A 72,089-nucleotide genomic window follows, 5' to 3' on the forward strand; every position below is an offset into this window, starting at 1 on the left:
TGTTCTATAGAGATGTAACTTTAATGCTTTAAGGAGATGTAGATTAAAGAAAAAACACTTCAGGGGAAACAAGATTAACATTCATTAAGGAAGAGAGCCAAAAAGTGTTAACAAGCCTCTTGGCCAGAAGATAATGTAAATCACCTGAGACCTTTTGTATACAAAATGATGTATAGAAAGAGTCTGAGCTGCGAACGCTACATAATCTTGTGTTACCCATTGATCTCTGTGTTTTATCAAAAGTATAAAAGGCCTTCTGAACAATAAAGGAGGGGGCCAGGGGCCAGGGGCCAGCTTCTTGGACCAGCTTCTCTAACTAGTCTCCCGGCCTGGTTTCTTGGGGCTCTGGCTCCCCCCGTGTCTCTCTCTCTCTCTCTTCCTCTCTCTCTTTCCCTCTCTCTGCTCTTTACTTTAACTTCAGGCTGAATCTCCACCTGGAGCGCAGAGGCTCGCCAGGTCTACTTACTTGCCCCGGCTGTTAAGACCCGCGAGAAAGGGAGCTTAAGGCGAGGCACCCTTAGATATTCAAGCGGGCGCCGGTGGCCCAACGTAGATGGTGCAAATTCCTTGTCTGGAATTTTATTGGTCTTCCGCGTAAACCAAGCTATTCAGCCCTCTTCCTCCACTTAATCTTCCTACTACGCTACAGTTTTTAATCTAATCTTGTACTAATAAATAAACAAGTCTTTCCACGCCGACGCCGTCCACCCTTCGAATTCCCTGGATCCACCGGGGCTGGACCCCGGCAGCTCAATATTATATGAATCTATGTAATTGACAGGAGAAGGCAATGGCACCCCACTCCAGTACTCTTGCCTGGAAAATCCCTTGGACGGAGGAGCCTAGTGGGCTGCAGTCCATGGGGTCACAGTTGGACACGACTGAGCGACTTCACTTTCACTTTCCACTTTGATGCACTGGAGAAGGAAATGGCAACCCACTCCAGTGTTCTTGCCTGGAGAATCCCAGGGACGGGGGAGCCTGGTGGGCTGCTGTCTCTAGGGTCGCACAGAGTCGGACACGACTGAAGCGACTTAGCAGCAGCAGCAGCATGTAATCAACAACACTTTCTGAATGCTTCTTTACCAGGTTCTGGACATCGTATTGAAGCCTTCAAAGGCTATAGACTCTTACATTCTCACACCATCTTATGAGAGACTGCCAGTCCCATGTTACAGATGAGGAGACCGAGGCTCAAAGAAATGCAACAGCAAGTCCAGGTTTAAGCGGGTCAGGATGTACATGCCCAAAGTCTGACTCGAGAACCACATCCCAAAGGACTGTAGTGACACTGCTCTACTGCGAAGCCACCTGGCTTCACACCTGCGATTTCTTTGTCTACAAGATCCATGCCCTTCCTTTTCATCTTGGTTTGCTGACCTCATTCATACAAGCTCAACCCAAGCATTATTTCTCAAGAACCATGCCCAGGCTAAGTTAGGCATTCCAACCTGGGCCTCGGTAATCTCATCTTCATCAAAAACATTTATCACCTTGTACTATAACTGTACTATTATGTGTTTGCTTCACTCGTCAAGTGTGTCGTCTTCTTAATAAGACAAGGCTTAAACAGAGTACATGCCCCCTGCCCATGTCTACAAAATAAAGTGATTTTTGCTTCCAAAATTATTTTGGCATGGTCCTCCACCATTCACACCCTACTTTGGATTCCTGAAGCCTGTTACTCTATATCACTGAACCTTTATGGTTCATTCCGGCTGTTTTAGAAACTGGCGGCTTCTCTTGGTCACTGTCATTCCTAAGTGGAGAACCATGAACCTGAAGATATCAGTCACTCTAGGCCTCACTCTGCAGTCAGGCAACATCTCACTCCCCACTACCAGAATTATCCAGGCCTTTTCGTGACTGAGAATCCTAACCCAACTTTTCCTGGACCCAGAGAGAGACAGAGAAAAGTGTGACCACCCCCAACCCAAAGTGCCAACTCATTTCCTGCCCAGAATTAACCACTTCCCAAAAATGAATGACTCTCTGGACATCCATTCCCTTCAGGGGAAAACCCCACCCCCACCTACTAGGCTGTCATCTTACCCTGTGACCCCGACCTGACAATCATCTAACAGCTCAATATCAGTGACCCCCGCAAAGTTTATGTGACTCACCCTTATCTACTAGCACCTTGTTGTTCTAGGATTTTTTTTTTTTTCATTTTGGGGGTAGTTTTTATTAGACACGGGAGTCAATCGGAAAGAACCGAAGCTAGAACAACTTGAGCATCCAAAAGGCTATCAAACCTTTGGAGAGAAGACACTAGTGAAGGTAATATTTCTGTATATATTAGGCATGTATTTCAACCTGGAGGGGATGCATACATGGGTGTATTCATTTTAAAATTTTGCTGAGCTGTACATTGATGATTTATGCACATTACTAAAGTCAAGGAGAGTTCTTGACACACAGTGGGCATATGATAGATATTTGTTGAATAAATGAAAGGTTTGGTGAATACCATCTTAGATGTCTGCACAGTGCTTTCGAGTTTACAAAACCACTCTTTCAAATCACAGTTGAGGGAACTAACTTATGCACTCAGCTGGTAAGAGGCAGAGTAGGGGGCCCCTGGTATTCTGATTTCTTACCCAGACTATACTATATTGGGGTCAGCAAACAATAGCTTTGGGGCAGTTGCATGTTTTGTAGATAAAGTTTCATTGGAAAACAGCTGTGTCCACTTATTTACATACAGTCTATTACTGTTACTGCTTTTGTACTACAATGATTACAAAATGAGTAGTTATGACAGGAACAGAGTAAATGGACAAAGTAGGTGATTAAACAGTTAATCTCACTAGGGGATTTTAAAACTATGGGAGACCTCTTTAAATTAATGATTACTCAAGGAAGCAGGTTTGTTTAATCACAAAACCAAAGAGGCTTGCTTAGCAACAAAACTGCAACAGAAGCCAAGACTCATGCCCCCAAGACAATAAAACAATGGTGGCGTAAGACCTACATCCTGCCCAGTGAGCTCACTAAGTTCATGATCTCTAGGATGTGCTCTCTGCACACATTAAAAAAAAAAAGAAGAAGAAGAAGAAAAAACAATAATTTGTGAACCATAATTCTTGTCCCTACATGAGGGACAAGAAAACTCCCCTGCTCAACTTGGAGGAGGAGCTGATGATGCAAGCATGAAGTCTGCTCGAGAAAGACAAAGAACTTCTTCTCCCCCTGTCCACTTTTCTTTTGATTATAAGTGTATGGCAGTGAGTGGCATTTCTCACCTGCCCTGTAAACCTATTCTAATAAGTCACTCTTATCTATCACTTTGCCTCTTGCTGAATTCTTTTCTACACTGAGACATAAAGGACTATGGTACCAGAGGTCTGCAGAGCCCCTGAAATGACACCAGTTGGTTTCAGTTAAGCTAGGATGTAAGAGAGGTTCTATGGCCTGAAAACCTGAAATATTCACTATTTGGCCCTTTGTAGGGCCAAATGTTTGCCAACTCTTCTATGTACTACTGGTGAGTCCGTATCTATTCAGATGTACATATTCACATACCACACACACACTTTCTAAATTCACTCACAAAGAGAACCATTTGGCCACTGCCTCCATCTGAACTTCTCAATATTGTTAGCTGTGGGAAGGGAGTATCAGGCCTGCTGGAATCCTGTATAGAATACTTCTGGGCCAGTTCATGAGCTCTGACCATGGCAGTATCCTAACTTTATGAGCAACAAACTGTAAGAAGAAAAGGTTTGAGGCAAGTCTATCAAAAACAATGAGAAGGAATAACTTCCAGTAAGAGGAGACAAAATCATAAAAAAAGAGAAGAATTTTAAAATCACAACTTGGACCTCTTTAGCTCACAGTTTTGTGAAAACCCTACACATTCTTATAAGTGACCCAGTTCAGTCTTGTAGTAATATGACGGCTGATGCTGAAAAATATTTCTTATATTATTCTTATTTATTATTAAACCTTGATGACTTCAGTTAGAAAAAAAAGCCTGCCAGGAGGTTTCTAAGTCAAGAACCTGAATTAACCTTTGAGGACAATGAGTTTTTTGTTTTGGGAAAAACACATTTGACGGTAACTTTTAGTTATGCCAACTGTTGTTTGTTGTTCAATTGCTTAGGCTCCTGTCCATGGGATTTTCCAGGCAAGAATACTGGAGCAGGTTGCCATTTCCTTCTCCAGTGGATCTTCCTGACCCAGGGATCAAACCTGTGTCTTCTGCAAGTCTCCTGCGTTGTAGGTGGATTCTCTACTGTTGAGCCACCAGGGAAGCCCATGAGATGATTAGATAGCATTACCAACTGAATGGACATGAATGTGAGCAAACTCTAGAAGACAGAGGGGACAGAGCACCCTGGCGTGCTGCAATCCATGGGGTAGCAAAGAGCCAGACACAACTGAGCAACTGAACAACAACAGCAATTTTTTCTAAGATCTTTTTCTAAGTAAAAGGTCTTTTTCTAAGTAAAAGAAGATTGAGATGCGAAGATTTTAAGTTCTTTATAGTAATGAAAAGATTTTTTTTTAATAGAAAAGAGTTGTATTTGAGCCAAACTGAGGACTTGTCTAGACGCCTACTTCCCAGATTAGTCTGAGAAACTGCTCCAGAAAATCATGGTTCTCAACACAGTTTTATACCTTGTCAGAATAAAGAACATTAAACAAGCCAGGGATACATTTCTTAAAAAGACTTTTTAATGTCTCTTTCTAAAATAGAGATTCCGAATGCACCTTTCTAGGAAAATTATTGTTTGCTCTTAGATGTGCATGTTTTTCTTCAATCAGCTACCAAGGGGGAGTTTGGATACAGATGAAGGAGGAAACAGACAGAACAGGCTCCATCTTGAAAACAGGACTCCATCTCGGGCTGGACTGAGGACTTTGAAATATATGCCCAGTATCTATGGAAATGACATACCAACTGGAAAACCAGACCCCCCAGATGGAAGAACCCCAGGGCGCATACCTAGACTCTCCATTGCCTAAAATACCCTAATTATCTGTGTAACCAAATAGAATCATACATTCTATTATGCTTATTGGGGCATGACCACAGGCCTATTGATAATTGTCCACTGTTAACTACCTAGGCTTAAGGCATATGAATCGTGGGTTAACTTTGATTGTATCTTTCTCTTCCTTTGCTCAGACTAGTTTCAGGGAATTTGGGGAGGTGGGTTTGGGCACATACACTTAGGGTATATAAGGTTTTCACAAAAACTGGTTGGGGTCCTTGGCTAAGAGGAGACTCTGCCTTGAGCCCGCCGGTGTAATAAACTGCTCTCCACTATCTGCATTGTCCTGAGTGAGTTAGTTTCCCGGAATGCATGGCTACAACACAGAGACTAGATGTAACTAGTAACTGGTAACTGGAGGGACAGAAGAACATACCTTCAATTTACACTAGTAAAGTGGACTTAACTGGGTTCTATGTGAATTATGGAAACTCATATATAGCTATTTTTTGACTGAACTATCCAGATTCCCAGAAATAAAGTGTCAGACATAAGGTTCTACTCAAACATGGGGCCAAACCCAACACTGTGGGTAGTGGAATATTACTGGTGCCAATATGAGAGTCCCTTGGACTTCAGGGAGATCAAACCAGTCAATCCTAAAGGAAATCAACTCTGAATATTCATTAAAAGAATTGCTGCTGAAGCTGAACCTGCAATACTTTGGCCATCTGATACAAAGAGTCAACTCATTGGAAAAGACCCTGGTGCTGGGAAAGCTTGAAGGCAAAAGGAGTAGGGGGCAGCAGAGGATGAGATGGTCGGATGGCATCACTGACTCACTGGACATGAGTTTGAGCAAACTCCCAGAGATGGTGAAGGACAGGGAAGCCTGGCATACTGAAGTGCAAGGGGTCACAAAGAGTTGGACATGATTTAGCAACTGAACAACAGCAACAAGAAGACACAAGGTATCATTATTACTCCTCTTTGAATCACATGGTAGGTACTTATGAAGCATTTATTGACTTGAACAGAAGATGAAATCACCTTAAAAAAACTTCCTATATTGAATTTCTTCAAATTTTTTTCTGTTCAATCTCTTTTAAACTGAAAACATTCTATCCAAAAACTCATTAAGTAAGCTCTATATTCATATATTTTTAAAAAATAATTAACTCAAGGCTCCTTTTAAATAAAGGATTGACAAGTATAGCCTTCTACTTCAGAAAACACGAGGTATAGGAAAATATTATGAAATATTTAAATTTAGTGAAATTAAAACTAGCTTCTAAATTTGAATTATTTCAAGCTTTTGTTGTCTGATATTTTTACAACCCCTAAAGCTGCAGAAAAATGACAGTAATGCAAATAATTCTTTTCCATAAAAATGCAAATTATGCTCCATGCAATGCAACTGATTATCATTCTGTGGATATGTATGTATGTATATGAAACCCTTTTGGGTGTCATTTGGGCAGGGGGCGCTGAAGAGCCCCAGTACTATAGTCCTTTATATCTCAGCATAGAAAAGAATTCAGTGAGAGCCAAAGTGATGGACAAGAAGTGATTTATTAGAATAGAATGCATGTGAGGTTTACAAGTGGGCAGGTGGGAAATGCCATCCCCTGAACACTCACTGGGCTACAGTTTCATAATCAAATGAAAAGTGGAGAGGGGGAGAAGAAGGTCTTCATCTTTCTTGAGCAGACTTCATGCTTCCATCATCAGCTCCTCCTCCGGGCTGAGCAGGGGAGTTTTCGTGTCCCTACATGGTCAAGCTAGGTCCACTATAAGAAAAACATTATGTTTTTACGTTTACAGAGAGTGTGTCCTAACTTACTGAGCTCACTGGGCAATATGTGAGTCTCATGCCAATATATTTTTATTCTTTTGGGGCATGTCACCTTCCTTTGTCACATGGTTTTGCTGCTAAGCAAGCCTGCTTGGGTCTGTGTTTAAAAAACCTGCTGTCTTGGGTAATCGTTAATTTACAAGAGTCTCCCATATTTTTCTATTTACAATCTTCTAGTGGGATTAATTATTTAATCACCTGCTTTGTCCCTTTATTCTGTCCCTATCATATATATGTATATGCATATATTCATGAATATACATATATATGAACATATACATTCATTTTATATATATTCATATAATATATAAATGAATATACCTATATCCTAGAATGTGAAGTCAAGTGGGCTTTAGGAAGCATCACTAAGAACAAAGCTAGTGGGGGTTCTGGAATTCCAGTTGAGCTATTTCAAATCCTAAAGGGTGATGCTGTGAAAGTGCTGCACTCAATATGCCCGCAAATTTGGAAAACTCAGCAGTGGCCACAGGACTGGAAAAGGCCATTTTGCATGCCAATCCCAAAGAAAGGCAATGCCAAAGAACACTCAAACTACCGCACAATTGCACTCATCTCACACGCTAGTAAAGTAATGCTCAAAATTCTCCAAGCCAGGCTTCAGCAATACGTGAACCGTGAAATTCCAGATGTTCAAGCTGGATTTAGAAAAGGCAGAGGAATGAGAGATCAAATTGCCAACATCCGCTGGATCATCGAAAAAGCAAGAGAGTTCCAGGAAAACATCTATTTCTGCTTTATTGACTATGCCAAAGCTTTTGACAGTGTGGATCACAATAAACTGTGGAAAATTCTGAAAGAGATGGGAATAACATACCACCTGACCTGCCTCTTGAGAAACCTGTATGCAGGTCAGAAACAACACTTAGAACTGGACATGGAAAAACAGACTGGTTCCAAATAGGAAAAGGAGTACATTAAGACTGTATATTGTCACCCTGCTTATTTAACTTCTATGCAGAGTACATCATGAGAAACGCTGGACTGGAAGAAGCACAAGCTGGAATCAAGATTGCCGGGAGAAATATCAATAATCTCAGATATGCAGATGATACCACCCTTATGGCAGAAAGTGAAGAAGAACTAAAGAGCCTCTTGATGAAAGTGAAAGAGGAGAATGAAAAAGTTGGCCTAAAGCTCAACATTCAGAAAACTAAGATCATGGCATCTGGTCCTATCACTTCATGGCAACTAGATGGGGAAAGAGTGAAAACAGTGGCTGACTTTATTTTTTGGAGCTCCAAAATCACTGCAGATGGTGATTGCAGCCATGAAATTAAATGATGCTTACTCCTTGGAAGGAAAGTTATGACCAGCCTAGACAGCATATTAAAAAGCAGAGACATTACTTTGCTGACAAAGTTCCATCTAGTCAAGGCTATGGTTTTTCCAGTGGTCATGTACGGATGTGAGAGTTGGATCATAAAGAAAGCTGAGCACTGAAGAACTGATGCTTTTGAACTGTGGTGTTGGAGAAGACTCTTGAGAGTCCCTTGGACTGCAAGGAGATCCAACCAGTCCATTCTGAAGGAGATCAGTCCTGGGTGTTCATTGGAAGGACTGATGTTGAAGCTGAAACTCCAATACTTTGGCCACCTGATGAGAAGAGCTCACTCATTTGAAAAGACCCTGATGCTGGGAAAGGTTGAGGGCAGGAGGAGAAGGGGACAACAGAGGATGAGATGGTTGGATGGTATCATCGACTTGATGGACATGGGTTTGGGTGGATTCCGAGAGTTGGTGATGGACAGGGAGGCCTGGTGTGCTTTGGTTCACGGGGTCACAAAGAGTTGGACACGACTGAATGACTGAACTGAACTGTACTGAACTGAACTACATATATTAATTCATGTATATCTCATACTCAAATGTGTACATGTACTAGTGATGGTGGTACAGATTTATGGCATTTTTGTAGTCCAGCTATTTTTGAGTAGTATTTTTGTTCAATAAATAAGATTTTTTGCTATTTTTAATCTCAACATTAAAATACAGAAGACAGGTAAATGCTGCATTGAAAAGTAGGCCTTATTGTCTCTATTTTACTGAGAACCAGAGATGAAAATCACTTAGCTAATAAATACTAAGTAGAAAAACCAGGACTCTAACTCAGATTTTTAGGAATCAAATTAGTTCTTATGCTATTTCTTGAGAGAAGTTTTCTTCATCTCCTTCTCTGAATACTTAAATAAGTAAAATTTCCACATAATCGAGACACATCCATTATTCCCAAAATATCACCAGTTCAAAAAGGATCAGGCTAATGGTATTTTAAAAATACAGGTGGAAAAGAAGTTCTGAAATCCCCATACGACCATTCTGCTATTCTATTACAGACACTCAATTTGACTAGCACAAAGAAATGTAAGAAAAGTACAAGACTCAGATGTGCTCTTATAGAGCTTTAAAAAATTAATTTGGAAAATAAGTTATACATACCCAAAATATCCAGACAGAAGTAAAAGATGATATATTAAAAAGCCCAACGAATGTGATAATATTAGCTAATAATAATATTTAATTTCTAATGAGAGCACATAGAGCCAGACATTAGCAGAAGCGGTCTGCATCCAAATAACTCTTTAATCCTCACAGGTATCCTATGACAATCACCAATTTAAGATATGGAAATGAAGCCCTGAGAGGTTAATTTACTTCAGGCCTTTCTGGGGTAGAATTTCTGTGATAACTGCAGGATGTGACTTTGCAGGGCCTTGACTTTGCAGGCCCACGGGGAAGAAGGCAATCCATAAGATAAATCAGCTGCTCACGTGTGGTGGCCCTGAGGGAGAGACCAAGGGCTTCAAGGGGGAAACGGTGTTGGGACTTCCCTGGTGATCCAGTGGTTAAAAATCCACCTTGCAATGGTAAGGATGCAGGTTCGATCCCTGGTTGGGGAATAAGATCCCACATGCTGAAGGGCAACTAAGCCCAGGAGTCACAGCTAGAGAGAAGCTCACGAGCTGCAGCAAAGATTCCTTGCTGTAACTAAAACCTGTTGCAGCCAAGAAAAAAAAAAAAAAAGGAAGGAAGGGTCTTGAGCAGTTTTCTGTCTGAGGCTGAAACTGGACCAAAGCACAGGAGGAAGGCTGTGGAGCAGGAGAGGGGAAGGCGAAAGGGCCAGGATAAGCACAATGGGAAGGATGCTCAAATGGCTCGTGACGATCAGACCTTGAAAACATCCTGTCTTAACAGATTTTTTTTTTAATTCTTCATGACACATTTGCTGCATTTAAAAATAGTTGGTGGTTAAGTAGTAAAGAATCCACCTGCCAGTGTAAGAGACACAGGTTCAATCCCTGATCTGAGAAGATCCCACATGCTTCGGAGCAGCTAAGTTCATGTACCGCAACTACTGAACCTGGGCTCTAAACCCCGGAAGCCACAGCTACCGAGCACACGTAACCACTGAAGCCTCACGTCCAAGAGCCCATGCTCCACCACAAGAGACGCCACCACAAAGAGAAGCCCAGGCTCCGCAATGAAGAGCAGCCCCCGATCGCTGCAACGAGAGAAAACTCTGTGCGGCGACAAAGACCCAACACAGTCAAAAATAAACAAATAAAATTCTAAAAAATGTAAAAATGATGCAACAAGTATCAGAATCCCTTGATGGTCCTGTCCAAGTTTCAGGGGTGACAGGAGACAGTAAACAGCGAGACCTTTCTTTTTGCACCCAGGCTCTGGGACAAACAGAAAATTTAAGCAAAAATTAAGGCAGTTGGGAAGTTAAAGTATCAACTCTGCTGCTGTGAAAGGCCAAGTCAGATGGTGTCACTTGGCTTCAGAGTCAAGTACGTCATCTCGACTAGCTAAATTCCTCATCTAAAGAAAACTGTCTGTTTTCACATGCCTGAACCCTGGAGAAGAACACGGGTCTGCCAAGAGGAAGATAAAGACAGTATTTGAGAGGAACATGTTCACTATATTCTTCTCAGATTTACAAAGCATGTAAAGCCACTCCTTCATTCCTGTGGCAGAATGAAACAAAGAGCAAAAAGAGCTGCTACACTTCATGTGAGCTTCCGTCATGCGAAAGAAACATCTGGAAAAGAGAAGTGCTCCTTATACACACTCATCATTATTTTAAAGTTTCATATTAAGAAACCAAAGAATTACATTTACAAAAGCTTACGATTAAAACCATACTCAGTGGTGAAATACTGACCATTTGTTCACTGGTTGGCAATAAGACAGGTATGTCCATTACCACCACTTTTGCAACACTGGCCCTGCAGTCCCAGCCAGAGCAGTAAGGGGAGAAAAACAAATACGTTGTGCAAAGATCAGATAAGAAGTGAGCCTATCTTAATTAATAGATAATATAAATATTATAATTATAAAATTACAAATAGTCTATAAACAAATGTAGCAAAGTTGCTGGATAAAAAAGTCAACTTTTAAAAATCAACTATATGTCTATATACTATCAACAATTAGAAAACAAAATTCACAAAAATACACCCTTTCTAGCAGTACCCTGAAATATCAAATATATAGGACTAAATCTAATGAAAGATGTACAAGACCTCTGCATTAGACATTATAAAATATTGCTAAGAGAAATTAGACTTAAAAGGAGAGATATTTCTGGTATATGAATTGGAAGACTCAATATATTATGATGCAAATTCTCCTCAAATGTACCTGTAAGAATAAATTTTACCCTCATTAAGATGCCTGGAGGTACTTTATGTATGGAAATTAGCAAACTGTGAAATTTATTTGGGAATGCAAAAAGCCTAGAATAGACAAGACAGTCTTAACGAAAATGAGCATGTTGTAAGACTTACATTATCAGACTTCAATTTGCTATAAGGGTAAGGTAATCAAAGAAGCAGGGTCTAACAATAGATCTACACACACACAATCATTTGAACTGTGACAAAAGGCTCAGTGGAGGAACAATGTCCTTTTTAATAAATGATGCTGAAACAATGGTATTAAAAATAATTTTTTTACCCCCTGCCTTGCACCGTACATAAAAATTTATTTGAGATGGACCATGGCCCTAGATGTAAACAATACAACATTAAACTTCTGCAATAAAATATAGGAGAATATTCTCACGATTTTGAGGTAGGCAAAAACATCTTATACAGGATATGAAAGACACAACCATAGAAGATTGATATATTGGTGTTCATTTAAACTAGGAACTTCTTTTCATCAAAAGACATTATAAAAGTGAACAGAAATGCCACATATATTTGGGAAGACATTTGCTACATGTGGGTTCAATCCCTGGGTCGGGAAGATCTCCTGGAGAAGGCAACAGCTACCCACTCCAGTATTCTGATCTGGAGAATTCCATGGACTGTATAGCCCACAGTGTCACAAAGAGTCAGACACAACTGAGTGACTTTCACTTTCACTTGTTGCTACATATATATGACAAAGAATTCACATCCACAATACATAAAACTCCTGTAAATCAATTGAAAAGACAAACCAATCTAAATTTTAAATAGGCAAAAGAATTGAACAGGACTTCAAAAAAAGAGAAAACCCAAACCACCAATAAGGATATGAAAAGGTGTTTTGTATCATTAGTGGTCAGGGTTATGAAAATTAAAGCCACAATGAGATACCACATGCATCAGATTTGCTAAATTTAACAAGACTGACGATATTAGGTGTCAGTGAGGGTGCGATCAACTGGAAATCTCATAAATTGCTAGAAGTGAAACGGGTACAAGCACTTTGGGAAACTGGGCAGCAAGTCCTACGAAAGCCAAGTCTATGCATGTCCTATGACTTAACCATTACACTCATAGCCCTAATCTTAAGAGAACTAAGGTCATAGTCTACAGAAAGACAGGTAGAAGAATGCAGCACCTTTATTCATAAGTCCCAAAATGAAAAGAATTCAGATGTCCGCCAACAGAAGAATGGATAAATACATAGTGGTATATTCATACAATGTACTTAGGCCACAAAAAAAAATGGTGTGCCATGTACACCAATGCCATGTACAGCAATATGAATGCATCTCAGACAGTTTAGTAAGCAAAAGAAGACAGATACAAAAGAACCCATTCCATTTCAGTGTACTGGGTGAATGTAATGCATTCATATATCATTATATTTATTGGGTTGGCCAAATATATAAAATTCAGAACAGCCAAATCTATCTGTTGATAGAAGTTGAACATTTATGGTGGTGGGGTGATTGAATGATAAAAATACCTAAATCTGTTCTGAGTGATGGTTACACAGGTTATATACATCCCTAAAAACTCATCAAACTGTTTACTTTGTTTACTTAAGATACAGGCATTTTCAATCATTTGGAAATTTTAGTTTAGAAATATTTTAAAGAAGAAAAACGAAAAACACCTACTTGCTGTTATTTAAATTCTCCCTAAACATAACCTCTAGTAGCTATCTGATGTGTATCTTTTTTCCTACGCGCATACATTTTTATCTTTCCTTCTCTCTATTCGTCTATTTATCTACCATATTTTATCATGCCTTGGTCTCTGTTGATTGTAAAATGCACCATTAATTTCTGTACCACCATGAAAGAGAGAAAAAATACTATTGGTAAACAAAGTGTAACATACCACACATTATAAGACACATCTTGATTTCAGAGATTTGAAAATATGATAAAATGTAAGTCTTAGAGTTGATGAAATACATACACACACATATGATATACATACACACATATATTTTCTTTTATAAAAAGTGCCATCATGATATATATATATATACACACATATACACACACCCACCTATATACATATATAGGTCTGCAATTTACTTTTTTCTTTAATAATACACCAAAGACATCCTTTGCTCTAGTCATTGCCTACAGATATGTATTTTTTTTAATTTTACATTTATTTTTAAATTTATTTTTTGTTGAAGGATAATTGCTTTACAGAATTTTGTTGTTTTCTGTCAAACCTCGACATGAATCAGCCATAGGTATACATATATCCTTTCCATTTTGAACCTCCCTCCCATTTCCCTCCCCATCCCATCCCTCTAGATTGATACAGAGCCCCTGTATGAGTTTCCTGAGCCATACGCAAATTCCTGTTGCCTGTCTATTTTACATATGGTAATGCAAGTTTCCATGTTACTCTTTCCACACATCTCACCCTCTCCTCCTCTCTCCCCGTGTCCTTAAGTCTATTCTCTATGTCTGTTTCTCCACTGTTGCCCTGTAAACAAATTCTTCAGTACCATTTTTCTAGATTCCCTATATATGCGTTAGAATACGATATTTATCTTTCTCTTTCTGACTTACTTCACTCTGTATAATAGGCTCTAGGTTCATCCACCTCATCAGAACTGACTCACATGTGTTCCTTTTATGGCTGAGTAGTATTCCATTGTGTATCTGTACCACAACTTCTTTATCCATTCATCTGTTGATGGGCTTCTAGTTGCTTCCATGTTCTAGATTGTAAATAGTGCGGCAATGAACATTGGGATACACGTGTCCTTTTCAGTTTTGGAATCCTCAGGGCATATGCCTAGGGAAAGGATCGTTGCATCATATAGTGGTTTTATTCCCAGTTGTTTAAGGAATCTTCATACCATCTTCCATAGTGGCTGTATCAATTTACATTCCAGATCTGTCTTTGTTGTTGTTTTCTTCAATCTTTTAAATGACTGTCTAATAATATTTTATAAAGAGGTAATTTTCAAACCATTTCTCCATTGATAAACAGATTGAAGTTTGTTGCTGTTTCAACAGTATTACAATCAACACCCCTAAAAAAAGTGCCTAAAATATGTGCCTTTATGTGCCTAAGATACAGTGAGAAATTTGTATAGATTAGAATCCTAGAAGTAAATTTAATGTCACCAGATATGAACATTTACGATTTTAACATATATCATAAATTATCACCCCTAAGTATTGAACTGGTTCACTATTCTCCTAACAGTCTATAGTGGTGCCCATCTCTTACACTTACACCATCATGGGTCCTACCAATCTTAAATATTTTGGCTAATCTAAGCAGGATTAGATGACATTTCATTGACATTTTCTTTGGCATTTAAAAATTACCACATATCTATGATGGAAACTGCCAACACTAATATGAACTGGACTCTAGAAATACTATCATATTAAGTTAACACGTTTAAAAGTAAGTTACTAACCATGCTATTGAGAAGACTCCATCCATGGGATTTTCCAGGCAAGAGTACTGGAGTGGGGTGCCACTGCCTTCTCCATTGAGAAGACTACTGTTCTGAAAAGGGGTTGGGATTGGTTACGGTTTTGTACAGGAATTTACTGCCCTCTGGCCACCTGCCCTGTCCTACCAGGCTTTGCGGAGGAAAGTTGGTAGCTTCTCAGCACAAGAAGCTGCACTCTGTAGCCATGTCTGTACGACCTGACTTCAGACGATTTGACCAGGGATAGGTTACCCCTGGGCAAGCCTACAGACTGGTCAGTTACCTATGAATGAACCTGGAGAGCAGACTGGGCTCTACAGAGACAATGGGGAGCAAATGGATGCAGACCTCTGTGCTGCTCTCCATACCCCCTAATTTAAGCCAATCCCTCCCCAACAAACCCTTCCACTGTGACCCCCTGGCAATCTTATTCTGGGGTCAGCAAACATCTACAAACTATCAGCTTTTCTTGGTGAGCCCTTTAAATCTTTTTGTTTTTGTTGAAACCTGGCTGTTCTCTGAGACACCATTCCTCCGGTGGCCCTCACAGTGGAGATGCATTGTTCTCCTACATTCCATGCCATCTGCGTCCTGAGATTGGGTGGGTGTCCTGCTCATCCCTCATTTCTTCTCCCACACCCTTCCTGCCCCTTATTCTTATAAAACACTCAGGCTCTTGGGAGCTCACACCTTTTCCTTGTAGCTGTAATCTACTGACCTCCTGACCACTTAGTCCTGAATGACCTGAGCTCCTGGCTCAGTTTTCCTCTTCACCCCAAGGTCTGCATCATGTCCACTGGGCTCAGGTCCTTCACCCTTTCTTGCACTCTATCTCAGCTACCCATTCTCAGCTACATCCTGGATCTCCCCACCAAAAGAAACCATGTACCATCTGTGAAATGTCAACTGAAACAACCCTTACTCTAAACACACCTTCCATCGCTTCAAATCACAGCCTCCTGAACAGTGCCCCCCCACACACACCCAAACAATTCTTTGACCTTATCCTTCAGTCCCCATCATGCTCATCACTTAGTCTCCTCTGACTTCACTTCCCTTCTTGGCCGGCCTAGATTTCCTGGCTTTCATTTTAATTACTTCCTAGAAAATGCCCTCAACTTCCTCCCCATAACCCTCTCCTTCATCCTTGCCTGCACATACCAGCCATCTCTCCTCTCTTTTGTTGGCCCCAGCCTCCCTCCCTGCCTCCCCATCCACCCTTCTAGGTCATCATAGAACACCAAGCTAAGCCCCCAGTACTATACAGCAGCTTCCCAGTAGCTATTTATTTTACACAGGGTAGTGTATATATAACAGTGCTATTCTCTCAGTGAGTGAAAGTCAGATGCGACTCTTTGAGAATTCTCCAGGCCAGAATACTGGAGTGGGTAGCCTTTCCCTTCTCCAGGGGATCTTCCCAACCCAGGGATCGAACCCAGGTCTCTCACATTGCAGGCAGATTCTTTACCAGCTGAGCCACAAGGGAAGCGCAAAATGAGAGTAAGAGAGATATAAAGTATAAACCCACAGGATGAGGGAAGTGGCAGAGGAAACAGCAACAGGCATGTGATGTCACTAGAATCTTGATCGGTGAGAAATGTGGGGTGGTGGAGTGACAGCTGAGGCAACAGAACAGAGGAAGTCTCAGTGGATGGAGTTGCTCAGAGGCTAGTTGGTGAATGCTGCAGAGCCCAGCAAGCTCAGAAATGGAATGCATGCAAAACCAAAGATGCCTTTGAAGGCCCGTGTGGGGCATGGTTGAAAGAAAGTTTGTTTAAAACTTTGTACAGTGTAGAACACATTAAGAAGAGGTGGCAAGAATACATGGAAGAACTGTACAAAAAAAGATCTTCATGACCCAGATAACCATGATGGTGGTGTGATCACTCACCTAGAGCCAGACATCCTGGAATGTGAAGTCAAGTGGGTCTTAGGAAGCATCACTATGAATAAAGCTAGTAGAGGTGATGGAATTCCAGTTGATCTATTTCAAATCCTAAAAGATGATGCTGTGAAAGTGCTGCACTCAATAGGCCAGCAAATTTGGAAAACTCAGCAGTGGCCACAGGACTGGAAAAGGTCAGTTTGCATGCCAATCCCAAAGAAAGGCAATGCCAAAGAATGCTCAAACTACCACACAATTGCCCTCATCTCACATGCTAGTAAAGTAATGCTCAAAATTCTCCAAGCCAGGCTTCAGCAATACGTGAACCGTGAACTTCCCAATGTCCAAGCTGGTTTTAGAAAAGGCAGAGGAACCAGAGATCAAATTGCCAACATCCGCTGGATCATGGAAAAAGCAAGAGAGTTCCAGAAAAACATCTATTTCTGCTTTATTGACTATGCCAAAGGCTTTGACAGTGTGGATCACAATGAACTGTGGAAAATTCTGAGTGAGATGGGAATACCAGACCACCTGACCTGCCTGTTCTCTGCTGCTGCTGCTAAGTCGCTTCAGTCGTGTCTGAATCTGTGCAACCCCATAGACAGCAGCCCACCAGACTCCACCGTCCCTGGGATTCTCCAAGCAAGAACGCTGGAGTGGGTTGCCATTAAGTGTCATCCCATCAACTCGATGGCTCAAACCAGAAATCACCCTTTCACTGGGGTCCAACATCCAAGCAACCAGTAACACGCTCTCAGGTTTTTTCTCTTTTCTTCATTTCTACTCTCAGCACTGTAATCCAAGCTACCATACTCACCTGGATTACTGGAATCTGCCCCTCCTGTTCTCATCACTTTCTTGCTGCCTCCTCCGCAACGCTGATGCATTCTCCATCCATGAAAAAGGATCCTCTTGAAGTAAAACTTCAATCACATTGGTATATTTGTCTAGCACACTCCACACACACACACACACACACACACTTTAGGGTATACCACTCGCTCATTACATTGGAATCCCCAGAACATAATTCCATACTGGCACATAAGTGGAAGACCACAAATACTGGTTACATAAATCAATGAAGTGGACCTATGAGGAATTCTAGGATCATTTGTAATCTAGGCAGGGCAAGCTGATAAATTAACAGAGTTGGGAGGAAGCCAGAGCACACTTGTAAAGGGAGGCAAAATAATAGCCAAGAAGTAGTAGGCAACTTGAAAACAACAAAACTCATCATTCTTGGGAAGTGTCTGGCATAGGGCCTGACCTTTAAAGGCATGACTATTATTAGAGCGATTTGGTGGTGGTAGCTGAAACTATGGTTGTATTCAGTAGTGTTCTAGGGAAGCCCTAAGCCTTCTGGCACCCCCAAGATCAGCCAGTCTTTTGGGAATCAAGCTGTGTGACTGGGAAGAAGTAGAAGTCTGGTATCTTCTTACTCCTCAGTTCAGTTCAGTTCAGTCACTCAGTCATGTCTGACTCTTTGTGACCCCATGAATCCCAGGACGCCAGGACGCCCTGTCCATCACCAACTCCCAGAGTTTACCCAAACTCATGTCCATTGAGTCGGTGATGCCATCCAGCCATCTCATCCTCTGTCGTCCCCTTCTCCTTCTGCCCCCAATCTCTCCCACCATCAGAGTCTTTTCCAATGAGTCAACTCTTCGCATCAGGTAGCCAAAGTACTAGAGCTTCAGCTTCAGCATCAGTCCTTCCAATGAACACCCAGGACTGTTCTCCTTTAGAATGGACTGGTTGGATCTCCTTGCAGTCCAAGGGACTCTTAAGAGTCTTCTCCAACACCACAGTTCAAAAGCATCAATTCTTCAGTGCTCAGCTTTCTTCACAGTCCAAATTTCACATCCATATATGACCACTGGAAAAACCAGAGCCTTGACTAGACAGACCTTTGTTCGCAAAGTAACGTCTCTACCTTTTAATATGCTATCTAGGTTGGTCATAACTTTCCTTCCAAGGAGTAAGAATCTTTTAATTTCATGGCTGCAATCACCATTTGCAGTGATTTTGGAGCCAAAATAAAAAACAAAAAAACTCTGACACTGTTCCCACTGTTTCCCCATCTATTTCCCATGAAGTGACGGGACCAGATGCCATGATCTTCATTTTCCGAATGTTGAGCTTTAAGCCAACTTTTTCACTCTCCTCTTTCACTTTCATCAAGAAGCTTTTTAGTTCCTCTCCACTTTCTGCCATAAGGGTGGTATCATCTGAATATCTGATGTTATTGATATTTCTCCCGGCAATCGTGATTCCAATTTGTGCTTCTTCCAGCCCAGAATGTCTCATGCACATATCCTTATGGCAGGTTGAGGGATCTCCTGAGTTCCCTGGAATTTGGGTTGTTTATTCAAGTAGTTCTCTAATACTGAACATATGCTGAGCTGATGTGGGATGGTCTCTGTTCTTACAAATGGAAAAATAACATACTTATCACACATTCGTATGGCTCCTCTTAGGGTTATTGTTCTGTTTTTTGCAAATTTGGCCCTGGTTCTGGCACACAGTAGAAGCCTGAGAAGTCTATGTTAAAATAAGTTCAACTGATAAGAATGCTCCAAGAAATGGATTAATTCTAGATTTTTTTATGATTCCCACTCTACTAAGCTGCTAAGTCACTTCAGTGGTGTCTGACTCTGTGCGACCCCATAGATGGCAGCCCACCAGGCTCCCCCGTCCCTGGGATTCTCCAGGCAAGAACACTGGAGTGGGTTGCCATTTCCTTCTCCAATGCATGAGAGTGAAAAGTGAAAGTGAAGTTGCTCAGTCATGTCCGACTCTCCAAACCGTCCTCTCATCCATGCTGGCACATAATACTGAGTCGAGAGAGTTCTGTGTGCTATACAATAGGTCCTTGTTGGTTATCCATTTGGAATGTAGCCGTGTGTACATGACATTCCCAAACTCCCTATCCTTTCCCCTCCCCCAGGAAACCATTAGTTTGTTTTCTAGGTCTGTGAGTCTCTTTCTGTTTTCAAAGTAAGTTCATTTGTATCATTTCTGTTTAGATCCCTCATATAAGGAATGTCTATCATATTTCTCCTCTGTCTGACTTACTTCACTCAGTATGACACTCTCCAAGTCCATCCATGTTGCTGCAAATGGCATTTTATCATTCTGCTTAATGGTTGAGTAATATTTGGTTGTATATATGTACCTGGGAGGAGCCACCTTGCATCTGAGGCCACGGGCAGCAGCCAGGAGGAGCAACACAGCTCCAAGGAGCGGTGGATGCACGGGCGCAGGAGGACCTAGAGGGGCGATCCCATGTTGAAGGTGAGGAAGGGCGGCAGTGAGGAGATACCCCTCATCCAAGGTAAGGAGCAGCGGCTGCGCCTTGCTGGAGCAGCCATGAAGAGATATCCCACACCCAAGGTAAGAGATACCCAAGTAAGATGGCAGATGTTGCAAGAGGGCATCAGAGGGCAGACACACTGAAACCATACCCACAGAAAACTAGTTAATCTAATCACACTAGGACCACAGCCTTGTCTAACTCAATGAAACTAAGCCATGCCCATGGGGCAACCCATGACGGGCAGGTCATGGTGGAGAGGTCTGACAGAATGCGGTCCACTGGAGAAGGGAATGGCAAACCACTTCAGTATTCTTGCCTTGAGAACCCCATGAACAGTATGAAAAGGCAAAATGAAACGATACTGAAAGAGGAACTCCCCAGGTCAGTAGGTGCCCAATATGCTACTGGAGATCAGTGGAGAAATAACTCCAGAAAGAATGAAGGGATGGAGCCAAAGCAAAAACAATACCCAGCTGTGGATGTGACTGGTGATAGAAGCAAGGTCCAATGCTGTAAAGAGCAATATTGCATAGGAACCTGGAATGTCAGGTCCATGAATCAAGGCAAATTGGAAGTGGTCAAACAAGAGATGGCAAGAGTGAATGTTGACATTCTAGGAATCAGCAAACTAAAATGGACTGGAATGGGTGAATTTAACTCAGATGACCATTATATCTCCTACTGTGGGCAGGAATCCCTTAGAAGAAATGGAGCAGCCATCATGGTCAACAAGAGTCCGAAATGCAGTACTTGGATGCAATCTCAAAATGACAGAATGATCTCTGTTCGTCTCCAAGGCAAACCATTCAATTATCACAGCAATCCCAAGTCTATGCCCCAACCCGTAACGCTGAAGAAACACTAAAGTTAAACGGTTCTATGAAGACCTACAAGACCTTTTAGAACTAACACCCAAAAAAGATGTCCTTTTCATTATAGGGAACTGGAATGCAAAAGTAGGAAGTCAAGAAACACCTGGAGTAACAGGTAAATTTGGCCTTGGAATATGGAATGAAGCAGGGCAAAGACTAATAGAGTTTCGCCAAGAAAATGCACTGGTCATAGCAAACACCCTCTTCCAACAACACAAGAGAAGACTCTACACATGGACATCACCAGATGGTCAACATCGAAATCAGATTGATTATATTCTTTGCAGCCAAAGATGGAGAAGCTCTATCCAGTCAACAAAAACAAGACCAGGAGCTGACTGTGGCTCTGATCATGAACTCCTTATTACCAAATTCAGACTTAAATTGAAGATAGTAGGGAAAACCGCTAGACCATTCAGGTATGACCTAAATCAAATCCCTTATGATTATACAGTGGAAGTGAGAAATAGATTTAAGGGCCTAGATCTGATAGATAGAATGCCTGATGAACTATGGAATGAGGTTCATGACATTGTACAGGAGACAGGGATCAAGACCATCCCCATGGAAAAGAAATGCAAAAAAGCAAAATGGCTGTCTGGGGAGGCCTTACAAATAGCTGTGAAAAGAAGAGAGGTGAAAAGCAAAGGAGAAAAGGAAAGATATAAGCATCTGAATGCAGAGTTCCAAAGAAAAACAAGAAGAGATAAGAAAGCCTTCTTCAGTGATCAATGCAAAGAAACAGAGAAAAACAACAGAATGGGAAAGACTAAAGATCTCTTCAAGAAAATTAGAGATACCAAGGGAACATTTCATGCAAAGATGGGCTCGATAAAGGACAGAAATGGTATGGACCTAACAGAAGCAGAAGATATTAAGAAGAGGTGGCAAGAATACACGGAAGAACTGTACAAAAAAGATCTTCACGACTCAGATAATCACGATGGTGTGATCACTCATCTAGAGCCAGACATCTTGGAATGTGAAACCAAGTGGGCCTTAGAAAGTATCACTACGAATAAAGCTAGTGGAGGTGATGGAATTCCAGTTGAGCTATTTCAAATCCTAAGAGATGATGCTGTGAAAGTGCTGCACTCAATATGCCAGCAATTTTGGAAAACTCAGCAGTGGCCACAGGACTGGAAAAGGTAAGTTTTCATTCCAATGCCAAAGAAAGGCAATGCCAAAGAATGCTCAAACTACCACACAATTGCACTCACCTCACATGCTAGTAAAGTGATACTCAAAATTCTCCAAGCCAGGCTTCAGCAATACGTGAACCGTGAACTTTCTGATGTTCAAGCTGGTTTTAGAAAAGGCAGAGGAACCAGAGATCAAATTGCCAACATCTGCTGGATCATCAAAAAAGCAAGAGACTTCCAGAAAAACATCTATTTCTGCTTTATTGACTCTGACAAACCTTTTGACTGTGTGGATCATCACAAACTGTGGAAAATTCTGAAAGAGATGGGAATACCAGACCACCTGACCTGCCTCTTGAGAAATCTGTATGGAGGTCAGAAAGCAACAGTTAGAACTGGACATGGAACAACAGACTGGTTCCAAATAGGAAAAGGAGTACGTCAAGGCTGTATATTGTCACCCTGCTTATTTAACTTATATGCAGAGTACATCATGAGAAACGCTGGGCTGGAAGAAACACAAGCTGGAATCAAGATTGCCGGGAGAAATATCAATAGCATCAGATATGCAGATGACACCACCCTTATGGCAGAAAGTGAAGAGGAACTAAAAAGCCTCTTGATGAAAGTGAAAGAGGAGAGTGGAAAAGTTGGCTTAAAGCTCAACATTCAGAAAACAAAGATCATGGCATCTGGTCCCATCACTTCATGGGAAATCGATGGGGAAACAGTAGAAACAGTGTCAGACTTTATTTTTCTGGGCTCCAAAATCACTGCAGATGGTGACTGCAGCCATGAAATTAAAAGACGCTTACTCCTTGGAAGAAAAGTTATGACCAACCTAGATAGCATATTCAAAGGCAGAGACATTACTTTGCCCACTAGGGTCTGTCTAGTCAAGGTTATGGTTTTTCCTGTGGTCATGTATGGATGTGAGAGTTGGACTGTGAAGAAGGCTGAGAGCCGAAGAATTGATGCTTTTGAACTGTGGTATTGGAGAAGACAAGAGTCCCTTGGACTGCAAGGAGATCCAACCAGTCCATTCTGAATGAGATCTGCCCTGGGATTTCTTTGGAAGGAAAGATGCTAAAGCTGAAACTCCAGTACTTTGGCCACCTCATGTGAAGAGTTGACTCATTGGAAAAGACTCCGATGGTGGGAGAGATTGGCGGCAGGAGGAGAAGGGGACGACCGAGGATGAGATGGCTGGATGGCATCACTGACTCGATGGACGTGAATTGGAGTTGGTGATGGACAGGGAGGCCTGGTGTGCTGCGATTCATGGGGTCACAAAGAGTCGGACACGACTGAGCAGCTGATCTGAACTGACTGACGTACCACATCTTCGTATCCATTCCTCCGTTAACGGACGTTTAGGTTACTTCTGTGTCTTGGCTACTGTAAACAGAGCTACAGTGAACACGGGGATGCATGTATTCTTTCGGATCATGTTTGTCTCCAGGTACATGCCCAGGACTGAGACTGTAGGGTCATAATGGTAGCTCTGTTTTTCGTGTTTTAGGGAACCTCCATATTGTTCTCCATGGTGGCTGTACCAGCTACATTCCCACCAGCAGTGCAGGAGGGTCCCCTTCTCTCCACAATTCTCCAGCACTTGTTGTTTGTGGATTTCTTGATGAAAGCCATGCTGACCAACGTGAGGTGATATCTCCCTGTAGTTTTGATTTGCATTTCTCTAAAGAGTCAGACACGACTGAGTGACTGAACTGATCTGTACTGAATAACTAGTGATGTTGAACATCTTTTCATGGGCTTGTTGGCCATCTGTGTGTCCTCTTTGGAGAAATGCCTATTCAGTTCTTCTGTCTATTTTCTGAGTGGGCCTTTTTTTTTTTTTATGCTGTTAAGTATCATAAGCTGTTTGTAAATTTTAGAGAGTAGTCCCTTATTGGTTACATCATTTGCAAATATTTTCTCCTAATCTGTGTCTTGTCTTTTTCATTTGCTTTTTGTTTCCCTTGCTATGCAAAATTTTGAGTTAAGTTTCAGTAGGTCTTATTGGTTTATTTTTGCTTCCCCCCCCCAATTATTCTGGGAGATGTACCAAAAAAAGATGTTGCTGTGATCTGACATTGTCAGTTTGGCCCCAAAAGATTTTTGATGTATTTCTTTAATTTTTATTGAAGGCAGCAAGATTTTTAAATATGGGAGTTTACAATTTGTGCTTTTATTTTTTCAAGTTGATATAGTGTCTGGTCTCATGTTTAGGTCTTCAATCCATTTTGAGCTTATTTTTGTGGATGGAGTTAAAGAATGGTCTGATTTCATTATTTTACATATGGTTGTCCAGTTTTCCCAGCACCACTTGTTGGAGAGCCTGCCTTTCCAGCGTTGGGCAGTCTTGCCTCCTCTGTTATAGATTAATTGACCGTAGGTGCACGGGCATATTTTTGAGTTTTCTATCCTGTTCCAACAATGACCTGTTTTTGTTTCTTTGTCTGATAAAGGAGGAGACTGGAGTTCCTAAACCTAAACCAAGGAATACCAACCAAATAAAAGTGAATCAATGGTGTGGACTTTTCAATTCTCTCACATCTGAAGTCCTATCCCATAACTCATGGACTCCAATCCATGCAGATGAACATTCTGTGAAATCAACCGTGATGAACTGGAAACAGCGTGGGCATTAGAGCCAGAACTCCAATCACACCTCTCTACTGTTTTGAGTCCTTGAAAAAGATGCTTAACCTAGCTAAGTCTGTCTAATCACCTGAAAAAATGGGTATAATTGTGCCAATCTTGCAGTGTGTTTGAAAGGATTTGAGATAATGTAGGTGAGCCCCTGCTGTTAAGGAGACACTTAATATTGAGAACAACCAGACAAGCATTGTACACTGGCAGCCTTCTTTTTCTGGACCACAAGACCCCTGGAGAATGTAGTTGCATTTTCCTGATTTTTTGAGTTGACTGTTTTTCATTTATTTCCACTTTTGCTTATTTAGTAATGAAAATAATTAGGGCTCCTAATTTTCTTTTGGGTAAATCCCATATATTTTTATATAAATTATTTTTATCCACCAAATTTACTTCATGAAATATTCTGACATTGTCAGTTTGGCCCAAAAAGATTTTTGATATTTTTTTTTTAAATTTTAATTTGTACTTTTATTTTTTCAAGTTCTGAGTGGTTTTGGTTTTTAAATTGTTATTGTACTTTACATTTTGTCCTTTATCACTGTGGAAAATAAATATGGCCTATACAAGTGTTAACCAATAGAAATATAATGCAAGCCACAAATGTGAGTCACATATATACTTTAAAATATTCTAGTACTGACACTAGCAAAGGTATAAAGAAACAGGTAAAATTAATTTTAATATTTTTATTTAACTCAATATATAAAACATTACCATTTGAATAGTATTCAATATCAAAATTTTAATGGTATATTTAACATTCCTTTTTCTGGTACTGTCATTGAAATCTGTTGTGTTTTGTACTCAGTTCCCATCTCCATTAAAACTAGCCACATTTCAAGTGCTCAACGGCCAGATGTGAACTGCGGCTACCATACTGGATGTTTTTTTAGGTTGCTACTAGTAGCTCAATCGGAGAAGGCAATGGCACCCCACTCCAGTACTCTTGCCTGGAAAATCCCATGGACGGAGGAGCCTGGTAGGCTGCAGTCCATGGGGTCGCTAAGAGTCGGACACGACTGAGCGACTTCACTTTCACTTTTTACTTTCATGCATTAGAGAAAGAAATGGCAACCCACTCCAGTGTTCTTGCCTGGAGAATCCCAGGGACCGGGGGAGCCTGGTGGGCTGCCGTCTACAGGGTCGCACAGAGTCAGACACGACTGAAATGACTTAGCAGTAGTAGCTCAATAAGTGGTGTCCGACTTTTTGTGACCCCATGAACTAACTGCAGCCTGCCAGGCTTCTCTGTCCATAGATTTCTCCAGGCAAGAATATTGGAATGTGTAGCCATTCCCTTCTTCACAGGATCTTCCTGACCCAGGAACTGAACCCAGGTCTCCTGCATTGCAGGTAGATTCTTTACTGTCTGAGTCACCAGGGAAGCCACATTTCGGGTACTCAATGGCCAGATGTGAATTGTGGTTAACATACTGGATAGCTTAGGTCAATATTATTTGTTTTTTATTAGAGTATTTTTAGGCTTAGAGTATGGTAAAATTTCGCTCCATGGGTGCTTAAAAAAAAAAAAAAAGGTTTATTCTTTGTTTGTGGGTCTCAATGTATTTCTACTAGAAATAGCTTTTAGATTGCCTTTATGTCCTCTTTATCTTAACTCTTGTATCTACTGAATCTGCCAAAGTATAACAAATGTTCCCACTACAAATTTTATTCCATCAGGATTTTTGCTCTTGCTGTTTATATTGATATTTTCTGATGATTTCACCTTCTATACTTGTAGTACTATTTTTATTGATGCATGTATTCATACCAGTATATTCCATTACAGCATGGAATTCACGTACTCCATCATTATAAAAGGTTCTTTTTTGACCTGTTTAGCATCTTTTACCTTGAGTTCTAATTTCCTGATATTAACACTAAGATCTCTCTGGATTCTTTGGGGTTTCCTTGGCCTGTATACCTCTGCCCAGTATTACACTTTCAACTCTGTATGTTGCTTCATTTTACATCTAGTCTCTAAATAGCTTTAGTAATCTCAGTAGTGAATCTGTGGGCTTATAGATTCCGATTAAAGAACCATCTCTCTTCTACAGCCACTGTAACTATTGAGCCTTGGAGAACCACGGAGCTCTTTAGCATATTCTTCTTTATAACATTAATTCCCTATAGCACACTGCAGTCTGAAAAATCACTTTCTTATCTATTATCTGCTTAATCTTCACAACTACCTTTGACGTAGAAAGAGCAGATACTGTCACTCATGGTGAATCTGAACATACAGTGCAAGCTGCCCAAGTATTATAGTCCCAGGGGGAAGTTAGCTCAGGTGCTTCAGAAGCTAATTTAGTGGAAAGAATGTGGGTCAGCAAACATGCAGATGGGGGACACAGGGTGACTCCCGGAGCGTTGCATCTTTCTTCTTTTTTCTTAGGTATAGAGAGGTTTCGCCTTTTGCTCATTCAAAAAACAGTTATTGACTATACTGTATATGAAGAACTTTGTCAGGCAGTGGGAACACAAAGTTGAATAAGACATCATTCCTGGGGCTTCCCTGGTGATGCAGCGGATAAGAATCTGCCTGTCGATGCAGGAGACACGCCTTTGATCCCTGGTCGGGAAGATCCCGCATGCTGTGGAGCAGCTAAGCCAGTGAACCACAGTTGCTGAGCCTGTGCTCTAGAGCCTGGGCGTGGCAACTACTGAGCTCACATGCCCTAGAGCTTGCGCTCCACAACAGAGATGCTGCCGTGATAAGAAGCCCATGCACTGCAGCTAGAGAGCAGCGCCCACTCACGACAACTAGACACGAGCCCGTGCGGCAGCAGAGGCCCAGCACAGCCAAAACCAAAGAAAGAGACTTTAAAAACATAAAGGACATCATCTCTGCTCCATGGCACTCACAGTATAGTTTAATGATTCTCAAATTTGGCTCATCATCAAAACTGACTTGAAAAAAACCTTTTTGATTAAGGAGTCCCTTGGTATCACCAAGATATTCTCAAGAACCATAGGGCTAAGGCCCAGAAATCTGTTTCACTGTTGCACCGTTTCACCTTCCCACACAGAATGCTGAAGACTGGCCATTCAAGGGAAACAATGAGCTGCTGGCGCGTTTAGGAATTCTGACCGTAGCTTCCTTACACCACGGCATTCAGTCTCACAGTGACGCAGACGTGGGCTATCTTCACTCGCAAAGGTCAGAATGAGAAGCAAAGGGATTTCCCACACCCATAGCCAGTGAATGGTGACGTGGAGCCCGGAACTGAGCGGAGTTCATTTCTCTAAGTCCTGCAGTCTTTGCTCTCCACACACTTCATGAAACCAAAGAAAGGAACATGCGCGTGAGCTGCTCTCTTCGACCCCATGGAATGTAGACCAGAATGGTAGCACGTAAACAAAGAGTAGAGGAGGACAGAGAGAAATTCCTAGCCTTGTTACTTAGAGACTGGCCAAGGGCCTATCACAGTATCTGGCTTATAATAAGAGCTCACTCAATAAACATTTTTCAGCTGAATTTCCTTTACCAGTGGAAAAGGGCCAAGCTAGATTAACGCTGTAATTCCCCAAGTCGAGAACTCAAGCCCTGGGATGATGCTAATAGCCAGTCAGTCAGTCAGCTCACCCAGAGAAGGCAATGGCATCCCACTCTAGTACTCTTGCCTGGAAAATCCCATGGACGGAGGAGCCTGGTAGGCTGCAGTTCATGGGGTCGCACAGAGTTGGACACGACTAAAGCAACTTAGCAGCAGTAGCAGCAGCAGTCAACTCACTAAACGCCAGGTACTGTTAAAATGTTGCATTAAATATATATGTTACATCTATACATGTAAAATAAAAGTTAATCCTTACAATAACTTCATGAGGAGGGAATCATTATTAAGCCTATTTTCTAGAAGAGAAAACTGAGGGACAGAGACGTTAACTAATTTATTCAAGGCCACAAAGCTAAAAACTGTCGGAGGCAGAATTTGAATGCAGCGAGCGACTTCACTTTCACTTCTCACTTTCATGCCTTGGAGAAGGAAATGGCAACCCACTCCAGTGTTCTTGCCTGGAGAATCCCAGGGACAGGGGAGCCTGGTGGGCTGCCATCTAGGGGTCGCACAGAGTCAGACACGACTGAAGCGACTTAGCAGCAGCAGCAGTCTTGCCCCAGATACCATGCATTTAACCACTTCACCATACAGTGACTGCAATATATTGGATTTCCAGCCTTCAGCCATTTTCATGGTCAAATTAAATTATGATAGTGTTAGGGTCTACATTTTTCTTTTCAGCTGTACCATGTTCTCCACAGCCCCAAAACTCAGCTAGGAAAATTACATTTAGTAACTTCCCCTTTGACCTTGTCCTGATTTGAGCACACATCAGGCTACCTTATGCTTTTCTGCCTCAGGGACTTCTCCAAAAGCGAAGAAACCTGCTCAGCCTTAATTCAAGTACAGCCTGCTGGTTTGAAGATGTTCACACTCCCCAGAGGCAGCCTTCATCCAGAGGCGGTGAGGGTTGATGAGTAGCTGTCATTATCCATAAGAGGAACAGTTCTGAGACAGGTTTCTCAACATCAGCACCATTGACATTTGGGGCTGAACTATTCCTTGTTGTGGGGGGTTGTCCTGTATATTGTAGGATATTTATCAGCAACCTGGATCCCAGTAGCCCTCCCTAGCTGTGACATCCATAAATATCTCCATACATTGCCAATGCCACTGAGAAAAATCACTTGGTTAGAAACCACTGAACTATATGGATTGACAGAGGGTACCCAAGGCATTAAGCCCAGCTGCCCAAAACTGACTAATTCAGTGACATAGCCTTTACTGGTTTTTCTCCCATCCCTTCTTTCTACTTCCTGGGATTACCTTCCATATAAACATCTCACCTAAAACCTTGCCTTGGGCTTTGTTTTCAGGGGAACTCAAATTCAGATATCAGATTAACAAACAGTCCTTAATTATACTGATATAAAAGATTATAACTTATGAAAATTTATGTCATTAATCTTCTGAAAAGACTAAGTGGTGAAGAATTGATGTTTTTGAACTGTGGTGCTAGAGAAGACTCTTAAGAGTCCCTTGGACAGTAAGGAGATCAAACCAGTCAATCCTAAAGGAAATCAACCCTGAATATTCATTGGAAGTTCTGATGCTGAAGCTCCAATACTTTGACCACCTGATGCAAAGAGCTGACTCACTTGAAAAGACCCTGATGCTGGAAAAGATTGAGGGCAGGAGGAGAAGGGGACGACAGAGGATGAGACGGTTGGATGGCATCATTGATTTGATGGACACAAGTCTGAGCAAACTCCAGGAGACAGTGAAGGACAGGGAAGCCTGGCATCTGCAGTTCATAGGGTCGCTAAGAGCTGGACACGACTCAGTGACTGAACAACAACAAATCTAAAAGCAAAGGGAAGACTCATGCATGATTCTCTCTGAGACTTTCAGACAAGCCCTCATGTCTCACAGGAGACTACACTTCCAGAACCACGGACTGGATGACAACCCTGTGCAAGAGGAAACTTGTTTGAATTCTCTCCTTCCATTAGGAGGGTGAGTCATGAATGGAGGACATCTAGGGTTTTAGGGGTTCAGGAGCAGTGGCTCTCAACTCATCTTCTACTTTCCTGAACCAGGATCCCTGAGGTGTCTGAACTGGTTGTATTTTGAATAAAATTAGGTAGTCCTGATGCATGGAACCTAACATCCGTTCCAACAAGCCCATGCACAGGTACAGATTCTGAGTGAGGTTGAGGGGGCAAGCAACTCGCACAAGGGACCCGCAGAGAATATGAAGCTGACTTTCAGGACCAGCTCTTTTGCAGCCGTGGACTCCTCACTGTCATTGCTCCATTCCGAGGAATGGGGGCCAGGAAGATGAGAGGCAGACAAAGAGGGCAGGAAGGTCTTGACTCTTTGCTCCGCTCTGGAAGCTGCCCTTCTAGAGAACCCAGATGTTCTCTGATTCATGCCAATGGTTTACATAGAAAGTTCTTGCTCCGGAAATGAAGGTCAAAAGGCACAGTGTTAGGAAGCAATCCCTCATCCAGAGATCTGTTACCCTGTCCAATTTTGGGACTCTATTTCTGTCTCCATTAAATACAAGTAATTTTTCACCTTCTTTGAATCTTACCATCTAGGTATATTATTTGTTCTTTAAAACTTCACTTCATAAAAAGCATTTCCTTTCTTCTTTCCTTAGGTGAACCAAGCCAAAATAATTATAGAGTAGAAAGAATAAAGATGCATTAACATCTGCATTAAGCTGGAACACTACCAAGGGACACAGGAAAGAAAGGAGAAAACACCCACTGCAACCACAGTTCTAAGAAGAAACTACTGACAGCTCGTTTGTATTGAGATACTAAGCACATCGTTTTATCTACCTGTCAGAACACCTTCATGAGACGGGTATCACCGTCATCAACCCTATTTTATGAATGAAGAAAACGGATCCCATAGAGAACAAGCTCAGGACTATACAACGTAGCAGGAAGATGAACCAAGAAGGTCAAGCTTCAGACACTTCCCTTCTTCCGATTTTCAGATATGCCTTCCTGACTACTCAGACTGTTTTCTAAGTCTCTGCACAGATCCTCTTCCACTGGACCACATTACAAGCATAGTTCTTTCTAGGTGCAGTTTAACCCTTTGGCTCTATAAACTACATTTTCTTTTTCTAAAAAGGAGCCAGAGAAATGTTATAACTGAGGTTTATACTTTTCCAAAAATGCATCGGGAAGGGCTCAACAGAGAACATCTTTCTTCAAACAGATAGAGAAGCTGAGGCCTAGAGGGACAAGGTGTTTGCTCAAGGTCACACAGCAAGCCAGTAGCCAGAGGCAGCTCAAAGTTCACCGTCTCCTGGCGCCTGGTCCAGCGAATGAGGAAGCGCAGAGACAGAGTAAGCGGTACAGACGAGTGGCCTCTCACATGTTTTCTGACTCTGTGACGTCCCAAAACTTGGAGTCCACGATTTCATAAATGGAAAAACAAACATTTTCTCAGTAAAACTAAACTGATTTTCCTGTGGAATCAAGTGGCACATACTTCACAATTACGCAGAAAGTTCTCAGGAACAGTGAGGCCCTGGTGTGACTTTGTTTCTCTCCTTCCTCCCAAAGTTTCCAGTTAAGTGAAGCCAGGGGATTACTTCCTGTGGGGGCCTCAAGCAGATGCTTTCAACTTCTGCTGTGACCTGAGCAGACACTGGTAGCCCGAAGCAACAGTATATGTTATTTTATTTTTCTTCAAAGCAAGTGACTTCCACCCCACCAATAAACACACCCTGCTTGCACTGCTGGATTCTTGGCGTCCTGAAACTAGATAAACACTGTTATTTAACACAGATGTGATGTTCCTAACTGATTCTTAGACTGTGGGAAACGTAGTGCAACTGATGAAAAATTACTAAAACCTCTCCTAATTTCACTCGAATTACCATTAGTCAGCTCTGACTTTCATCACTTTGTTGTCATTGATTAGGTCACTGAGGGTAGAGCCTGAGCAGTAGCATTTTTCTAAAGTTTCCCTGTGTGCACCATCAGGGCTGGAATCATTGGTAATGGGGTAAGTTACACTTCCCAAACTTGCATATAATTTAAAAAAAAAAAAGAAAGAAAATCACCTAGTATGACTGATAAAGACACAGAACATGAGGCCCCTCTCCAGATTAGTACATCTTGGATGAAGCCCAAGTCCTTCCAGATAATTCTGTTATTTGGGAAAGTTTTGGGTCTTGCAAATTTGGGAAACACTGAATGATGGCACAATTGCACTCATCTCACACGCTAGTAAAGTCACGCTCAAAATGCTCCAAGCCAGGCTTCAGCAACGTGTGACCGTGAACTTCCAGATGTTCAAGCTGGTTTTAGAAAAGGCAGGGGAACCAGAGATCAAGTTGCCAACATCCACTGGATCATCAAAAAAGCAAGAGAGTTCCAGAAAAACATCTATTTCTGTTTTATTGACTATGCCAAAGCTTTTGACTGTGTGGATCACAATAAGCTGTGGAAAATTCTGAAAGAGATGGGAATACCAGACCACCTGACCTGCCTCTTGAGAAATCTGTATGCAGGTCAGGAAGCAACAGTTAGAAATGGACATGGAACAACAGACTGGTTCCAAATAGGAAAAGAAGTACATCAAGGCTGTATATTGTCACCCTGCTTATTTAACTTCTATGCAGAGTACATCATGAGAAACGCTGGACTGGAAGAAGCACAAGCTGGAATCAAGATTGCCAGGAGAAATATCAATAATCTCAGATATGCAGATGACACCACGCTTATGGCAAAAAGCGAAGAGGAACTAAAAAGCCTCTTGATGAAAGTGAAAGAGGAGAGTGAAAAAGTTGGCTCAACATTCAGAAAACTAAGGTCATGGCATCCAGTCCCATCACTTCATGGCAAATAGATGGGAAAATAGTGGAAACAGTGGCTGATTTTATTTTGGGAGGCTTCAAAATCACTGAGGATGGTGGTTACAGTCATGAAATTAAAAGATGCTTACTCCTTAGAAGGAAAGTTATGACCAACCTAGATAGCATATTCAAAAGCAGAGACATCAGTTTGCCAACAAAGGCCCATCTAGTCAAGGCTATGGTTTTTCCAGTGGTCATGTATGGATGTGAGAATTGGACTATAAAGAAAGTTGAGTGCCTAATTGATGCTTTTGAACTGTGGTGTTGGAGAAGACTCTTGAGAGTCCCTTGGCCTGCAAGGAGACCCAACCAGTCCATTCTAAAGGAGATCAGTCCTGAATATTCATTGGAAGGACTCACGCTGAAGCTGAAACTCCAATTCTTTGGCCACCTGATGCGAAGAGCTGGCTCATTTGAAAAGACCCTGATGCTGGGAGAGATTGAGGGCAGGAGGAGAAGGGGACGACAGAAGATGTGATGGTTGGATGGCGTCACCGGCTCAACGGACATGAGTTTGAATGGACTCCAGGAATTCGTGATGGACAGGGAGGCCTGGCATGCTACAGTTCATGGGGTCTCAAAGAGTCGGACACGACTGAGCAGCTGAACTGAACTGAACTAAATTATGGCATAGATTTGTAATCACATTCAGGAGACCCATCACATAGATGACCAGCAGCCTAGAAGACATAAGGAGGTTTCCATCAACCTCAGAAGAAAACCTGAGCTCCCCTCCATAAAACTCTTCCATGAGGCAGGCCTCTTTCCATCCCTACATGCTGGACAGTGACAGTGATTCACCTCCACAAATCTGCTCATTTATTCCCCCCACCCAGCCTGGCCCCTTCTTCTCAAACTGAGCTCTCTTAAGCCTGACTGTCCTTCTGGGTTGAAGTCCAGTTCCAGAATACCAATCCACACTGATTTCTCCCTTCTCTGAGCTCCTACATCATGAGAGCTGCTAATGATGGTGTAACTATATTCATCCTGATTTGCTTAAGCATTCCACACAGGTGTCTTGCCTCCCTAGATTGTAAATCCTTTGGGGGCTCTGCTAAGACTAGAGCAGATCCTGGCTATCACTGGTAAAGGGAAAGTTGCATGAATGAAAGTCAAGGTTAAGCTCAGGGAGGGGAGGCTGTCTTGCTCCCCACTGTACTCTGTGTTCCACGTAGCACCGGCACACAGCAAGCATTCAACAAATAGCCACTGAATCTGTGAATAACTAAATGAATACACTTCAAGCATTAAATAAATATTCAGCACATACAGAGATGAAATCATGATCTGAGTCTAACCTAAACATAACTCATGACTTAGATCTGTTCTAGTCTATACCCATGGTTCTCACATTTTATGGTCTCAGAATCCTCTTTCACTCATAAATTGACTGAGAATCTTAAAGAGCTTTTGCTTACATGGGTCATACCTACTGATATGGAGTGTATTATGAATTCAGTTCAGTTCAGTTCAGTCGTGTCCGACTCTTTGTGACCTCATGGACCGCAGCACGCCAGGCCTCCCTGTCCATCAGCAACTCCCGGAATTTACCAAAACTCATGCCCATTGAGTCGGTGATGCCATCCAACCATCTCATCCTCTGTCGTCCCCTTCTCTTCCTGCCTTCAATCTTTCCTAGCATCAGGGTCTTTTCAAATGAGTCAGCTCTTTGCATCAGGTGACCAAAGTATTATGAATTAAAACTGATCATTTGAGAATATTTATTTTAAAACAACAGTAATAAACCCATTACATTGTAATGGGTTAACACAAACAACATATTTTTATGAAAGTATTTTTCAAAAGGCCTTCCTTGATATCTCAGTTGGTAAAGAATCCATATGCAATGCAGGAGACCCCAGTTCGATTACTGGGTCGGGAAGATCCACTGGAGAAGAAATAGGCTACCCACTCCAGTATTCTTGGCCTTCCCTCATGGCTCAGCTAGTAGAGAATCCGCCTGCAATGTGGGAAACCTGGATTCAATCCCTGGGTTGGGAAGATCTCCTGAAGAAGGGAACAGCTACCCACTCCAGTATTCTGGCCTGGAGAATTCCATGCATTGTAGTCCATGGGGTTGCAAGGAGCAAAAACAAAAATAACTTACTGCAAAAAGTGGCACTTTTTTTTTTTCTCTCATTTTGGAGATCTCTTTAATGCTTGGCTTAAGAAAAGCCAACAGTTTTTCAGGTCTGCTTCTGCATTCAACTTGCTGCCTCTGCAAAACTCCACTGTGTACTTGTGAGAAGATGAGAGGGGAAAGGTTCCATAATATCTCAGTATCACTATGAAAATAGTCTTGGCCTCAGGGACTCCTTGAAAGGGTCCAAGGGACCGACCCCTGAGGATCCCCAGACCACACTTTGAGAATCACTGCTAAGCGCATTTCATAATACCTGTTCTACAGACAGTAGGGGAAATTAATCAAAGGATTTATTTTCTTTTTTCAAAAGAGATATAAAGTTTTATCCCATTAGGATAAATCCTTTTATTCTAGGATGCCATTGGTACAGAAATTGGCAGGCACATTCTCATTAAATGATTAAAATACCATCAGTTCAGTTCAGTAGTTCAGTCATGTCCAACTCTTTGCAACCCCATGGACTGTAGCCTACCATGCTCCTCTATCCATGGGATTTTCCAAACAAGTATACTGGAGTACTTTGCCATTTCCTTCTCCAGAGGATCTTCCTGACCCAGGGATAGAATCCAGGTCTCCCGCATTGTAGGCAGACATTGTGGCTTTACTGTCTAAGCCACCAGGGAAGTAATATCATAGTTGTTAAAATCTACAAAAAGCTTATCTTCACGAAACAGAAAATTCATCACAGCAGCACAAAACTGCAGTTTCTGTAATGTTCCTTCTAACTTACCTCCCGTCATCTCTCTGCATCCTTAACTGGGCCTTCCAGATCATCAGGAGTTCTAGCAAGAAAACCAAGAGTAAGGTGAGATCGCAGCTGAATAAACCTTTTAATTCTTATAACTGGAGACGTAGCCAAAAAGTTTCCCCACCCAAGTCTTTTCCTTTTTGTCCTCCTGTCCCTGAAAACTTAAGGTTGCTAAAAAAGTAATTTACATTGAATGGTTTTGAAATGACTACTTATCTCCTTGGTGGTCAGTGAAAATACAACTCAGTTCATTTCACTGTGCAAGTTCAGAAATCCAACTACTTGGATTTAAATCCTGGTTCCTCTACTTACTAGCTTTGTGACTTAAAGCAAGTTACTGAAACTCTCTGGCCTGTTTCCCATATCTAAGATGAAAATGATCACTGTACCTATCTCTTAAAAGTATGAGAAGGATTAAATTAATTCACATATGTAGAGTACTTAAAATAGTGCATGATGTGTAACAAATTGTCAATAACTACTGGCTATAATATATCTTTTAAAGGTTCTTAAGAGGAACTAGAAACGTAAATGTCTTCAATTGATTCCATTCCCCATAATTTAGCATGACTTATAAAGATTTGTTTGTAGTTGCATTTTCAAGGCTGATTTCACTTAAAATAGCTAAAAGGGTTGATTGATTGAAATACCATCATGGAGTCATCTGCTAACAAATCAAAACTGAGGCCTGAAAATCCATACTACAAAGAGACTGTGGAAAACACCTCCTTTCCCCAAAGTGTTTTTGCATGTAGTGGTCATCAGCCTTGCTCCAGCAAGTGCTAAATGGCAATCAAATTTAAGTTGCCCCCCAGGTTAATTGCACACCAAGAGGAATTGTTATGCTCAGGCATTTATTGAGCACTGCTGGATGGCATCACTGACTCGATGGACGCGACTCTGAGTGAACTCCAGGAGTTGGTGATGGACAGGGAGGCCTGGCGTACTGCGATTCATGGGGCCGCAAAGAGTCGGACACAACTGAGTGACTGAACTGAACTGAACTGAACTGAACAGATTTAGCAAGCTCACACTGAGCATCCCTCCACATAAACTCTAGGAAGTGATGAGGGCTGTGGAGAGCCCCACATGCATGGGACAGTGAGTGATACAGATAAGACATCCTCTCAAACACAGGCAGTAAATAAAAATGCTTACAAAAGAGGAAAGAGAAGGTGATTCTGACTTGAGGAATCTGGGAGGACTTTGCTAAGGTGGTAGCTCTGAGGTGGGTGTTGAGAAATGGGTGAGATTTCACCATAAGGACAAGAGGGAAAGCAAGAAAGGACACGGCAGAAAGCAAGATTAGGCACAGTAGACTGCTATCATAGGCGCATAAGGCAACAGTGAGAAAAGATGTTTGGAACGGAGCAAAGCACATCTTACATGCTAGGCTTAGAGTCTAGTGGCCACTGAACAAGCGAGAGGGCAGCCTTAGTCACAAAGGCTGTAAAGCTGTGTTATTCACACCTTAGTGTTTGTCCCTGATATACTGCAGGATGGATGAAAGAGAGGGCACTGGAGGAGAGGAAAACAGTTGTGAGACCATGGCAGCAGTCCAAACAGAGCCATGTGGGGCACCTGCAACCGGAAGAGGAAAAGAGGATGCGACATTTATTCTAAAAGAGGAATACAGCAGACTGGGGACTAATGAGATGTTGGTGGGAAACTGTTCTGTACTAGACCACGGATGTGTCTGTTACAAAGGAAAGAATTTTGCAAACAGCTCCAAGAAGGTAAATTTGGAAAGTACATGGGACTGAAGGAAAAGAAAGAACTCATGATTGCCTGATCCAGAGCAAAGGAATGGGGAAGGAAATAGCAGCCCCACTAGAAAAATAATAAACAAATAACTCTTACAAATTGATAAGAAAAATGAATAAACCAAGAGAAAAATAGGCCGATATAGACAAGAAAATTATAAAATAAAAATTAAAAATGGCCAAGAAATACGGAAGAAATGCCCAACTGGATTAAAAAGCAAACATAAACAAAAATATGAGATATCACATTTTGCGTCTAAGATTGCCAAAAAAAAAAAAAAAATACAAAGATTGGTGAGGCAGACACTTGGTTGTCTACCCAACAGCATTTTTCCTTGCTAACAGAACTCTGGATTTGTTGAGTTATCCGGACTCTTCTGACTGGCTTCATTTTTCTAGATCCCAGTCCCACCCTATCCCAGTAAGGAAGAACTTGGATTAGTATGAGCTTCCATTCATATCAGTGACTGACTTGGGAAGGGACATATGCTCCCATTCTGGCTAATGATATTTGACAGAAACATATTGAGAAAGACAAGAAAGGCTTTAGGAACAGTTTCTTAAATCTTAAAAAGAAAGCTCAAGGTATTTCAATACTCTATGTACCCCTAGATACATGAGGATACAATGAGCTGTTTCAGCTACGTTGAGAAAATGAGGGGACCCAACCAACATGCTGAAAGTGGAACAGAGGAAAGGCAGAAAGAAGCTGGTATCTGATGTCATTTGGCAGCTGAATTAACCTATTTTGAAATCTTCCTATCTTGGGACATCTTGTTATGTAAGATTTTTTTTAAGTCTTATTATGTACATGAGTTTATAGAGAGCCTTATTTCCTTGAAGAGCTTTCAATACATTTCATTTCGGTTAGTTATGAGAACAATTTGTATCTACACAGTAGGTGCTTAATAAATATTTGACGAATGAATGAATAAGTGAGGGTGATAATGCGGCATGCCCAGAAGGACCATAAACTTCAAGTTGGAAAGGACCTCAGAGATCCTGTTGAATCTGAGTATGTTCACCAGTAAGGAAATGGAAAGTGGAACAGGTTTTGGACTTCCCCTGACCAGACTCCGTCTAACTCACCACTTTCCCCCGGTGACTGTGGCTCCCAAGATTCAGTTTCCATTTGGCACTGGTTCAGCCAAATAAGGTTCAGGAGTCAAGCTTTGCCATCATCGGTCACAGGACTGGCTATTTGCCAAAGGCCCCGGTTGCACTAACAATGAGAGAAGATGGATCTCCACCCAGGAAAATTGAGAAAGTGCCCAAACATAGGATGCAGAAGAGAATCCCTTCCTTCATTCTTTCCTGGGGGTTGCAGCAGAATATGGTGGCAGAAATCCAACTGGGAGAGTCTGCTGGGAGAGGCCCTGTGAGTTCCTCTTTCATCACATGAATTTGTTCAAACCGGTTCTGTTGAGAGTTGCGGATTCGTCTGGTGAGATGGTGAGCACAGACACTTTCTCTCACAGAAGCCGTTCTTCTTGTGTCATCCTCAGTATTCCCTCCAGATGGGGAATTTTCTCTTTTTATTATTGCATAATTCATGTCCTTGGATTCTGAAATTGGACATGAAATATGCCCTGTCTTCCCTTGAAATTTAAAATTCAAATGCAGGTGAACTACAGAGAAAAAATTTTATGCCATAAAGTAAAGATAAATTCCATGGATTAAAAATTTTAGATCTTAAAAAACTATAAAAGTTGTAAGGAAAACACAAATCAATAGTCGTAACATCTTGTAGTCGTGATACGCTTTCTACATAGCACTTAAGGTAGAAGTCACAGTACAAAAAAAAAAAAAGAATGGATTCAGCTATAATTTTTTTTTTTTAACTCTTGGAGTGGAAACCTGAAGCCTGGGAACCAAGAGTGGGAAGGTGACTAACTTGTCACTATGCTGTTTTTATGCCTGGAGATTAGCTGTTCTCTTTTTTTTTAAGATAATGTTTTTAATTAATGTTTAACGTTTTATGTATTTATTTCATTTTTGTCTGTGCTGGGTCTCTGTTGCTGCGCAGGCTTCTCTCTAGCTGCAGCGAGTGGGGGCCACTCTGAAGTTGCGGTGCCTGGGCTCCTCTCTGCAGTGGTTTCTCTGGGTTCAGAGCCTGGGCTCTAGGGTGTGTGGACTTCCGCAATTATACCACACAGGCTTAGTTGCTCCACAGCACGTGGAATCTTTTCGGATCAGGGATTGAGCCCACATCCCCTGCACTGGAAGATGTTTTCTTAACCACTGCATACCAGAGAAGTCCCTAGATGAGCTTTTCAAATAATAAAATAATAATGCAAAAATTTAAACTTCCATAGTCAAAAAATGAAAGACAAATTATATTCCAGAAAGAAAACGCATTTGCAACATCTATCACAGAATAGGCTACTATATTTATTTCATGAACTAATAAATATTAATAATGCCATGCAGCCTTTTGTTCAGAAATGGGCTTTACAGACAGACAAATCAAATCAGCTCCAAGACTCCCTCTTGCCAAATGCAAGACTTAGGCCATGTTCTCTCTTTGCCTCAGTTTCTTTCTCTGCAAAATGAAGATAATACCTCTTAGAGTACAACAAGTAAAATATCTGATCTTTGTCCCCAGGTCCTGGTACAGAGCCCCTTAAGCCCTGAGTGATAAGGGTGAGAGAAGCATGACTTGTTCTAACAAGTGGCTCTCGGTGGGCCCCTCAGAGAGGACGGGGGTGGTCACTAGAAAGACCAACACTTGATTAGAGATTTGTAACTTGCAGTCCTGTCCCCCAGTCCCTATGCAGAATGAGGATGGAGACTGAGTTAATCACCAGTGGCCAGTGATTTAATATAACATGCTCAACGATTAATGAATGAATTCTCCATAAAAACTCCCAAACTACAAAGTTTCGAGAGATTCAGAGTTGGTAAACATGAGGTCTGTTCATGGGAACAGAGGCTCCTGCACTCAAGACTCTTCTGGACTTCACTCTTTAGACCTCTTCATCTGGCTGTTCACTTACATCTTTCACAACAGACCTGGAATAGTAAGTACAGTGCTATTCTGGGCTGTGAGCCATTTTGGTGATCCATCAAACCTGAGAATGGGGTTGTGGGAACCCCAATTTACAGCCAGTCTCTCAGTCACCTGATACTTGCAATTAGCATCTGCACTGAAGGCAGTCTTGTAAGACTGAACCCTTAAACCCGTGACTGATGCTAACTATGGGTAGTGAGTGTCAGAACTGATGCCTAGTTGGTGTCACAGATAGAAATGGGATCTTGGAAAAAACATCACACATTCAATGTCAGGAGGAAAAATGTCCCTTATGTCCTCACAGAGTAACCATGTGAATTAGATGAGATAATTGAAGCAACACATTTAGAAAACAGTGGACCTCAATAAAATATTAGTATTATCATTGCTACTAGGGAAAAAAAAGAGATGAACCCAGAAGTTGGAAAATATATGAAGGTCATTATAGGTAGGTAATTCATGAAAGAAGAAAAATAAATGATAATTTAACAAATAGGATGCTGAACCTCATCAATCATCAAAGAAATGCATCTTCAAATAAGGCATCATTCTCTACTTGTTAATTGCCAAGTATTAAAACTAATGGCATTCTCCAAGCCAGGCTTCAACAATACGTGAACCGTGAACTTACTGATGTTCAAGCTGGTTCTAGAAAAGGCAGAGGAACCGGAGATCAAATTGCCAACATTCGCTGGATCATCGAAAAAGCAAGAGAGTTCCAGAAAAACATCTATTTCTGCTTTATTGACTATGCCAAAGCCTTTGACTGTGTGGATCACAATAAACTGTGGAAAATTCTGAAAGAGATGGGAATACCAGACCACCTAACCTGCCTCTTGAGAAATCTGTATGCAGGTCAGGAAGCAACAGTTAGAACTGGACATGGAACAACAGACTGGTTCCAAATAGGAAAAGGAGTACGTCAAAGCTGTATATTGTCACCCTGCTTATTTAACTTCTATGCAGAGTACATCATGAGAAACGCTGGGCTGGAAGAAACACAAGCTGGAATCAAGATTGCCAGGAGAAATATCAATAACTTCAGATATGCAGATGACACCACCCTTATGGCAGAAAGTGAAGAGGAACTAAAAAGCCTCTTGATGAAAGTGAAAGAGGAGAGTCAAAAAGTTGGCTTAAAGCTCAACATTCAGAAAATGAAGATCATGGCATCTGATCCCATCACTTCATGGGAAATCGATGGGAAACAGTGGAAACAGGGTCAGACTTTATTTTGGGGGGCTCCAAAATCACTGCAGATGGTGACTGCAGCCATGAAATTAAAAGACGCTTACTCCTTGGAAGAAAAGTTATGACCAACCTAGATAGTATATTCAAAAGCAGAGACATTACTTTGCAGACTAAGGTCCATCTAGTCAAGGCTATGGTTTTTCCAGTGGTCATGTATGGATGTGAGAGTTGGACTGTGAAGAGGGCTGAGCCCTGAAGAATTGATGCTTTTGAACTGTGGTGTTGGAGAAGACTCTTGAGAGTCCCTTGGACTGCAAGGAGATCCAACCAGTCCATTCTGAAGGAGATCAGCCCTGGGATTTCTTTGGAAGGAATGATGCTAAAGCTGAAACTCCAGTACTTTGTCCACCTCATGCGAAGAATTGACTCATTGGAAAAGACTCTGATGCTGGGAGGGATTGGGGGCAGGAGGAGAAGGGGACGACAGAGGATGAGATGGCTGGATGGCATCACGGACTCGATGGACGTGAGTCTGAGTAAACTCCGCGAGTTGGTGATGGACAGGGAGGCCTGGCATGCTGCGATTCATGGGGTCGCAAAGAGTCGGACATGACTGAGCGACTAAACTGAACTGAACTGAACTGAACCAGTGCTAGGGGTTCACTTCAATGATATATATAACATCCTCAACTGCAAAGAGGCAATATCTTAAAAACATACTCTTTGACTCCAGAATTTTATTTCTGAGAATGTATCCTAAAGCAAGAAAGTAAAACATAAATTTGCACAAATATTTAACTGTAAGAATGCTCATTATGATACTAGTCATAATAACAAAGAAAAAAACAAGCCATCTAAACAGTCTGCTTCAAGGCAAACCATTAAGCAAAGTGTGATTCATAGAAGAGTATCATGTAGCTATTATAACAAAAATATTCAATAGCAAGAAAGATGTTCATGATATAGAAAGTGATTAAAGAAAGGTTATAGAACATACAATATTTAGAATCACGTACATATTTGATAAACTATAAAGGTATATATCAAAATATTATAAAATTATGGCAAAATTGTAGGAGGCTGTACTTTGTACCTTACTGGTAAATTCTGAAATATTTACAATAAACAGTTACTTTTGAAATGATTTTTTTAATAAAGTTTATAATTCAATCTTTACTAAGATATTATTAACATAAAGAGTGAAAATGTATCAAGACAATTCTTTCTAAAGTATTCTAAAAAACTAAGATAAAACAATTATTCAGGTGGGTTTTTCTCAGCCTACTCTCAGTTTTTCTTTTTTACTAACTTGGTTCTTTATATATCACACTTTCTGCATCCATTCATCCATTAACGGATACTTAGATCATTTCTGTATCTTCGCCACTGTAAAGCATGCTGCAGTGAACAAGGTGGGCACAAACATCTGTTCAGATTAGTTTTGTTTTCTTTTTTTCTGATAAATATCCAAGAGTACATGGTGACGTAAAGAAATAGCCAGAAAAGCTAATTTGGTCAAAAGCCGGTTAGGCACTTTTCTTAATTTATAGAGAGAAGTAATGACGTTTCCGTGAGTTTCTGCTATCCTATTCATGTTTGTGTGTAGGAGATTATTACTAACTCCATACCCAGTGGTCTATCCCTAAGGCCTTGAGCTGATGGCCCCAAACACCTTCAGAGGAGAGCCATGGGGGCCTCAGTGGTCTGACTCCCAGTGGGCACTGGCCATGGAGAGGCAGTGTCTTAGTCCATCTGCAAACTAGCACAGACAGAATAACTTACAACCAGCAGTTACTTATTTCTCACATTTTGACAGCTGGAAGTCCAGGGTCAGGGTGCCAGCAGTAGCCTTTTGAAGACAATCCTCTTCTGGGTTTCAGAATTACTGCATCTTCCCATGGCAGATGGAGAAGGAAATGGCCACCCACTCCAGTATTCTTGCCTGGAGAATCCCAGGGACAGAGAAGCCTGGCAGGCTACAGTCCATCAGGTCGCAAGAGTTGGACACGACTTAGGGACTGGATCACCCATGGCAGAAAGAGGGCACCAGCTCTCCAGGGTCCTGTTATAAGGGTCCTTCCACAGTCATGACCTAATCACCTCCCAAATGCCCCAGCTCCTAATGCTGACACATTGGGGGTTAAGATTTCAACATAAGGATTTTGGAGGGACACAAACATTCAGTCCATTGCAAGCAGGTTCTCTCTCCAGATTCTTTCCCAGTTAAAGACACAAATGTTTCTGTCTTGTTAAACATTCTACATACCCAGAGTCAGCCAATTAACTGAAAAGCTGAAAACCACAAGTAGAATTTTTAGCAGAGCAGTACTTTAATAAATGAAAAAAATATATAGCCTAATGCTCCTTCTTACCACCATCATTTCCAGTATGCACACTTTTATTTTAGGGGAAAAAAATACTTGAGGAAAGGGGATGAAAATTGGAACAAGAAACGAGAGTACCTTCAAGGACACATGTCTGACCCTGTGACCAAAACCTAGAGAATAATCTCCCTTCACCTCTATGCCTAGCCCTTGACTACCAGGATCATTCTAGGCCCCCTGCCTAGCCAAGGCTTTCTCCCAGGGAAGTTCAGGAAACCCCCACTCCCTGCAGCAAACAGTGGCTACTGATCAGTGCAGTAACAATTTAAAGGTAATGAACAATCAAATCTGCCTCTTTCTGAGCTCTCTCTAGCTGCCAAACAACGAGCTAGATTGTCTGCCTGCTGATCTCATTTGGCTCACAACGATGCTATGGAGCAGGGTCCATAACTGCTGTTGTCTGTTGTCCCTATTTTAAGGCAGAAAAAAAAACTGAGTCTCAGAGATCTCAAATAATTCATCCAAGATCTCAAGGCTACTGAGTGGTGGACCTGAGACTCTTGTCACCCTCCCACCTCGCCTCTCTCTGTACCCTCCTCTCTCCAACCTATCTTCTGGTCTGGCTGAGCTGGCTGTAGTTCACCTGAAGGCACCAGGCATTTCATGTCTCTGGGCCTTTGCTGAAGCTGTGGTCCCTGTTCACAGAGTCCTGGCCTCCCACCCCCTTGTTTGGCTGGCTGACTCCCACCCATCATGTAAGACCAGGTTGACAGTTCTGCATTCACGAAACCCTCCTAAACCAAACTCTCAGATTAAATCATTCTTGACCTTCTCTGGGCATGCCACAACCATGCTCATCTCTAGGTTTCATAGATACGATTTTCCCTCCACCAAAACAGTCTTTGTTTACATGCACACACGAACACATGTACGTGTGTGCTCATATGCACGCACATAAATGCCTCTTTCCCCTAATCCTACTTCTCCTTCAGATATCCTGCAGGTCCAGCACTCTGAGAAATCTTCCCTGAGCCATGCCCACAGCCACACACATGGGACTTCTTTCCTATCACACCGTCCATACCGGTTTGTCATCGTTTCTACATAACAACTGAACTCCTTCAAGGCAGTGACAGTCTCACCATCCTCGGGGAAGAGTCAGGCACATAACAGGTGTTAAATAAGTGTTACTTGAATAAGTGAATGCTCCCTCTACCTGCTTCTTCTTGTTTGTGCCCCTAAACTATGGAAACAGAGAATTATGTATCCCAATATCGTGTTTCCACTTTGGTTGAATAGTCATTGAAACCAGAGGTCTCACGCTTTTATGGTAGGAAATGAAGAATCCTGAAATTCTTCCCAGGACTTCTTTTGAGAATGAAACACTCTGGGGTGGACAATATCATTTTTCCAAAGACTAGAAGAAACCCGGATGGGGGAAGGTGGAGAGAAATAGTCAAGAGGAAGAAAGATCTTACTGAAAATTAAAGCTATTATATATCCAATAATCATGAAAAGGAGCTTATTTCCAGGAAATATGAGATATCCTCAAATATATATATTTGCATATTTAATATATCTCATATATGAGATACTCCTTCAACAACAAAGGTTCATGGTGATATAATTGTTACCTTGACATTAAGATGTTTTCTTTGTTTGTTTGCTTTGGGGAATTGTATTTACTCACCTTGTGTTTGTCATGCAAAATTAAACTTATTTAATATGCTTATAGGGCTTCCCTGGTGGCTCAGATGGTAAAGAATCTGCCTACAGTGTAGACCTGGGTTCAATCCCTGGGTCAGAAAGATTCCCTGGAGAAGAGCACGGCAACCCACTCCAGTATTCTTGCCTGGAGAATCTCATGGACAGAGGAGCCTAGCAGGCTACAGTTCATAAAGTCGCAAAGAGCTGGACACAACTGAAGCAACTTAGCACGCATGCACTCACACACCATGCTTATAATCTCATCCATCTCATCATATTTAATCCAAATGGTAATTTAAACGGCCCAAGTTCTCTTGGAATCAGGAAAAACATTTGCAAGTTTGTTCTTCTTTAGTTTATGTAATTAAAAATAAATTACTACATATGAGTCATTTTTCAAACTCAATGTAGGTTAACATCAACAGTGATAAGTTATGTTGAAAGCATGAACCCTTGATATGATGTGGTGAAAATGACACTATCTCTGTGGTTTTCCTCCTCAAAACCTGTAACTCTAGTCTAATCATTAGAAAAATATCAAAGTCCAATGAAGGGTATTCTATAAAACACCTGACCATTTCACCTCAAAACTGCCAGCGTTATCAAAAACAAGAAAAGTCTGCAAAGAGGTCACAGCCAAGAGGAGTCTGAGGAGATATGATGACTAAAATGTAATGTAATACCCTGGATAAGATCCTGGAACAGAAAGAAAAAAAGCATTAGGTAAAAACTGAGGAAATATGAATAAAATATGAAATTTTGTTAATAATCTTACACCAATAATGGTTCATTAATTATGGCAAATGTACCATACTAATATAAGATGTTAGTAAGGGGAAAATTGGTTATAGGTATATGGGAACTCTTTGTACTTTGTAATTTTTCTGTAAATCCAAAGTTATTCTAAAATTTCTAAAATAAGTTTTTTTTTTTAAAAGAAACAGTGTAGAATTACAACATTTTTCTATGTCTCTTTTTCTTTTTTTTTTTTTACTTTTTATTTTTTAAATTTTAAAATCTTTAATTCTTACATGCATTCCCAAACATGAACCCCCCTCCCACCTCCCTCCCCATAACATCTTTCTGGGTCATCCCCATGCACCAGCCCCAAGCATGCTGCATCCTGCGTCAGACATAGACTGGCGATTCAATTCACATGATAGTATACATGTTAGAATGTCATTCTCCCAAATCATCCCACCCTCTCCCTCTCCCTCTGAGTCCAAAAGTCCGTTGTACACATCTGTGTCTCTTTCCCTGTCTTGCATACAGGGTCGTCATTGCCATCTTCCTAAATTCCATATATATGTGTTAGTATACTGTATTGGTGTTTTTCTTTCTGGTTTACTTCACTCTGTATAATCGGCTCCAGTTTCATCCATCTCATCAGAACTGATTCAAATGAATTCTTTTTAATGGCTGAGTAATACTCCATTGTGTATATGTACCACAGCTTTCTTATCCATTCATCTGCTGATGGACCCATTCCAAAATGATTGCTGTCCTGTTTTGCTTCTACCCTCTCTTTTTCTCCTTCCCAGTTTTAACAAGCACAGGCCTCAAGCAACTCCCCCAAGTGATCCTATAAATGGCTGGCAGCAACAGGCTGAGAGCAGGTGAGTACAGATGGTAGGCTGATTGGATTAACGATCCAATTTTTCATGCTCATGTATCACGCCCTTTGTCATGAGCTTCTTGGTTTATTTCTCCACTCCTTGAATCTGGGCTGGCCCACTGACGTGCTTTGGCTAATGAGATGTTAGCAAGCAGGAAGCAACCAGAGAGCTGAAAAAGGGTTTGAGCATTTCAACTTGATTCTTCTATTTCTGCCCCTGCCATGTGACCTGGCCTGAACTAGACGGCTGCTGGAGGATGAGTCATGTGGAGCAGAGCAGAGGCATGCCAGCCCAGATCAACCAGCAGTCAGCCTACTCCCAGACATGTGAGCATGCGCCCCCAAGACCAGCAGAGCTACGGAACTGACTCACCGCTGTCCACAAACGCCTGAGCAAACCCAGCCAGGGTCAAGTCCAACCCAGATCATCTGAATCGCACTGACTCCTGAGCTAAATAAATATTTTGTGGTTGGTTGTCACATATTTTTGTGGCAATACACAGCTGATGCAACACCAGCTAACATGCAAATATTGGTCCATTTCAACTGGAAAGAGATTCCTTGGTAGCAAAGACAGATGAATGGAAATTCCAGGAACTCCTTCCCCCAGAAGAGAGCAACAGCATCCCATGACCAGGCCTTTAACTACCAATCCTAGCTTCATCTCTAACCACTTCCAGCATTTATCCTTATACGCGATATCCTTATACTCAATATACAGCTCCTTCATGTGTAAAATACTGACAATGACAGTATGTATCTCATAAGAGTTGTGAGGCTCACATTTAGGTAGGTCTAAATTGCTAAGAATATTTGGTACATATAGTAGATACTCAACAAATGTTAACTAGTGGTTGTGGTAGTAGCAACAGCAGTAAAATTCTCAGACTGTCTACCCAGGAAGTTCTCTCCACTCTTTTTCACCTGGACAATTTCTAATCCTACTATAAGCCTCTTGTCATCGCCTCCAAGAAGCCATGCTTGGCCCTGGCACAACCTATCCTTGCACTCTTCCTTTGAACTCATAGAACTCAGTATTCCAACCTTCCCCTGAAGCTTGAGACATGATTCGATTTGCAAACAACCTCTATGTACTAATAACTGCCTTTCTGCCCAGACTGCAAGTTTCTTGAGGACAGAGACTATACCTCATTGTTCACTGAGTAAGGCAAATATATTCAGAGCTACAGACGCTATGCCTCTTAAGACCTGGATTAGACTGTCTTGAATCCCCATCACTCATCTTGAGGAAAGCTGGGGCACCTCCTCGAGTTTTCTGACAATTCCCAGGGAACTGACATTTTCCTGAACCCTCTGAGCCCCAGCTCCTACCATCAGAATCAGTTCGTTTACACCTTGTCCTGCTTATTGGAGGCACTCCCTCGCTTCCTTAACAGTCGACGCAGGTCTGGAATTGATTCATTTCCTCACTTGCTGTGCATGAGCTCACAGGACCTTGACACGCGCAGTGGACTCTGCGAGAGGCTTACAGAGATGACAGGAGTGAGGATGGTGCTGCATGACAATAGCCAAGCATACTGAATGCCATGGTAGACAACCCTGGGCTTCAAACGTTCCTCAGCCGCTACTTCCCTGCCAGCATCAACCCTCATGCCTCACTTCTCTCCTCGCCCTCTATACCCAAATTCCTGCTGGCTTGTTACTCTGACTCTTTCAGCTCCTTCTTTTTCCTTATCTCTAACTAGACCCCTTAACCTTGAAGTGAAGAGTCAAATCACTGGAAAAAAAACCCTGATGCTGGGAAAGATTTCAGGCAAAAGGAGAAGGGGGCAGCAGAAGATGAGATGGTTAGATAGCATCACCAACTCAAAAGACATGAATCTGAGCAAACTCCTGGAGACAGTGGAGGACAGAGGAGCCCGGTGTGCTGCAGTCCATTGGGTCACAAAGAGTCAGACACAAATTAGCAACTGAACAACAGCAAACAGACCCCTTAGGGAGGGCTCACTCACAACCCCAGGTGCTACTTATCCCCAGGAGGAATTTTTGGGTAAGTTTCTAATTCTCTTCTTATACTGCTACCCAGAACAGCACCAAGTTCATGGTAGGTACCTTATCAATTTAAGTCCAATTTTCAGGAAACATCTAGACAGACTCAGGTAAGAATGGACTCATGTAAGACTTACAAGAAAGGAAACAATGTCCAAACAACAGACTGAGAGGTTTCCTCATGATTCTTATAAACCTTAGTCTTATGAAATTTTTCATCAACCAAAGGGATGAAATCTAATTGATGCCAAGCTACATGCAATGGAGAGCAGGCATTAAAAGCAAGGTCTTCGAAGTTCAGATGACCTGGGATCAAATTTTAGTTTTCTAAATAACCATCTTCATGACCAAGTAATTAGCTTCTCTGAGCTCCAATATCCTTAGCCATAAAATGCAAATAATGGTACACAGGCCACGGCCTTGTTAGAAAGAGTAAATGAGAAGTAAGCAAACGTCCCGCACAGTCCTAGCCCCTAGTAAGTGTGCAACAAGAGTTTCTCTCATCTCATGGGAACATGAGTCTTCATACCTAGGAATCCCAGGAAAGAAAGACACCCCAAGAGATAGAATAGAGGTCCTATGGTATTCTCTTATCTCTCTCTTATGCATCCAGAATTGTACTAGTTACAAACCACCCTTGGAAGAAATGAAAAAATGGTTGGTTGCTCAAATCATTTTCTGTGTTAGCGGCACAGATGAGGCTCCCGGTTGAGAAAGGCTGGGATGGAAGGAGGCAGGACTAAGGAGCTGGGTTTCTAGACATATAATACGAGAAGGAGAGTTTCTTAGATTATTTTAGGCCTGGGAGGAAAAGAATGACCTAAAACTTTAAATACTTGAAATTCCCTATGATCTCCTCACCTAAGCCTCTCCTATGGTTCTTCTTCTCTCAGAAAAATCACATCAAGGTCCCAACGTGAATGGCAGGTCTCAAGATTCCTGAAAGACTTTTTTACCTTAATTTCAATTGTGGTTTTTATCACAGACCAGTACTATCAGGATTAAAGGATGGCACTCATCTTGCAACTTTTAACTTGTGCCAATAACCAAAAAACATGCTTTCCAGGGAGCTCAGTGAGTGTCATATATGACCAGCGATAAAGCAAGTCCATATATAGGGAGAAGCTTACAATCGCTGACAAAATATCAATAAAAATCTCCAATTCTCATGTATATTGTAATAACTTAATCAAAATCTTCATGCTCATCTTCAACATCACTGTCTTTGTCATCAATAGAGCCTTTTTTTTTTTTTGGAGTCATCAAACTGAGTTCTTCAGAATGTATCATCTGTAATTCTGCTTCAGAACTATGAGCTGATCCACAAATCATACTCACACCTCAAATGCAATCCAAGGCAACAAGTTCCATTTTCAGAATACTGGATGACTTTGTTTTTCTTTATCTTCTGGTGCATAATTGTGATGCTCAAAGCATAATCACACTAATTCTCTTGTTTAATAAAACCATCTGTTTCATTTTCACCCATCACTTACATTCTAGGAAGGCAGAACCCAAGAAAAATAACTGAATATGGTTAGATTTATTTGCTTGTCATTCTAAATGACTACATCATGTTGTATTTGGGCATACAGAGTAATATTTTTTATGAAGTCTGTTTCATCTTACAAATAGCACAAATGTATTACAATATACTTTTTGTGCAGTACAAGTTCAAGCTTGTTAAATTTTTACAATTAATATAGCATACAAATTCTGCATTTTTGCTTCTTAATCTTTGCTTAAACTGTAAGGCCCTCACCATTGTAAATAAAACATGCCTACATCATTCATTCTCCCCAAATACATCTCTCTTGTCTTGTCTTTTTGCTTTCTCATTCGCCACTCTGAAATTCCTTCACTCATTCGTGGAACACATCAAGCACCTTACCTCATGAACTCATGAACATCAGAAGAAAGACTGACCTTATGTTGCGATGACTTAACAGCATGGGATTCAAATTTATTTCATAACATTCGTCATTTTCACTAAACTTACGTATGATCTTTTCTTGTTCTAGTTCAAGTAGAGTTGAGTAATTTTTCCTGTTCTCTAAACAGTGTTTAGATTAGGTTCCTTTATCAGTCTCTTGACTTTTCAGATAGCTCTCATTGTGATCAAAAATAGAAAGTCTGGAATGAACCAAGCAATGAAGGGGAATTCAGGACCCGGCCCGGGTCCATGCAACAAGTTCATGCTAGAAAAACGGTGACAAAGAATAGGCAACAAGAGAAACTGGCTAGCTATTTGAACCCTACATGTTAGGCAATTGGGAACCACCAAATAATTTTTTTAGCTGACAACAGACATTAAAAACAAAAATCCACAGCCATTTAGTATAACATGGCCTTTGGGATCAGAGAAAAGAATGCATTCATATCTCTTCACTTAATGATAAGATCTTAGACCGCTCACTTCCCACAAGCTTCCGCTATTTAAATGAACATAATTATATAGACTTCAAAGAGTTGGTGAAGGATTTTAAAAGACAATGACCATAAAATGCTTAGCATCAGTTCAGTTCAGTTCAGTCGCTCAGTCATGTCCGACTCTTTGCGACCCCATGAATCGCAGCACGCCAGGCCTCCCTGTTCATCACCAACTCCTGGAGTTCACTCAAACTCACGTCCATCGAGTCCGTGATACCATCCAGTCATCTCATCTTCGGTTGTCCCCTTCTCCTCCTGCCCCCAATCCCTCCCAGCATCAAGGTCTTCTCCAATGAGTCAACTCTTAGCGTGAGGTGGCCAAAGTACTGGACTTTCAGCTTCAGCATCATTCCCTCCAAAGAAATCCCAGGGCCGATCTCCTTTAGAATGGACTGGTTGGATCTCCTTGCAGTCCAAGGGACTCTCAAGAGTCTTCTCCAACACCACAGTTCAAAAGCATCAATTCTTTGGCTCTCAGCCTTCTTCACAGTCCAACTCTCACATCCATACATGACCACAGGAAAAACCATAGCCTTGACTAGACGGACCTTAGTCGGCAAAGTAATGACTCTGCTTTTGAATATGCTATCTAGGTTGGTCATAATTTTTCTTCCAAGGAGTAAGCATCTTTTAATTTCATGGCTGCAGTCACCATCTGCAGTGATTTAGGAGCCCACAAAAATAAAGTCTGACACTGTTTCCACTGTTTCCCCATCGATTTCCCATGAAGTGATGGGACCAGATGCCATGATCTTCGTTTTCTGAATGTTGAGCTTTAAGCTTTTCACTCTCTTCTTTCACTTTCATCAAGAGGCTTTTTAGCTCCTCTTCACTTTCTGCCATAAGGGTGGTGTCATCTGCATATCTGAGGTCATTGAGATTTCTCCCGGCAATCTTGATTCCAGGTTGTGTTTCTTCCAGTCCAGCGTTTCTCATGATGTACTCTGCATAGAAGTTAAATAAGCAGGGTGACAATATACAGCCTTGACGTACTCCTTTTCCTATTTGGAACCAGTCTGTGGTTCCATGTCCAGTTCTAACTGTTGCTTCCTGACCTGCATACAGATTTCTCAAGAGGCAGGTTAGGTGGTCTGGTATTCCCATCTCTTTCAGAATTTTCCACAGTTTATTGTGATCCACACAGTCAAAGGCTTTGGAATAGTCAATAAAGCAGAAATAGATGTTTTTCTGGAACTCTCTTGCTTTTTCCATGATCCAGCAGATGTTGGCAAATTGATCTCTGGTTCCTCTGCCTTTTCTAGAACCAGCTTGAACATCAGAAAGTTCACAGTTCACGTATTGCTGAAGCCTGGCTTGGAGAATTTTGAGCATTACTTTAGTAGCGTGTGAGGTGAGTGCAATTGTGTGGTAGTTTGAGCATTCTTTGGCATTGCCTTTCTTTGGGATTGGAATGAAAACTGACCTTTTCCAGTCCTGTGGCCACTGCTGAGTTTTCCAAACTTGCTGGCATATTGAGTGCAGCACTTTCACAGCATCTTCTTTCAGGATTTGAAATAGCTCAACTGGAATTCCATCACCTCCACTAGCTTTGTTCGTAGTGATTCTTTCTAAGGCCCACTTGACTTCACATTCCAGGATGTCTGGCTCTAGATAAGAGATCACACCATCGTGATTATCCAGATCGTGAAGATCCTTTTTGTACAGTTCTTCTGTGTATTCTTGCCATCTCTTCTTAATATCTTCTGCTTCTGCTAGGTCCCTACCATTTCTGTCCTTTATCGAGCCCATCTTTGCATGAAATGTTCCCTTGGTATCTCTCATTTTCTTGAAGAGATCTCTAGTCTTTCCCATTGTGTTGTTTTCCTCTATTTCTTTGCATTGATCACTGAAGAAAGCTTTCTTGCAACCCCACGCCCAAGGCCAGGGCTGCGACTGGGAGCAGCAACCCCATGCCCAAGGCTAGGGGCGGTGGCCGGCAGGGGCAACCCCACGTCCAAGGAGTGGTGGCTGTGCGGGCACAGGAGGGCCTAGAGGAGCCATCCCACATTGAAGGTCAGGAAGGGCAGTGGGAGGAGATACCCCTCATCCAAGGTAAGAAGCAGCAGCTGTGCTTTGCTGGAGTAGCCGTGAAGAGATACCCCACACCCAAGGTAAGAGAAATTCAAGTAAGATGGTAGGTGTTGAAAGAGGGCATCAAAGGGCAGAGACACTGAAACCACACTCACAGAAATCTAGTCAATCTAATCACACTAGGACCACAGCCTTGTCTAACTCAATGAAACTAAGCCATGCCCGTGGGGCAACCCATGACAGGCGGGTCATGGTGGAGAGGTCTGACAGATTGTGGTCCGCTGGAGAAGGGAATGGCAAGCCACTTCAGTATTCTTGCCTTGAAACTCCATGAACAGTATGAAAAGGCGAAATGATAGGATACTGAAAGAGGAACTCCCCAGGTCAGTAGGTGCCCAATATGCTACTGGAGGTCAGTGGAGAAATAACTCCAAAAAGAATGAAGGGATGGAGCCAAAGCAAAAACAATACCCAGCTGTGGATGTGACTGGTGATAGAAGCAAGGTCCAATGCTGTAAAGAGCAATATTGCATAGGAACCTGGAATGTCAGGTCCATGAATCAAGGCAAATTGGAAGTGGTCAAACAGGAGATGGCAAGAGTGAACGTCGACATTCTAGGAATCAGTGAACTACAATGGACTGGAATGGGTGAATTTAACTCAGATGACCATTATATCTACTACTGTGGGCAAGAATCCCTTAGAGGAAATGGAGTAGCCATCATGGTCAACAGAAGAGTCTGAAATGCAGTACTTGGGTGCAATCTCAAAAATGACAGAATGATCTCTGTTTGTTTCCAAGGCAAACCATTCAATATTACAGTAATCCAAGTCTATGCCCCAACCAGTAACACTGAAGAAGCTGAAGTTGAACGGTTCTATGAAGACCTACAAGATCTTTTAGAACTAACACCCAAAAAAGATGTCCTTTTCATTATAGGGGACTGGAATGCAAAAGTAGGAAGTCAAGAAACACCTGGAGTAACAGGTAAATTTGGCCTTGGAATATGGAATGAAGCAGGGCAAAGACTAATAGAGCTTTGCCAAGAAAATGCACTGGTCATAGCAAACACCCTCTTCCAACAACACAAGAGAAGACTCTACACATGGACATCACCAGATGGTCAACACCGAAATCAGATTGATTATATTCTCTGCAGCCAAAGATGGAGAAGCTCTATACAGTCAACAAAAACAAGACCGGGAGCTGACTGTGGCTCAGATCATGAACTCCTTATTACCAAATTCAGACTTAAATTGAAGAAAGTAGGGAAAACCGCTAGACCTTTCAGGTATGACCTAAATCAAATCCCTTATGATTATACAGTGGAAGTGAGAAATAGATTTAAGGGCCTAGATCTGATAGATAGAGTGCCTGATGAACTATGGACTGAGGTTCGTGACATTGTACAGGAGACAGGGATCAAGACCATCCCCATGGAAAAGAAATGCAAAAAAGCAAAATGCCTGTCTGGGGAGGCCTTACAAATAGCTGTGAAAAGAAGAGAAGCAAAAAGCCAAGGAAAAAAGGAAAGATATAAGCATCTGAATGCTTAGCATAGCACCTGGCATAAAATGGGTGCTCGATAAATGGGAACTGTCAAATCATATTATGAAGTCATGTTTGGGGGAAATTAATCTACCAGAGGGGGTTATGCATGAGGGATTAGAGGCAGAGAGATCACCGTAGCTTACAGGAAAGTTGGGAGGATGGGTTGGAATCCTGCAAGGTTTAGGGATAAAGAGGACAGAGGGGCCAAGACATAGGCAAGACTAAGGAGGACCCTGATAGTCAAGCCCCAGCTGATCAGCTACCGAGAGAACATCAGTGCCTCCAGAAGGTGTGTCAGGACAGGGGGGAAGAGGAGGGAAAAGAACAGCACTACAGATGACCCAGAGAGCCCAGCTAAACAGCTGAACAAGGAAACCTCAGTGCTATTCAGAGGGAAGGTCAGGATAGGGAGAAGAGGAGGATAAACTTGCTTCTAGACACAGTGGGTTTAAGGTCATGGTGTTAAAGCCAAGGAAATGTTTACTAGAAAGTTGGAAACATGAAACTCTTGGGAGATAAGTTACAGGGAGGAAAAGAGGCTCTGGAACATCTTCCACTGAGGGAAGGATTGAGATGGTGGAAACAGAACTCTCCACAAAGTGGGGCATCTGGGGCATCTGGAGCATGCGGAGTTGATGCGACAGACGTTCTTATCCATTGGCTTTATTCTGCTCTGATTTTCCTTCCTTCTCAACTCAAAATTCCAGGAGAACAGAGACACCGTGAGCAGGGATGCTTATCAATGTATCTCCAAAACCAAGTTCAGGGTTGGGCAGGGAGCAGGCTTTTCTTGAATATTGTTCTTCTAATCCATCACACACCTGAAGGAGGGCATGGCAACCCACTCCAGTATTCTTGCCTTGAGAATCCCCATGGACAGAGGAGCCTGGAGGACTACAGTCCAGGGTGTCGCAAAGAGCTGGACATGATTGAGCGACTAAGCACAATCCATCACACATGGAATAAGCAGAGAGACCATGACAAGTCCGGGCTCAAGGCTAAACATTTTATGTTCCTGTCTTAAACTCAACAGCTCTTTGAGGGGTATGTTGTCGTGCTGTTACTATGTTCACCTAAATGACAGCAGTTTATGCAACACGAGATCTCCAAGATCTTGCAGCTATTGGTCTCTCTGATTATCTGAGGCAGTTCTGAAGCTCTAATCATCCCTTCTGAGGTCTTTGATTCATATACACTAGGGAAATAAACTACTAATGGAAAACATCTTTCAAGACATATAGAGTTTTGCTTGGCAGCAGAACTACAGGCAGCTGGTCGTGGGCAGGGATTTCAGAGGAGAAGGGGAGGATGCCGTCAAAGGCAATGAAATGGTCAAGACCTCCGGAGGACAAAAGCACTGCTCCCCCTTGTGTGTGTGACTCCACCTTGGGGAAACCACTCCATTTGCCAGGATTACTGAAACAGGACCCCATTGGGACAGGGGGAGGGGGTCTATCAAAGAGGATTTAGTCCATGTCCTTGATAGAAGGGCAAGGAAGGCAGCCTGAGGAGGAAGCCAGGTTAGCTGGGACCACACCTGCTCTGCAGCCCCTCCCTGCCGGGCTGAGGGCTCTCCAAGCTCAGGCCTCACCAGCTCTGCAGGGCTCTCTCCTCTCTTTCATTGCTAGACTCCTAGCCTGATGTTTGCTAGTGCCAAAGTGCCACTCTCATCATTCCACTGGAATGAATGCCATCTTCTGGGCATACTTTTCAAGTAGAATCAATACTCACCTCTCTTTACAAATGGCAAGAGGGGAAGAGCAGGCAGCCATGGAAAGCCCAAATCTTCTGATCACTGAGAACCAATCACAGTCGGATGAAGCTGTGGTCAGACTCATTCAACAATCAAGCTTCCTGAGGGACTTTCCTCTGTAGGTTTCTAGGCTTTGCAAGATGTTTCTCCCACCGTCACAACAGGGGAAATGATCCCAGCTAGCCTAAGGAAATCAACATTGCATAGATCAAAATGATTGATCCCTTCTACCTACCACAAGAGTTCTATTGTCTGAGCCAAAATATAGGCTTCAGGAAATATCTCATTAGCAACTTCAATGTGGCTGCAGTAAAGCACTCCAGAATGGTCCGACCTTGCCCTTGAAGAAGAAAAACAAAAATTTCCCCAGCAACTAGCTGTGCCTCTCCTCACTCCAAAGAAGAATGAAATCATAATAAATCATACACCTCCCTTCAAACATCAAAAGCTGTCCAAAGGGTGTAGAACAGAATTACCTGTGTGAGTGGTTGATCTGTAGCCGAGATAACTCCCAAACATAGGGATTTAAACCACAAACCCAAACAGGAAACCACGATTTGAGGAAACCACATACATGCTGGTCTCCAATCGGCTAGCCCTGGAAGCAGGAACAATCTGAGGCCCTTGTCCAGGGCCACTTCTCCTATTGGGCAGCAGTATCAAAGTTGACAACTGGTGACCCAGCTTCTTCTGAAAGACGGGAGAGAAAGGGAGTTCTGACAACCCTAGAGGAGGAAACTGCCAGACCTGGGCAAGGCCTGGTACCTGCGGGAGAGCACACAGTCGCCACCCAGTTTTCTCAACATCATAACCTCAGAGCAAGACCTGTGTGTCACCAGACCGAAAGCTGACTCATGGCTGACCAACTCCTCAAAAGCAGGGATCTTGCCGGGCTTGTCCACTGCTGGATCCCCAGCACCTAAGATAGTGCCTCGGGCTCAACATGCACTCGAAAATTTGTTTGGATGGATGAATAGATGCCCCAATTTTTGTTTCCATTTGGTATTAGTGATTCATTTTAGTGAAAGATGCCTGATACATCACTGATCCATATATATCCATCTCATCTGGCGGTGCACATGTGCAGGGTGGTCCATAGGGTGTCCACAACTTTCCTCCCACCAGCATGTCAGAAAAAGTACTGATTAGGGGTCAGATGGACCTGGCCTCAAAGCCTGGCCCTACCTCTTTCTCTCTGGGTAAATTTGGGCAAGTTATTCCACTTCCCTGTACTGTGGGTTTCCATCAGTAAAATGGAAACAGTAACACTGACCTCATAGGGTCTTGGTGAGAATTAAACAAAATGGAGTATATCAAACGACTCACAGTGCCTGGCCCATAGCAAGTGTTAAATGTTATATGCCACTGCTGGTGCTATGTCACCACCAAGGAAGAGGGAGGAAGGGCGGCCAGAGTGACCACCCTCCTAATGTCTACTGCCTCCATTCTTCTGCATTCCTCTCCAGACATCATTACCCTTCTGCCCAAGTTCCTGCTGGCAGGATGAAGACCCAGCTGTGCATTCGGGATTTCAGAGCCACTTATCACAAACCTTCACCTATCTTTGCCAGTGCTGGGCTAGAAAAGGTTTAATAACTGGTTCTCTAAGGGAAAAAAAACAGAGAAGGCAATGGTAACCCACTCCAGTACTCTTGCCTGGAGAATCCCATGAACGGAGGAGCCTGGTAGGCTGTGGTCCATGGGGTCCCTAAGAGTAGGACACGACTGAGCGACTTCACTTTCACTTTTCACTTTCCTGCATTGGTGAAGGAAATGGCAACCCACTCCAGTATTCTTGCCTGGAGAATCCCAGGGGACAGGGGAGCCTGCTGGGCTGCCGTCTATGGGGTCGCACAGAGTTGGACACGACTGATGAGACTTAGCAGCAGCAACAGCAAGGGAGAAAAAGGGGCCTTGATTTGTAGCTTTTGCCAGTTTCCATGGTGTAAATATTTCCCCCATGTCCAATGTCAAACTGCTGAAGATGTGGAGCACAAAGTTGGTAAGTGATGACTAATGCATATCACTATATTGTATTTTCACCATTCAGATACAACAGACACAAATTACCTGAAGAGTAAAGTAATCATAGTAACGGCAAAATGTAGCAAAATAATTAAGAAGTGGTGTCTTGAATATTCCCTACCTCAATAGTGGCTGTGTTTCACAACCAGCTCGCAAAATTCCTGAAACGTTAACAAATGGGCCAGTGAGAACTGACTCCAGCGCAGTGCTGACTCTGGTCTGCTTCTGCACACAGGTGCAGTAACACCAGAATGGAGTGCGGGCAAATTCAGCGGGCCTGAACATCAAAAGACTTCAAAGACCAGCAAGACGTCCCCAGAATTCAAGGCAAGTTTTAGGGAGACAAATTTGACTTTCTATAAAAATGCCTCTAGCAGAAAGTAGTCAATCTTCGGGGTCTTTGAATGAGGAGATTAATTGACTTCCTAGGTTCAGGGAAAACCCAGCATAAGTCAGTACACTGGAACACCAGAGACTGGATCTGTAAAGCTGGGGTGAGGGAGAAAAGAAGCGTGGGTCACCACCCGCCTCTGCTGCCACGTGGCTATGTATCTTCAGGCAAGTGACTTCATCTCCCACAGCCTCAATTTCATCATCTGCAAAATGGGGACAGTACCTACTTATAAGTGTGGCTGTGAGGCTGCTGAGCTCATATATTCCAACTGACTCTGTGAACTGCAAAGCATCATAAACACGTAAGGCATTTCTTCTATGTGGGGGATGAGACAGAAACCAGAGTGAGAAAGAGCTGGGTGGGAAGGAGGAAGAAGGCAACCAATTTAGACAGGGGACAATGGAAGAAACCAGGAAGAAGAGGCTGGGAGTAGGAGGAAGATAAGGGAAGTGGAGGTGAGAGAGGGCAGAAGGCAGCCCATTGCATGTGGAGTCATTCCTCAATGTTTTTCCAACCCTCTGGCCACACTCACTGGTTCTGCCTTATTTCTTAATAGTTTCCCTGCTCATCTAGGATGCTTTTACACCATCCCAAACATCAAGAATGGATTCTGGCTTTCCTAGCCTGTACACTATGGGCTTCCTGACCCACATGTATTCCTTCCTCATCATGGGTGGAATCGTCTTAACTACAGTTGGCATTAGCATTATCTGATGCCCAGAGCTCTGTTTCGACAAAAATCCTTCTTGAGCTCAACCATGTTACTGTCTCTGTCAGACACAAAGCTGGAAATACTGCTGGGCCTTGAATGAGAAAAAAATGAAAATCAATTTCAAATCAAGACAATGGTTTGCTTTAGGGGTGCCTTTGTTAAAGCAGGCATTTTCATGCAAGGATTCTTAAGACCCATCTCTTTCAAAAATACTGCATTCTCTGGCCAAAGTCGGGGTAGAAATGGGACAGATGGTTGATGTTCAGCGCTGAGGCTTTTCAGCAACAGAATAGGCAATTCAGGAGATGAGTGTCTTCTCATTACAGGAAGGACGAAGAAGAGACAACATCTTCAGCGTGTCAGAGAGATGTAGAGAATACCCACAAGGTTGGCTTCTCAAGATTCTTCCAAACTTGAGACTCTGCTACAATCATTCAAATATACCAGCCTTGGCTCCCATCCTTCAGGCTTCCCAGCGTAGTTTCTTCACCCTTTGGCAGGGCTGTTATGAAAACTGGGACATTCCCTCCCTGCCACAGACTCAGCCAATAGGATTACGAGGAGTAAGCAAAATGGCATCTCTCCTGAGGACACTCATTTCCCAGGGTATCTCCCATCTCAACCATAGTTACACTTTATTTTTGCCTTTGAGGCCACCATAAGAAACTTGGGTTCAGAAATATTTAACTTGATTTGACTTTTTAGATGGGGAATCCCAGGCCCCTCATTCCATCTCCCTGGCCTCTGCCTTAATCATCTCTCACCTGGACAAGTGCCACCGACTTCCACCAGCGGCCTTCCCACCAGCCTCTCTCACTCCAACCCATCCTCTGCATGGGAATTATTATTTGGAGATGCAAATGTAACTGTGTTCCTCCTCTGCCTACAATTTTTCCATAGCTCATCACTAGAACAGAAGTCCCAGTGAACCTGGTTTCACTGGATCTGTATGATCTGTGCCCTCCTCCTGCCCTGCTTTCTTCCCCATACAGCCTGTGCTAGAGCTGCACCCCAGTGCAATTGACTATCCAAAGACACCACGCGCCTTCCTGCCTTCACGCTTTCAGGAAGTTACTCTCTCTTTTGAGAACAGTGCCATCTGGCCCACCATCACCCCTACTCCCCTGGTAAAGGTCTCTTCTTCTCTAAATGCCTAACTCAAATACCACCTCTCCTTTAATGCCCTCCCAGAACCACTCAAGCAGGTTCAATTCCCTCCCACTTCCCTATTTCCACAGAATCTTGTATTGATATGGACCCTAGTTCTGCAGTCATCACTCATCTCTGCCTACCTATCTGCATCTCCCAGGGTTGTGAGCACTGAGACTGCGCTATACTCATCTCTAAGAGCTCCCAGGTGGCTCAGCAGTAAAGAATCTTCCTGCAATGCAGGAGACGCAGGTTCGATCCCTGGGTTGGGAAGATCCCCTGGAGAAGGAACTGCAACCCACTCCAGTACTCTCGCCTGGGAAATTCCATGGACAGAGGAGCCTACTGGGCTATAGTCCATGGGGTCATAAAAGAGTTGGACACAACTTAGCAGCTAAACAAAAAAATCCCCCAGAGGACTGGAAACAACACCCGGTTCTTCTCAGAATGGCTTGTCCAAGGTCATACAAGTAGAAGAGGTCCCATGTGAACCAGCTCTTGATAAGCTCACTTCCTCACCTGCTTTCATTCAATCTCTCAGCCCTAATGTTTTCACCTTTCTTAATTTCTTCCTTCCACCCTTTTGTGGATAAAAATCTGACCTGAACAGCCTGAAGCTTCAACTTTCCGTTTTACTGAGGTGCTCTTCCAAAGCAGTGCATTGAACACCCAATGCTCCTCTCTCTGCACCTCTATCTACCTCAGTGGTTTCTGGATTCTGCTCAGATCATCAAGAAGGCACACAACGCTACCCCCAGTACAAGCTTCCAGAATACACCTTGGTCTTTACCGCTTACACGTGCTGGATCTGGTTATAACCCACCCATCATAAACCATCCAGCAGCACCTTCACAATCCACCCTGGTGTGAAGCTGGCTGTCCACAACAGTCCAAAAACAATCATGTTTGCAGATTTTCCTATAGAGAAACTTTAAAGAAAGGAAAGTGACGAAAGCCAAATATTTTTCCCAAAATATTTTCATATCCATTGCTGAACTCAATCCTCTTCACAACCGCTTATCTTACCCACTTCATTTTACAGACCAACCACCAATCCAGAGAGGGTAGGGCTTTTGCCCAAGGTTGCACAGTTGGTTACAAGCGAAAATACAGATGCCTTCAGGGTCTCCCACCACCAGTTTTCTAAGGTTCTGTTCCCTCTGCAAGGAATGGTCACTCGTTTTCCTTCTTTCTTCTTTCTTTCTTTCTTTTGGCCCCTCACCTGCCTGCTCTGAGTTCCTGCCAACATTCCAGGTACTGGGGACACTGGAGCGACGAAACAAAGTTTCTGCCCTCATGAAGCTTATGTTCTAGTTTCTTATGTAATTTTTTATGGACTCATCTGAGTCACAGGAAATATTTATTTTTTTCAGAGAAGTCACAGAAAATCAAAAGAGAATTCAATTCTGACTATTGCGTTGGACCACGCAACATATCTTGATGCTTTGCAAGGCAAGACTCTGGCTCTCAAGGAGAATGCCTCCAACTAGCATAACTGGATGGTTTAGCACAACTTGGGGGGGAGGGTGGGGGGTGGGGAGGGTGAGGCAGAATCTGGTTGTAGAACCCCATATGGTAAGTCAAGGCATACAACTTAAAAAATAACCAAACTCTTTTTTCCTCCCCAAACACACAGTTTGATTTAGGAATGTACTGAATCTCAGCCCAAAAAGAACCCCTTGAATGCTTTAGTCCCTTTTTATCCTCTGGTTTGTTCAGTTCCTGCCAGTCACTGAAGGGCACAAGAATGAAGCTAGGTTCAGTTCTGATTGGTACATGAAGCCAGTCTCTGCCAACCAAGAGCTATGGTTGTACCAGATTATAGATAATCTTATATATCAGGTTATCTAAAATACCTGCTCTGAGTTCCTGTGTGAAACTAGGAAGTTCTTCCCCTTCCCTGGGCCTCTATTTCTCCATATGAGACTAGGTAGGCACCAGTTCCAGTGATGGCTATGGACTCTGCGAAGTTAAATTTTCCTGGACCTCATATTCATGTATTCAGTAGGCATCTGTTAAACACTGCCTATCACTTGTCACTGTGCTGAGTGATATGGACACAGCTGTGACCAAGATGGACTTGATCCCAACCTTCACAGACTGATTCTCTGGAGCAAATCTCTCTTTCTCCCATTCTGTTTCTTAAGACTATACAAGGTATGGCCCTGGTGGAGCAAAAACTCAAAGTCAAGTCTGTTGTGAGATCTCTCTTCAAGGAGCTCTGAGTAGCAGGAGAACATATATATATATACATCCCATTTATCACAACCAAGGTGGAAAGTGTACAGTAGCTTAAAGAGGTACAGTGAAATGCCACAAGATCAGATTAGAGAAGAGAAACCTATGGGCCCTCTATGATCTAGCAAACATCTGCTCAGATCCAGTTCAGCAGTGCTAAGTGCTTTCATAGGTGGGGCCTTTTTGGACCTTTGCCACAGCCACATTGCAGTCCCCACTTTACTGATAAGAGACTTCAAGCACAAGGAGGTTCAAATGACTAGTTTCAGACCAGATTGCTAAGAAGTGCTGAGATCCACATCCAGGTCTGTCCGTGTCCATAGCCTTTGCTGGTGTGCCATATGAAGTTCCCTCTTTCAGTACCAGGCACTCACTAGGGCCTACAGGTTTTAGCACCATGGGGAGCTCTTACAGAGAAAGAACAAAGAGAAAATTGGTTTCCAGTCTCATCATTTTGGTCTGAAAAAAGATGTGATTCTGACCCTACCCAACTTTTTCACACTTGCCGGCATGGGTTTGGAGAGAAAGAATTTGAATCCAATGAAGACAGGTTTGCATCCAGCAGAGGAACAGGGACCTGACAGGTTAAAAGGCACGGAGGGAGCTGCGATTCTCGAGGGGCTCCAAGAGCGGACAGCATGCTGGGAAATGAGGCTGGCTAGGTGAGCTGGGTGCAGACCATGAGCAGCTTTAATTAGATCTCACTCATTAAATTCAGCAATTTGGCTGAAAATTAGTCTGAAGTCCCTGAGGCCATATTGGGCAGGATGGAAGACGGATGGATATGAGTCTGAATTAGACATTCACCAAAGATAAAACAAGGCTTCATAGTACTCAGATGGTCTTCCAGGTATCAACAATAAGAGGTTTCTACTAATTAAGATAAAATTTTTGTTTATTTTAGTCTCATAAGGTGAATGGCATGGCAAGGGGAAGGCTTGGAGCATCTGCAATTTCCTGAAGCTCATTTGTGGTTTTGAGAAGTTAGAGGGGTGAGCATAGCTGAGGGTGCGAGAACACTGCTTTAGAGCCAGCCAGGCATGAACACAAATCTTGACTCTGCCGTCTCCTCGCTGTCTGACTCTGCAGCTTCCGACATGTCTCTATCCCTCTACTTGTTCCACGGGAAAGGGGGAAACAACACTGGCCTCTCACATAGCTTTTGCAAAGTTGAGTGAAATTATATATGTAAACTTACCTAGCACTTTGCTTACACGAAGTTAACAACAAATCATAACTGATACTAAACGAACGTGAGCTAAGGGAAAACTAACCATCTATCACTTAGTGGATACCAGGTGCTATATAGGCGTTATTTTATTAATATTTAATCCTCCCAGCAATACTTCTGCAGAGATGTTGCCATCACAAGCTAGCATGTTAAGAAACTGAAGTTCCAGGCAGTTATGCCTGATTATTTTTTTTTTAATCATTTTATTTATTTTTGGCTGTGCTGGGTCTTTGTTGCTGAGCGGGCTTTTCTCTAGTTGTAGTGAGTGGGGGCTACTCTGCAGCTGTGGTGTGAGGGCTTCTCACTGCCGTGACTTCTCGAGGTGCAGAGTACGGGCTCTAGAGCAGTGGGCTCCAGAGCACAGACTCAGTAGCGTGGCGCACGGGCTTAATTGCTCCGCAGCATGTGGGATCCTCCGAGGCCAAGGATCAAACCCATGTCTCCTTCATTGGCAGGCAGAGTCTTTACCACTGAGCCACCAGGGAAGCCCTAATCATTTGGTTTTGATCTCAGTTTGGTTGCTCATAATCTAGAGCCCAGCTGCCATGGGTTAAACTCCTCACCCCACCACTTCTAACTTTGTTAATCAACATAACTTTGTAGCTTATAAATTCTGATACTCAGTTTTCTCACCCATAAACTGTGAACCCTTCTGCCCACAGCTGTCATAAGAATTAATAAGATAACATAGGTAACATGACCAACCCACACAGACCATTCATAAATGGTGTTATCCTTGTGATAAATTTACACAGCTATGAAGAGGTGGAACTGTAATCTGAACCTATGTCCAAAGCCGAGGTTCCTTCCTCTGTATCACATGCTGGGAAACAACCCCAGTGTGCAACTCTACATTCAATAGAAGATGACATGACCTCCAAAGATGGGGAATTTCCCAAAAGAATCCAGCTGGTCCAGAAGTCTTTCTAAACCCAGCCCCTGCTTCAAATTCCTACTATTAGTTTCATTTCATTAGGTTAAAGCTCAACTAAAAGCCAAATGTTTCTGCTAGGAGGTAAACACATTATTTCTTACTGAAGTGTTACAATCTTATGTTTGCATTAGATGGCTATCAGCAAGCAGGAATCAGGATACAGGAAGTGTAAAACCAAAGACATGTCAAGGTTCAATGAAATAAAGACTCCCATCAGGAGTTGAACAGACATGGGTAGGCTCCCAGAGTAAGGCAGGACAGACTGGGAGAAATAATAACTGATGTTGATTAGTAATTTCTAGAACTCTATTGTATAGGAGAGTGCCTATGGCTAACAAAGCTGTATTGTACACAGAATCCGCCAAGAGGGTGGATACGATGTTAAGTGTTCTCATCACCAAATACTAATCATCATCATGATAAATGGAGCAGGAGTAAACACTAGGAGGTGAAGGATGTGGCTCTGCCCTTGACAGTAGTAATGGTTTCACAGGGGTATACTTAACCCCAAACCCACTGAGTTATATGCATCCCTGCTGGCTCAGTGGTAGAGAATCTGCCTGCCAACGAGGAGACACAGGTTCAGTCCCTGGGTCGGGAAGATCTCCTGGAGAAGGAAGTGGTTACCCACTCCAGTATTCATGCCTGGGATATTCCATGGACAGAGGACCCTGGCAGGCTACAGTCCATGGGGTTGTCGGAAAGTTGGACACGACTTAGCGACTAAACAACAATAACAACAAAATATGTATCCCTTTTCACATGTCATCATACCTCAACAAAGCAGCTCAAAAAAAAGAAAGAAAGAAATTTGGTCAATAAGAGGCCCTACTCTAGCTGCGCAACCTCAGCTAAGCCTCTTCCCTCTTCTGAGTCTCCAATTCCCCTCTCTAACAAAGGACTCAGACCAAACGTACCTAAGCACTTTCCAGTTCTGACAGTCTCTGCTTCTGGGGAGGGGAGAATGTCCAAAAATGACTGAATGAGACAGTCCTTCCCAAGGCAGCTTGAGGAGTTTTTAGGGAGAGGCCCAAGTTGGGGATAGACCATCTTGAGCAAGCAGAGGCCCGAAGCGCATCAGCTGATTGTAGCTGCCAGACCACAAATCCTCATCGCCAGTTCTAAGCTCACTCCGTCTCCCTGATAACTCTTAACACCAAAACTGAACTTGGAAGGGTCCAAAACCTTCTGGCCTTTCATCTATTACTTCAGATGAGGAGGCTGTAATCCATGGAAGTCAAGCTGATCCCTCAAACATCCTACTTTTGGATTCATATAGAACTTATTAGAAAACATCTCTATGCGGCAAAGTTGACAGTGACCTTTAAACCCAACTCTCGTCCAGTCCTCCCTTGGATTCCTACTCTAATTCCTCTGGGGCCATGATTCTCAGCCAGGGTCAACTGTGTCTCCACAGGGGCCATCTGGCAATGTCCAGAGACATTCTTGCTTGTCACAGTGCCACAAAGAACTACTGGCATCTAGTGAAGGCATGCAGCCAAGGATCCCACAAGGTACAGAGTAGCTCCCACAAAAAAGAATTATCTGGCCCAAAATGTCAATAACATTGAGAAATCCTGCTCTAAAACATACCAAAAGCCCACCTAGTTTTTCAAGTTACAGTATCTGAAACACTCATTCATAAACTTTTTGACAGCTAAGTTGAAAGTGAATCCCAGGTCACATAACTCCTGGTTCTTTGATCCTCTTCATCTGACATTTATAACACAAAAAGAAACAGAAGCTCCTTGTCAGGAATGAAGGTGATTTATTGTCTATTTAAATGTCAAAGATAAAGCTACTTGAGTCACATTTCCACCAAACAAGATAATCTTCCTGTTGAATCCCTGGAAATTCATGGAAAGAGGGGCCTCTGAGCCAAATTCTGGACCAGTTTCTATCAGTTTCTATTACCTCACTGTCTTGTTTCCTTCCTCTTTTGGACAGCCACTCTAACTTGGGCAACACTGAGTACCATTCATTTGTGCTACAAACATTTATTACAACAAGGCCTTTGCTGGACACTAGGGATTACAGCAAAAGGGACAGTGGCCACCCAGAAAAGTCACAGTCTAGCAGGGGGAGACAGACCTGTGCACAGTGGTGGCAACACAGCATAGTAACTACCTTAGTGAGGGAGCCCCAGGAGATGCCTGACAGCTTAGGGACCAGAGAAGGCTCCAAAGGCTGGGAGCTCTGAGATGCTGCTGCTGCTAAGTCACTTCAGGCATGTCTGACTCTGTGTGAGCCCAGAGACAGCAGCCCACCAGGCTCCCCCATCCCTGGGATTATCCAGGCAAGAACACTGGAGTGGGTTGCCATTTCCTTCTCCAATGCATCAAAGTGAAAAGTGAAAGTGAAGTTGCTCAGTTGTGCCCGACTCTTAGCAACCCCATGGACTGCAGCCCACCAGGCTCCTCCGTCCATGGGATTTTTCAGGCAAGAATACTGGAGTGGACTGCCATTGCTCTGAGCTGAGGCTTATGGAATTATCTAGGTCAGAGCAAAAGTGGCAGCCAAGTGTTCTCTACTAGGCGAAAACAGACGCAGATAGCTAAAGGGAAGGGTGAGCATGGCTCTGTGAGAAAGTGTTCGTGGTTCCATATGGCTGAAACAGATAAAAAGATGGCGAGAGAGGCCAAAAGTGAGGATGAAGAGAAGATGGAGCCAGAATGAGAAATGCTTCCACGCCAATTAAGGAAGTAGGCTTTATCCTGAGAATAAAAATGCAGCCAAGGATTATTCTGGCTGTACTTTTGGGATGGATTGTAAGGGCAAGTGTGGAGGCAGCAAGACTGGTTTTATGAATTCATCTGCAAAGCAGAAATAGACAACAAATAGAGAGCAAATGCATGGATACCAAGGCGGGGAAGCAGTGATGGGGTTGGGGGTAGGATGGATTCGAGAGATTGGGACCGACATATATACACCAGCATGTATAAAACAGCTAACTAATGAGAATTTACAGTGCAGCACGGGAAACTCTACTCAACGCTCTGTGGTGGCCTAAATGGGAAGGAACTCCAAGGAAGAGGGGATAATATGTATATGTATAGCTGACTCCCTTTGCTGAACAGCAGAAACTGACACAACATTGTAAAGCAAGCATGCTCTCAACAGAAAAAGAAGAGAGGGGCGGGCGGAGGGGGAGGTGCTGGTTTGACAGCACTCTCAGCACCCTGATGCTAGGTATGGCAGCCTGACTCTGGGGCCGGGGTGAGAGCGGAGGAGGCTGAGAGATACAGATAAATGCGGGCAGGTCTCGCGGGTATGCTGAACTGCCCAGTTACTGCTTGGCGATGAGGGGTGGAGTTGGGAGAAGTCAAGAATGACTCCCAGAATCCTGGCTTAGGTGACTGGGGTCAATGACAAAGGGAACACAAAGGGAGAAGTCGATTAGGGGCAGTACAACTTTCAGCTCTGGTCATACTGAGTACGGATTTTCTGAAAACCGCTATGTTGGTCTGGAGCTCAGAAGAAAGGCCTAGACACCCAAGAGAGGGTGGGCCCAGTAATGAGGTGATACACTATGGCGTGAGGGCTGCAGGGCTCACACACCCAGGGCTTCAGGGAAGCAATGAAAGCAATAGCAAGTTTTTTCCATTGTCGTTGAGCATGCGGTCTAACTGGGGAAGGACCTGGTGTGTCTCTTTCCTCCAAGGATCTACAAGGCTGGTATTACCCTCGATTCAACAATGGAAGAAATGGAGCTCAGTGAGGGGCCGATGATCAGCTCATCAGTTTGAAGTTGATATTCTAGATGAGATTTGTCTGTTTCCAAATTCTGTGTTCTGGCTAAATAAACACCACTGCTGTACTTTTCAAAAGACTGCCCTTGTATTTCTAAACATTTAATGTGATGAAGCATCACAAGTGCTAATGTTGGGAACACATGGATTCAAATCCCAGCTTTATCATTTATTAGTAGCTCAACATCCTCATTTGCAAAACAGAGGCTATTAACACCTACCTCACCAGGATATTGTGAGGACTGAATAAAATTCCAGCATGGAAATCCCAGCACTGTGGCTGGCACAAAGGACTCAACAAAGATGGTCAGTATCTCAACCAGCGCAACTGTGCTCCCCTCACCGCGCCCCCTGGGATGTTTGGCAATATCTGGGAGCATTTTTAGTTGTTACGACTTGAGGGAGAGCTGCTTCTGACATTTGTGGCTGGAGGCCAAAGTTGCCGTTAAACATGCTACAATACACAGGACAGCAAAGAACTATCGGCCATGCAATGCCAATAACGCCAAGGTTGAGAAATCCTACTTCAATGCAATACAAACTATCTAAACTAGGGGGGAATGACATTTGTTAGGTTAAAGATGATATAACTTAACCTATTCATTTCACAGAAGAGAAGACGGAGATCAAAAAGGGAAAGGGATTCGTGTCCCAAGAAGAGATCACACGGAGAAGAGGAGGCTACCTCCAGAAGCTTCCCGTGGGGAGGTTTCTACACCCTTCCCACCACCCCATCTGGGGAGAGTGGCCAGGGCACTGCTTTCCTGGCCTCTCTGAAGATGGGAAAGGAAGGTACAGGGGTCCAGTGTGAGGGCATGCGGTCTCAGTCTTCCAGTGGCCACGCTCCAATCCGTCCTGGTTGTCAGGGAAGCAGTCAGGAATACATGTTGCACTTTATGAGCAACATGTCATTTATTCTTTAGGACACGTCATTCTATTGTTGTCATACCTCTGCGGCTAAGAAGGCAACATGGTTTGCCCAAGTTTACACAACTGAGGAATGCAGCTGGGACTGGGAGCCAGACAGTGAGGTTCCTAAGTTCACACTGATCCGCCTCTCAAAACTCCCCAGAGAGACCAACATTTCTTTGTTTACAAGGAGCAGAGCTAGCTTCTTCTGAAAACATGGTTTAGGTGTCACTAAAACTACTTTCTGGTATTTTCAATCAAAATCATCAGAAAGCATATTTCACTGGATTAGCCCTCTCTCTGGGCACACAGATGAGAACTGTGGATCTGGTGGAGTTCTCAGCCCACTTTTTTTTCCCCAGAAATCAGAAATAACAAGTTTGTGACTGGTCTCCTGACTCCTTGACCATTTGGAACAGAAAAGCAAAAGGAAAAACACTAGCTCTTAATGCCTCTTACTCAGAGATGGGCAGAGACTTAACCTTGGGACAGTTTCCTTCTGAGACAAAGATATTTGCATGAAGTGATTCCCCAAAAGATTGTGAAGAAAAGGTTTTCTTGTCTCCCTTCGCCCACGAAAGCAAATGGGAGTCTGGATTGCTAAAATAGCAACTTAAAAGGGGTAAGTAAAACTGGAGAATGAAAAAGAAAAGCTATTTGCAGATCTCCAGCCCAAACAACAGTTTCATTTCTATAAATTTTCAAGCCAAAACCCGAAGCTTCACTTTCCTTTTTAAACAAGGAAAGAGATACTTACTGTTTCCCCAATTTCCCTTTAATAGGAGCCATCTTTCAGCAAGAATGCTTTTGACTCATTCATTTATTCTATAGCTCACCTCATCCCCAGAACTACTTTGGTATTTTGAAGCAACAAGCAAAAGTACATGCAATATTGAGGAGGGGTGGAAAAAAATTAAAGTCTTGTGCAAATGAGTGTCCAATAGGAAGATGAGCCAGAGAATATCAGTCAACAGCAACAAACTTGTTATAACAAGGTTCCTGGAAGCCAACTCAATGAGGAAAATAAATCTATTACCAGGCTCACAATGCCCATAAGAAAAAATACACATTAGTCATTTAGGTAAAAAACAAGAAGATTTTTTTCCTTAACATGATGTGAAAAATAAACTTTTGCTGTTGAGACACTGAGGTTCTCGGAGGTTGGCTAATGCAGCAACTAGCATTAACACCTGACAAATCCCCACCCTATCCCTTTCCACCTCCTCCCTCTCGCAAGCACTCAGTTAAGTGC

At 42.6% G+C, this 72,089-nt stretch overlaps 1 long non-coding RNA gene across 1 annotated transcript; it reads right to left on the minus strand.

Annotated features, from left to right (window-relative positions):
• Positions 1-6,506: 6,506 nt before the first annotated feature.
• Positions 6,507-58,222, minus strand: LOC121818582 (uncharacterized). The gene is made up of 3 exons (XR_009599509.1): positions 57,475-58,222; positions 36,093-36,144; positions 6,507-6,730 (listed from the first exon to the last, which is right to left on the minus strand). It is a non-coding gene; the product is annotated as an uncharacterized LOC121818582 (long non-coding RNA).
• Between the last annotated feature and the right edge of the window lie 13,867 nt (positions 58,223-72,089).

Source organism: Ovis aries, chromosome 2, assembly GCF_016772045.2.
Source record: "Ovis aries strain OAR_USU_Benz2616 breed Rambouillet chromosome 2, ARS-UI_Ramb_v3.0, whole genome shotgun sequence".
Classification (NCBI taxonomy): Eukaryota; Metazoa; Chordata; class Mammalia; order Artiodactyla; family Bovidae; genus Ovis; species Ovis aries.